The sequence below is a fragment of the Nerophis lumbriciformis genome, linkage group LG09 (assembly GCF_033978685.3).
Source record: "Nerophis lumbriciformis linkage group LG09, RoL_Nlum_v2.1, whole genome shotgun sequence".
Taxonomy (NCBI): Eukaryota; Metazoa; Chordata; class Actinopteri; order Syngnathiformes; family Syngnathidae; genus Nerophis; species Nerophis lumbriciformis.
Genome location: NC_084556.2, coordinates 3,165,130 through 3,237,034, shown reverse-complemented (window position 1 = coordinate 3,237,034; position 71,905 = coordinate 3,165,130). Strand labels below are relative to the sequence as shown.

General features: G+C 40.8%; 4 protein-coding genes across 7 annotated transcripts; 2 read left to right on the top strand and 2 right to left on the bottom strand.

The window, feature by feature from the left end:
* Positions 1-13,303: 13,303 nt before the first annotated feature.
* Positions 13,304-42,406, bottom strand: LOC133607173 (uncharacterized). 3 transcript variants are annotated; one of them, XM_061961637.2, is made up of 4 exons: positions 42,354-42,406; positions 16,269-16,558; positions 16,083-16,203; positions 13,304-16,000 (listed from the first exon to the last, which is right to left on the bottom strand). In XM_061961637.2, the coding sequence occupies exons 2-4, from the start codon at positions 16,524-16,526 to the stop codon at positions 13,683-13,685; spliced, it is 2,697 nt and encodes an 898-aa protein (XP_061817621.2). In that variant the 5' UTR covers positions 16,527-16,558; positions 42,354-42,406; the 3' UTR covers positions 13,304-13,682. The 3 variants fall into 3 exon arrangements, with proteins under 3 accessions (XP_061817621.2, XP_061817622.2, XP_072769848.1); XM_061961638.2 differs by lacking the exon at positions 42,354-42,406 and adding an exon at positions 16,700-16,760; XM_072913747.1 differs by lacking the exon at positions 42,354-42,406 and having other exon boundaries at positions 16,269-16,671.
* On the top strand, positions 21,098-38,230 carry mat2b (methionine adenosyltransferase 2 non-catalytic beta subunit methionine). 2 transcript variants are annotated; one of them, XM_061962792.2, is made up of 7 exons: positions 21,098-21,246; positions 26,181-26,375; positions 29,939-30,053; positions 33,880-34,032; positions 34,104-34,300; positions 37,629-37,742; positions 37,810-38,230. In XM_061962792.2, the coding sequence occupies exons 2-7, from the start codon at positions 26,187-26,189 to the stop codon at positions 37,981-37,983; spliced, it is 942 nt and encodes a 313-aa protein (XP_061818776.1). In that variant the 5' UTR covers positions 21,098-21,246; positions 26,181-26,186; the 3' UTR covers positions 37,984-38,230. The 2 variants fall into 2 exon arrangements, with proteins under 2 accessions (XP_061818776.1, XP_061818775.1); XM_061962791.2 differs by lacking the exon at positions 21,098-21,246 and adding an exon at positions 21,281-21,461.
* Positions 42,407-42,604: 198 nt separating the features above from the next.
* pfdn1 (prefoldin subunit 1) lies at positions 42,605-47,688 on the top strand. The gene is made up of 4 exons (XM_061962794.2): positions 42,605-42,688; positions 46,892-47,058; positions 47,137-47,221; positions 47,301-47,688. The coding sequence occupies exons 1-4, from the start codon at positions 42,632-42,634 to the stop codon at positions 47,382-47,384; spliced, it is 393 nt and encodes a 130-aa protein (XP_061818778.1). The 5' UTR covers positions 42,605-42,631; the 3' UTR covers positions 47,385-47,688.
* On the bottom strand, positions 47,463-65,728 carry ttc1 (tetratricopeptide repeat domain 1). Its single transcript, XM_061962793.2, has 8 exons — positions 65,589-65,728; positions 52,972-53,293; positions 52,842-52,902; positions 52,651-52,763; positions 48,067-48,103; positions 47,849-47,997; positions 47,718-47,772; positions 47,463-47,642 (listed from the first exon to the last, which is right to left on the bottom strand). The coding sequence occupies exons 2-8, from the start codon at positions 53,290-53,292 to the stop codon at positions 47,512-47,514; spliced, it is 867 nt and encodes a 288-aa protein (XP_061818777.1). The 5' UTR covers position 53,293; positions 65,589-65,728; the 3' UTR covers positions 47,463-47,511.
* Between the last annotated feature and the right edge of the window lie 6,177 nt (positions 65,729-71,905).

Sequence of the window (71,905 nt, the reverse complement as noted above, 5' to 3'; positions counted from 1 at the left end):
GTGCTTTTTAAAGGGGAACATTATCACCAGACCTATGTAAGCGTCAATATATACCTTGATGTTGCAGAAAAAAAGACCATATATTTTTTTAACCGATTTCCGAACTCTAAATGGGTGAATTTTGGCGAATTAAACGCCTTTCTATTATTCGCTCTCGGAGCGTTGTGACGTCACATCGGGAAGCAATCCGCCATTTTCTCAAACACCGAGTCAAATCAGCTCTGTTATTTTCCGTTTTTTCGACTGTTTTCCGTACCTTGGAGACATCATGCCTCGTCGGTGTGTTGTCGGAGGGTGTAACAACACGAACAGGGACGGATTCAAGTTGCACCAGTGGCCCAAAGATGCGAAAGTGGCAAGAAATTGGACGTTTGTTCCGCACACTTTAACGAAGAAAGCTATGCTACGACAGAGATGGCAAGAATGTGTGGATATCCTGCGACACCCAAAGCAGATGCATTTGCAACGATAAAATCAAAGAAATCTGCCGCCAGACCCCCATTGAATCTGCCGGAGTGTGTGAGCAATTCAGGGACAAAGGACCTCGGTAGCACGGCAAGCAATGGCGGCAGTTTGTTCCCGCAGACGAGCGAGCTATCGACCCTAGCTTCCCTGGCTTGCTGACATCAACTCCAAAACTGGACAGATCAGCTTTCAGGAAAAGAGCGCGGATGAGGGTATGTCTACAGAATATATTAATTGATGAAAATTGGGCTGTCTGCACTCTCAAAGTGCATGTTGTTGCCAAATGTATTTCATATGCTGTAAACCTAGTTCATAGTTGTTAGTTTCCTTTAATGCCAAACAAACACATACCAATCGTTGGTTAGAAGGCGATCGCCGAATTCGTCCTCGCTTTCTCCCGTGTCGCTGGCTGTCGTGTCGTTTTCGTCGGTTTCGCTTGCATACGGTTCAAACCGATATGGCTCAATAGCTTCAGTTTCTTCTTCAATTTCGTTTTCGCTACCTGCCTCCACACTACAACCATCCGTTTCAATACATGCGTAATCTGTTGAATCGCTTAAGCCGCTGAAATCCGAGTCTGAATCCGAGCTAATGTCGCTATAGCTTGCTGTTCTTTCCGCCATGTTTGTTTGTGTTGGCTTCACTATGTGACGTCACAGGAAAATGGACGGGTGTATATAACGATTGTTAAAATCAGGCACTTTGAAGCTTTTTTTTAGGGATATTGCGTGATGGGTAAAATTTTGAAAAAAACTTTGAAAAATATAATAAGCCACTGGGAACTGATTTTTAATGGTTTTAACCATTCTGAAATTGTGATAATGTTCCCCTTTAAGGGCCTCAAAAATGCGATCGTCTTGGGAGAATAATCATAATAAGCAAAGCAGTTTCAATCTAATAATGTGTTTTTGGGAAAAAAGTCCTTCTCTGCAGAGGAGAGTCAACACCCGCTACAGTACCGACAACACCTGCTCCGGGCCCGACAACACCTGCTCCGGGCCCGACTACACCCGCTCCGGGCCCGACTACACCCGCTCCAGGCCCGACTACACCCGCTCCAGGCCCGACTACACCCGCTCCAGGCCCGACTACACCCGCTCCGGGCCCGACAACACCTGCTCCGGGCCCGACTACACCTGCTCCAGGCTCGACCACAGGTGCTGCGGCCTCCACCACCCTGTCTCCGGATAATTCGACCACTCCTGGAGCCTCGCCCTCATCGGCGATCCAAACCACCGCAGGCAAAGAACCGCCAGAGGGTCTTTCAGAGGGCGCCATCGCCGGTATTGCCATCGGTTCCATCGCAGGTGTGGCCGCCCTTGGTAAGTCGGAACACTTCCTCGAAGACTTCAGCGTGTGTGTGCTTTAAAATTGTTGAACAATATCAAGTAGTGTTGGTGTGCTGTTTCCGGGTGCCACTAGATGGAGCGGGCGCACGACTAGCGGTACCACACTTTAAGTCAGGGGTGTCCAAAGCGGGGGCCATTTGGCAAATATTTCAACGGTCCACCGCACATTCTTTAAAAGTTAAAGTACAAATGATTGTCACACACACACACCAGGTGTGGCGAAATCATTGTCTGCATTTGACCCATCACCCTTGATCACCCCCTGGGAGGTGAGGGGAGCAGTGAGCAGCAGCGGTGGCCGCGCCCGGGAATCCTTTTTGGTGATTCAACCCCCAATTCCAACCCTCGATGCTGAGTGCCAAGCAGGGAGGTAATGGGTCCCATTTTTTATAGTCTTTGGTATGACTCGGCCGGGGTTTGAACTCACAACCTACCGATCTCAGGGCGGACACATTCTGAGCATACTACTATTAAAAAAATTTAAGAAAATTATTTTAAAAAATGTATGTTGACACTGAAAACGAGGGATGCACAATGTAATTTTTCCAACCGATACCGGAAACTTCCGATTCATTTATTTGTATTGATCATTGGCGTTGTTAGGCATATTTTAGGGGGGCTCAAGCCCCCCTAAAATATTCTTAAGCCCCCCTAAATAATTTAGTGTTTTTTTCTTTTTTTTTTTTACAAATACATGCCGACATAGTCATTATAAAATGGCCCGAATATGAGTTTAAATAAATAATCATATAACCTGTTATTATTCACTCAGTTTCCCCTCACTTCGTAGCGTAAGGTAGAGAGCCCCTTTAGTGCGTCGCTATCCAATCCATTCCACTTGTTCATATAGAAAATGCCCACATCACTCAAATTCCAGTCCGCATTTTCTCTGCGACCTTGCTTGCGGTCCTGCAGGTGTACGAAGCACATTATCTTCCTTTACAATGAGTGAACCTGCACAAAACCTTGTGTGTGCAATTGTAAATAATTTATTTTTTAAGTTCTTGTAGAATCTATATAAAGTAATATACATTAGCCTATTGTTAAAATAATGAAAAAAATATAATTAAATATATTTGTTTTATTGTATTGTTACATTAATAGCTGTTGTATTATTATAGGATGGCTTGTTAAACATTTCATAGGATTTTCAGAGGGAGGAAAAACCAAGACATTTAATATAAAATGTAAAATGAATAAATACATAAAAAGAAAAAAAATGGTTAAAAGCCATCGTCCCGGGAAGCATTTCATTTTGTCCCGTGCATTTTTTTTAGATAATAATAATAACAATGAATCATTTCTAAGTCTTTCTTTGCCGTTTGCGAAGTTTTGTGCTTGCGCGTAACGTTCGCTCGCATCCTGTGCATTACCTGGGGGCTAAGCCCCCCCCTGTCCTTAAAAGCTAGTGACGCCCCTGGTATTGATTATGTTTAAAATGCATACTAAACTGTACTTTATGCACTCCTTTATGTGGAGCATTTGGTGCAAATAGCCCACAAAGTCCCAAACCGTCGACCCCATCTAAGTTCACAACGAGCTCAGGGGAAGTTTACGAAATATATCAAAATAGCCCCCGCATCCTCTTCATTTTTCAGCGTTTGGGCCCCCGGGAGAGAAAAAAAAAGTTTGGACACACCTGGTTTAAGTGGTGTTGGGTGTGTTAGCATGTTAGCGTTTACAGCACAAGCAGGTGTTAAAATGTATTGACAAAGCTTATTAGATATGTTTTTGTTTCAGGTGGCGGTATTTTTGGTATACTCCGGTACACTGGGAAGGTCTGAGAGCAGATTATCCCAACTTTGATGCCATGGCCGACAAGAAAGGAATACATGTTAACTAGCATCATTTTAAATTCATGTTTCGGTAAATAAGCAAGCCCCCTTTTCACGGCTATTGTTTTTTAATGTTTGTTTGTTTTCATCTTTGAAGGGCTGATGATGTGTGATTAAAGCAAAATTGTCATTTTCTAAATGTATTAATGGGCGAGGGGCTTTTTCATGTATATATTAGTCGTCATGTTGTTTTGTATATAAATAATTGTTCTTTAAATATTGTGTTTTGCATCATTTCTTTGATATCTATTTTGTTCGTTGCGACCCTTAAAAGCTACATGGCTATAGTCCAAGTGTTTATTTCACATTCTTCTCAACACAAAAAGAATATCGTATATTACCAAATAGCAGGGGCGTCACTAGCTTTTAAGGACAGGGGGGGCTTAGCCCCCAGGAGATGCACAGGATGCGAGCGAACGTTACGCGCAAGCACAAAACTTCACAAACGGCAAAGAAAGACTTAGAAATTATTCATTGTTATTATTATTATCTAAAAAAAATGCACGGGACAAAATGAAATGCTCCCCGGGATGATGGCTTTTAACCATTTTTTTTCTTTTTATGTATTTATTCATTTTACATTTTATATTAAATGTCTTGGTTTTTCCTCCCTCTGAAAATCCTATGAAATGTTTAACAAGCCATCCTATAATAATACAACAGCTATTAATGTAACAATACAATAAAACAAATATATTTAATGATGTTTTTTTCATTATTTTAACAATAGGCTAATGTATATTACTTTATATAGATTCTACAAGAAACACAAAACTTAAAAACTAAATCATTTACAAATGCACACACAAGGTTTTGTGCAGCTTCACTCATTGTAAAGGAAGATAATGTGCTTCGTACACCCGCAGGACCGCAAGCAAGGTCGCAGAGAAAATGCGGACTGGAATTTGAGTGATGTGGGCATTTTCTATATGAACAAGTGGAATGGATTGGATACCGACGCAATAAAGGGGCTCTCTACCTTACGCTATGAAGTGAGGGGAAACTGAGTGAATAATAACAGGTTATATGATTATTTATTTAAACTCATATTCGGGCCACTTTATAATGACTATGTCGGCATGTATTTGTAAAAAAAACAAAAAAACACCAAATTATTTAGGGGGGCTTAAGAATATTTTAGGGGGGCTTGAGCCCCCCTAAAATATGCCTAACAACACCAATGCCAAATAGCAGCCCGGGCGTTTATTTTACAAAATCGATTTTGGAGACAGGCGTTTAAAAGAAGCAGGCGGTTATTTGCACAAGGTTTTTATTTATTTTTGCACCAGCCTGCACCAGGCCATTATTTGGTTACAATGGTTACTGTCCAGTTTTTTTTTTTTCGTACAAAAAACTTTAAATGTAAAAGCTATTGTAAACATACAAACCAAAAATGAAGAGATCAACATGAGGTAGGCTATCAAAAGACAAGATCAACAAGGCCTCTACATGGCAGTAGTGCAACAATTGTCAAATAGAATACCAATACTAAAAATAAATAAACTTTTTGAATAAAGCAGCCTACCGGGAAAAATAAAATTATGGTACCAAGTACTCAAGTATAAAACCCATCATCAAAACAGAACAAGAATACTGTCACTTAAATAAAATAAAGGCTACAGTACTCCAAGTTTTAAATAAAGCAGCATACAGGAAAAATAAAATCATGGTACCAAGTACTCTATAAAACCATCAAAACAATAATACTGCAGCAAACGCAACCCCAGTAGCTTTTTAATCTAAATTATGCAAATAACAGCCCATGGGCGGCTATTTGGACATAGGCGGTTATTAGGAAGAGGCGGTTAATTCACAAAATGGGGTTTAGAGGGGAGGAGTATATTTACTATATATATATATATACACACATTAAATATATATATATATATATATATATATATATATATATATATATATATACATACATACATACATACATACATACAGGTAAAAGCCAGTAAATTAGAATATTTTGAAAAACTTGATTTATTTCAGTAATTGCATTCAAAAGGTGTAACTTGTACATTATATTTATTCATTGCACACAGACTGATGCATTCAAATGTTTATTTCATTTAATTTTGATGATTTGAAGTGGCAACAAATGAAAATCCAAAATTCCGTGTGTCACAAAATTAGAATATTACTTAAGGCTAATACAAAAAAGGGATTTTTAGAAATGTTGGCCAACTGAAAAGTATGAAAATGAAAAATATGAGCATGTACAATACTCAATACTTGGTTGGAGCTCCTTTTGCCTCAATTACTGCGTTAATGCGGCGTGGCATGGAGTCGATGAGTTTCTGGCACTGCTCAGGTGTTATGAGAGCCCAGGTTGCTCTGATAGTGGCCTTCAACTCTTCTGCGTTTTTGGGTCTGGCATTCTGCATCTTCCTTTTCACAATACCCCACAGATTTTCTATGGGGCTAAGGTCAGGGGAGTTGGCGGACCAATTTAGAACAGAAATACCATGGTCCGTAAACCAGGCACGGGTAGATTTTGCGCTGTGTGCAGGCGCCAAGTCCTGTTGGAACTTGAAATCTCCATCTCCATAGAGCAGGTCAGCAGCAGGAAGCATGAAGTGCTCTAAAACTTGCTGGTAGACGGCTGCGTTGACCCTGGATCTCAGGAAACAGAGTGGACCGACACCAGCAGATGACATGGCACCCCAAACCATCACCCAACCATGCAAATTTTGCATTTCCTTTGGAAATCGAGGTCCCAGAGTCTGGAGGAAGACAGGAGAGGCACAGGATCCACGTTGCCTGAAGTCTAGTGTAAAGTTTCCACCATCAGTGATGGTTTGGGGTGCCATGTCATCTGCTGGTGTCGGTCCACTCGGTAAATAATAAACAGTTTCTCTTTCAAGCATAGGTTGCATCTTTTATTACCACTATTGTAAGGTGTGCTGGATGCAAGAATTTGCCATGTTATTGAATATTCAACATTATTGTCTTTGAGGTCCCAAATGTGTTTGCTGAGTTCTGTGGTATTTCGCAGGTTTTTGTTCCTGAAAGAAGCCTTGTGATTGTTCCATCTGGTTTTGAATTCTCCCTCGGTTAATCCTACATATGTGTCGGTGACAAACACTTTCCCAAAGACAACATCCTAAGAAAAGTATTCAACAAGAACAACATTAAATTGAGCTACAGCTGCATGAACAATATACGACAAATCATCTCAAACCACAACAAAACAATTGCAAATGAGCCGTCGGCCCTCAGACAGAGCGACTCCAAAACCAACAAAGGATGTAATTGTCGAAAGAAACCTGATTGCCCTCTCAACGGGGGGTGCTTACAAACATCAGTTGTCTACCAATCTAAGGTAATACGCAAGGACATTAACACATCCGACACATATGTAGGATTAACCGAGGGAGAATTCAAAACCAGATGGAACAATCACAAGGCTTCTTTCAGGAACAAAAACCTGCGAAATACCACAGAACTCAGCAAACACATTTGGGACCTCAAAGACAATAATGTTGAATATTCAATAACATGGCAAATTCTTGCATCCAGCACACCTTACAATAGTGGTAATAAAAGATGCAACCTATGCTTGAAAGAGAAACTGTTTATTATTTACCGTCCAGACCTGTCATCCCTCAACAAGTGCAGCGAAATTGTAACAACATGCCGCCATAGACGGAAACACCTCCTAGGTAACACATGAGCCAATCACCACGCCCCTAGGCCAGCCTGTACCCACCCACTCTGTGCCCTATATAAACCATGGTATGCGAATGCTCCCATTAAAATCTCCTGACGATTGAGGGTACCCCCCCTCATGAAACAGGCCTGTAGAGATGAAATAGTCTTGTGATTTTTTTCCCACACATACATACATATATATATATATATATATATATATATATATATATATATATATATATATATATATGTATATATATATATATATATATATACATACATACATATACATTGATATATACAGTATATAATTTATATGTATTTATTTTGCTGTTTTTGTTTACATGTTAATGGTGTTTTAATGAATATACATGCATGTTTAACACATATAGATTCCTTTCTTTCATGAAGACAAGAATATAAGTTGGTGTATTACCTGATTCTGATGACTTGCATTGATTGTAATCAGACAGTAGTGCTGATAACGTCCACGTTTTCAAATGGAGGAGAAGAAAAGTTCCTCCTTTCTGTCTAATACCACATGAAAGTGGTGGGTTTTTGGCATCTTATTTGTCCAGCTTCCAAACTCGTTTTTATACACTTTACAAGAAATATATTGACGTCAAACTCCGTCGCTTGCTAGCTTGTTTGCGCTGGCTTTCGGAGACTCTTGTTTTGAAAGCGCAGGCGCGATGGAGCGGCACTTTTATTGTGAAGACAGGAACTGTGCAGTCAGTCTTTAGGCTTTTGACGGGATGTACGATTGAAATAAAAAAGGGTCTTTTTTTCCTTCACACTTTTGATTGATTGATTGAAACTTGTATTAGTAGATTGCACAGTACAGTACATATTCCGTACAATTGACCACTAAATGGTAACACCCCAATATGTTTTTCAACTTGTTTAAGTCAGGTCATGTGACCGCCTGGCTCTGTTTGATTGGTCCAACGTCACCAGTGACTGCATCTGATTGGTGGAACGGAGTGAACGTCACCAGTGACTGTATTTGTTGAAACGCAGGCACTATGACAGACCAAAACAAACAAAGCGTGCATTAACAGATCGATAAAAAATTAGTAGCGAGTAGCGAGCTGAATGTAGATAAAAGTAGCGGAGTAAAAGTAGTGGAGTAAAAGTAGCGTTTCTTCTCTATAAATATACTCAAGTAAAAGTAAAAGTATGTTGCATTAAAACTACTCTTAGAAGTACAATTTATCCCAAAAGTTACTCAAGTAGATGTAACGGAGTAAATGTAGCGCGTTACTACCCACCTTTGAGTATGACACATAGAATGGACCTGCTATCCCCGTTTAAATAAGAAAATCGCATTTCAGTAGGCCTTGAACTAGCATGTCACCGTGGTAATAACCAAAGTTACTGTTGTTAATGTCTACTTAAGCCCTTTAACAATGACACTGCCCCCTGGTGGCCTGGCATGCATATGACGCGCTTTTATTTGAGTTTTGTATGTTTTCACGAAAAAGCTTCATTTTTATTGACAATTGATATCATAGATTCTTGTTTTAAGAAGCCCTTTTTAGCAACGAGACAGACAATCATGTAAGGTGACAGCAGGACAAAAACACTTGGTGGACTTTGGACCTCATCAGGAGAACTCTTCTGTTAGCTCAGGCCATTAGCCCTGTGTCAACACAGGGAGCACTTCCACTGTGCTGTGATGGCAGTGTGATACAGATCATATCAGTATGATACAGATGATATTATGATATGAGTATGATAACGATGATATGAGCATGATGAATATTACATGATTAGAATACATATGAAATGAGTATAATACAGATGCTATGAGTATGGCAAAGATGACATGCTTATAATGAAGATGATATGACATAAGTGATATGTATGACAAAGATGAAATTAGAATGATAAAGATGACATGAGTATGATACAGATGATATGAGTATGATAAAGGTGATATAAGTATGATACACATTATATGAGTATGATAAAGATTACATGCTTATAATAAAGATGATGTGATATAGTGATGACTATGATACAGATGGTATGAGTATGATAAAGGTGATATAAGTATGATACAGATGATATGAGTATGATATGAATATGATAAATATGATATGAGTATGATAAAGAGGATATTATGAGTATGATACGAGTATGATAACGATGATATGAGCATGAGGAATATTACATGCTTAGAATAAAGATGAAATGAGTATGATAAAGATAATACGACTATGATACAGATGATATGAGTATGATAAAGGTGATATGAGTATGATAAAGGTGATATACGTATGACACAGATATGAGTATGACAAAGACTACATGTTTATAATGAAGATGATAAGATATAAGTGATGAGTATGACAAAGATTATATGAGTATGGTAAAGGTGGCATGAGTATGATACAGATGATATGAGTATGATAACGATGATATGTGCATGATGAATAATACATGCTTAGAATAAAGATGAACTTAGTATGATAAAGATAATATGAGTATGATACAGATGATATGAGTATGATAAAGGTGATATAAGTATGATACAGATGATATGAGTATGACAAAGATTACATGCTTATAATAAAGATGATATAAGTGATGAGTATGACAAAGATGATATGAGTATGATAAAGATGACATGAGTATGATACAGATGATATGAGTACGACAAAGGTGATGTGAGTATGATAACGGTGATATAAGTATGATACAGATGATATGAGTATGATATGAATATGATAAATATGATATGAGTATGGTAAAGAGGATATTATGAGTATGATACGAGTATGATAACGATGATATGAGCATGAGGAATATTACATGCTTAGAATAAAGATGAAATGAGTATGATAAAGATAATATGACTATGATACAGATGATATGAGTATGATAAAGGTGATATGAGTATGATAAAGGTGATATACGTATGATACAGATATGAGTATGACAAAGACTACATGTTTATAATGAAGATGATAAGATATAAGTGATGAGTATGACAAAGATTATATGAGTATGATAAAGGTGGCATGAGTATGATACAGATGATATGAGTATGATAAAGGTGATATAAGTATGATACACATTATATGAGTATGATAAAGATTACATGCTTATAATAAAGATGATGTGATATAGTGATGACTATGATACAGATGGTATGAGTATGATAAAGGTGATGTGAGTATGATAAAGGTGATATAAGTATGATACAGATGATATGAGTATGATATGAATATGATAAATATGATATGAGTATGATAAAGAGGATATTATGAGTATGATACGAGTATGATAACGATGATATGAGCATGAGGAATATTACATGCTTAGAATAAAGATGAAATGAGTATGATAAAGATAATATGACTATGATACAGATGATATGAGTATGATAAAGGTGATATGAGTATGATAAAGGTGATATACGTATGATACAGATATGAGTATGACAAAGACTACATGTTTATAATGAAGATGATAAGATATAAGTGATGAGTATGACAAAGATTATATGAGTATGATAAAGGTGGCATGAGTATGATACAGATGATATGAGTATGATAACGATGATATGTGCATGATGAATAATACATGCTTAGAATAAAGATGAAATTAGTATGATAAAGATAATATGAGTATGATACAGATGATATGAGTATGATAAAGGTGATATAAGTATGATACAGATGATATGAGTATGACAAAGATTACATGCTTATAATAAAGATGATATAAGTGACGAGTATGACAAATATGATATGAGTATGATAAAGATGACATGAGTATGATACAGATGATATGAGTACGACAAAGGTGATATGAGTATGATAACGGTGATATAAGTATGATACCGATGATATGAGTATATGAATATGATAAAGATGATATGAGTATGATAAGGAGGATATTATGAGTATAATACGAGTATGATAACGATGATATGAGCATGATAAAGGTGATATAAGTATGATACAGATGATATGAGTATGATAAAGGTGATATAAGTATGATACAGATGATATGAGTATGACAAAGATTACATGCTTATAATAAAGATGATATAAGTGATGAGTATGACAAAGATGATATGAGTATGATAAAGATGACATGAGTATGATACAGATGATATGAGTACGACAAAGGTGATATGAGTATGATAACGGTGATATAAGTATGATACCGATGATATGAGTATATGAATATGATAAAGATGATATGAGTATGATAAGGAGGATATTATGAGTATAATACGAGTATGATAACGATGATATGAGCATTGTGAATATTACATGCTTAGAATAAAAATGAAATGAGTATGATAAAGATAATATGAGTATGATACAGATGATATGAGTATGATAAAGGTGATATAAGTATGATAAAGGTGACATAAGTATGATGCAGATGATATGAGTATGACAAAGATGACATGCTTATAATGAAGATGATATGATATAAGTGATGAGTATGACAAAGATGATATGAGTATGATAAAGATGACATGAGTATGATACAGATGATATGAGTATGATAAGGGTGATATAAGTATGATACAGATGATTTGAGTATGACAACAATTACTTGCTTACAATAAAGATGATATGATGTAAGTGATGACTATGACAAAGATTATATGAGTATGATAAAGATGATATGAATATGATGCGGGTGGTATTAGTATGATACGGATGATATGAGTATGATAAAGATAATATGAGTTTGATTAAAGATGGTATGAGTATGATACAGGTGATATTAGAATGATACGGATGGTATGAGTATGATAAAGATTACATGCTTAAGATAAAGATGATATATAGGTGATGTATATGATAAAAGTGATATCAGTATAATACAAATATGAGTAGGATACAGATGATATGAGTATGATAAGGATGATATGAGTATGATACAGATGATATAAGTTTGATAAAGATGATATGATTATAATATAGATATGAGTATGAGACAGATGATATAAGTATGATACAGAAATGAGAATGATATAGATGATATGAGTCTTAAACAGATATGAGTATAATACAGATGATATCAATATGATACAGATAATATGAGTCTGATACAGATGATATGGGTATTATATGATATCAGTATGATACAGATAATAAGAGTGTGACATTATAAAAATAAATACATTTGATTTGCAAGAACTTATCTTTGTGGAGGAGTTCAAGTACCTCGAAGTCTTGTTCACGAGTGAGGGAAGAGTGGATCGTGAGATCGACAGGCGGATCGGTGCGGCGTCTTCAGTAATGCGGACGCTGTATCGATCTGTTGTGGTGAAGAAGGAGCTGAGCCGGAAGGCAAAGCTCTCAATTTACCGGTCGATCCACGTTCCCATCCTCACCTATGGTCATGAGCTTTGGGTTATGACCGAAAGGACAAGATCACGGGTACAAGCGGCCGAAATGAGTTTCCTCCGCCGGGTGGCGGGGCTCTCCCTTAGAGATAGGGTGAGAAGCTCTGTCATCCGGGGGGAGCTCAAAGTAAAGCCGCTGCTCCTCCACATGGAGAGGAGCCAGATGAGGTGGTTCGGGCATCTGGTCAGGATGCCACCCGAGCGCCTCCCTAGGGAGGTGTTTAGGGCACGTCCGACCGGTAGGAGGCCACGGGGAAGACCCAGGACACGTTGGGAAGACTATGTCTCCCGGCTGGCCTGGGAACGCCTCGGGATCCCCCGGGAGGAGCTGGACGAAGTGGCTGGGGAGAGGGAAGTCTGGGCTTCCCTGCTTAGGCTGCTGCCCCCGCGACCCGACCTCGGATAAGCGGAAGAAGATGGATGGATGGATGGATGGAACTTATCTTTAACAAAGAGAAGAAGAGAAGAGTGATTATCATAAAACACTGCATGATGTACTAGATACTAGTAGAAATGTTAGTTTTTCAGTGTGGATGTGTGTCCTGTTGAAAGCTGAAGTGAGTCCAGATGACCTTTTGGGTCGCCTCCGTGACCTTCTACAGCACCTTTGGCTCCACCCACCTCCAGATGGAACATTAATATGGAAGACGTACAGCAGCTGGCATGAAGACGCCATTTTTATTCTCTTCACTGGACAGTTCGATATGTTATTTACATTTCATACACAACAGTAACTAAAATGGTGTAGAAAAAGAACATGAAGTATCACTACAGTATACTTCTTGTGTGCAAATAGTACAAATGTACTGCATGTTGTGTATTAATACTGCGAGCCCCCTAGTGGTCACTTTGATGAATCATCCAATCATGTAGAAAGGTGACATCACTTTAAGCATGCAGAATGTTTCATGCATTTCTGTTTGGACTGTAAATATCTTCACTGGCTTGCCTTGTCCTGGTGTCCTGGTGTCCTGGTGACGGGGTCCTTTGTCATACTCATGCACTGAAGATCGGCGCAGGTAGAACGACCGGGATGTATTGACCTGTTTCGAGGTCAATCAGCATCTTCTTCTGCACACAAAAGTACTGCTGGTGTTTAGGATCAAACATCAGGTGTCTGGGGGCGGAGCTACTGAAGAGGCTGAGGCCAGAGACTTCTTCAGGCTGAGATCTCTGGATCGAGGTCATGGACGGTTGGAGGGTGTGGGTGGAGCTCATAGATGGAAGAAGGGTGTAGATGAAGCCCATGGATGGAGGGAGGGTGTGGAAGGAGCTCATGGATTGAGGGAGGGTCTGAATGGAGCTCATGGATTGAGGTAGGGTCTGAATGGAGCTCATGGATGGATGGAGGGTGTGGAAGGAGCTCATGGATTGAGGTAGGGTCTGAATGGAGCTCATGGATGGATGGAGAGTATGGGTGGAGCTAAAGGATTGAGGGAGGGTGGGGGTGGAACTCATGGATTGAGGGAGGGCGTGGGTGGAGCTCATAGATGGGAGGAGGGTGTGGGTGGAATTCATGGATGGATGAAGGGTGTGGGTGAAACTCATGGATGGAGGGAGGGTGTGGGTGGAGCTCATGGATGGAGAGAGGGAGTGGGGGAAACTCATGGATGGAGGGAGGGTGTGGATGGAACTCATGGATGAAGGGAGGGTGTGGGTGGAGCTCATGGATTGAGGTAGGGTCTTAATGGAGCTCATGGATGGAGGAAGGGCATGGGTGGAGTTAAAGGATTGAGGGAGGGTGTGGGTGGAACTCATGGATTGAGGGAGGGCGTGGGTGGAGCTCATGGATGGGAGGAGGGTGTGGGTGGAGTTCATGGATGGATGAAGGATGTGTTTGGAACTCATGGATAAAGGGAGGGTGTGGGTGGAGCTCATGGATAGAGGGAGGGAGTGGGTGAAACTCATGGATGGAGGGAGAGTGTGGATGGAACTCATGGATGAAGGGAGGGTGTGGGTGGAGCTCATGGATGGAGTGAGGGTGTGGGTGGAGCTCATGGATGGAGGGAGAGTGTAGTTGGAACTCATGGATAGAGGGAGGGTGTGGGTGGAGCTCATGCATGGAGGGAGAGTGTGGTTGGAACTCATGGATGGATGAAGGGAGTAGGTGAAACTCATGGATGGAGGGAGGGTGTGGGTGGAGCTCATGGATGGAGGGAGGGTGTGGGGGGAGCTCATGGATGTAGGGAGGGTATGGGTGGAGCTAAAGGATTGAGGGAGGGTGTGGGTGGAACTCATGGATTGAGGGAGGGCGTGGGTGGAGCTCATGGATGGCAGGAGGGTGTGGGTGGAATTCATGGATGGATGAAGGGTGTGGGTGGCACTCCTGGATGGAGGGAGGGTGTGGGTGGAGCTAATGGATGGAGGGAGAGTGTGGTTGGAACTCATGGATAGAGGGAGGGGGTGGGTGGAGCTAATGGGTGGAGGGAGGGTGTGGATGGAGCTCATGGATGGAGTGAGGGTGTGGGTGGAGCTCATGGATGGAAGGAGGGTGTGGGTGGAGCTCGTGGATTGAGGGAGGGTGTGGGTGGAACTCATGGATGGAGTGAGGGTGTGGGTGGAGCTCATGGATGGAGTGAGGGTGTGGGTGGAGCTCGTGGATTGAGGGAGGGTGTGGGTGGAGCTCATGGATTGAGGGAGTGTGTGGGTGGCACTCATGGATGGAGTGAGGGTGTGGGTGGAGCTAATGGGTGGAGGGAGAGTCTGGATAGATCCCTTAGATGGTGGGATGGTGTGGGTGGAGCTCATAGATGATGGGAGGGTCTGGGTGGTGCGTACCTGGCCCAGGTGTGGGTACCGCGAAGTGGGCAAGGCAGTACAAACACCAGGGACATGACGTGAGGACACTCCCAGACTGGAGTTGTGTTCCTGGGCAGTGACAGTCTGCTGAGGAAAGGACGTAGCAGCCTGGTCACTGACGTTGGTTCTGGTTCTTTCCGTTTGCCTGGACTCTGCAAGATCCTTCACATTCCTAACTGGGATGAACTTGACTCTGGAGAAACAGGCAGCCATCTTGGTCACATGTCCTGTGGAAGCCTTATTATTTCCATGTAGAACTTGCAAATTTGGACGTGGTTTGTCCTCCCGACCGAAGACCCGGACGGTTGTCGGAGCTCTGCTGGCGGGGAAAGTGTGTGCATTTTGAAGCACATCTTTCTCCGCCCTTCCGGCTGAAGAGTTGTGAGCCTCTGAGGAGACAAACTGCTCCTGCATCTTCTTGGACAGGACACTGTTGATGATACAGGAGGCCATCTTGGTTTTGCTTTCATCCAAAGAGAAGGATTTCCGTAGTCGTTGTGGTGCCGAGTTGTCGCCTACACGACGAAGGAGGACAACAGTTTGACTCTGATAGCATCCGTGCTAAAAACAAGGACTCGTGTGTTTGGCTTTTGCTACCTTGGCGGGTTCCTCCGCCGCTTTGAGGGGTCGCTGGCATGCTGTGTTGCCGTAGCAACAGATCTGAGCGGTGATGGACAGTGGGGCAAAGGAGCTTTTTGACCTGAATCGGACATTTGCCCTCAAAACAAAAAGAGAAGAATTGAGTGAACTCTTCAAGACTTTTACTTCATTCACATTTCTCACTTGAGTGACGCATCGACCGCCGCTTTCCGGATCAGACTCTTCGTCACTGGACGGGCTGATGACCGATGCAGAGAAGTGAAGGGACAGGTCGTCTTCCGACCAGTCGCTGCCGCTTCCTCGCTCGTCTTCCTCGCCGGAGTTGGACGAGGAAGCGATGAGACGAGAGCTGGTCAAACGCGGCGGTGGCATCTGTGTGCCGCGGTGCAGCGGCAGGTCCACTTGGGGGCAGCGATGAGCACTCAGGAAGGAACCAGCCATTGTTTCGTGGACAATGTTTGGCTTGGACTTTTCTGGACAAAACAGGAAGGTAATGACTAATGGGAAATCTTTAAGAAACTTGAATCAAAGAAAAGTCTGTTCTCTGCCAAACTCTCAAAGCTCTAGTGCTGCTCTGAGATCCGTTAAAAACACCAACAAAACAAAGATCTTACCAGTGGTTAAAGGTTCCTCTTCTCACTGGGAATTCTGCTGCATGCTTTCTGATTGCACTTGGTATTAGTGTCACAGCAGTCGAGCCGTGTCCACACACACACTTTCAGAGAGAGAGAGAGAGTGGTGCTATCAGACTGCTTCTCTTCTATTTTTGGAGGTGATTGACGGACGAGGCTGCAGTGGACTGGGAATCCACCAAACCATCATTGTTTGCTTGGCCAAAACACACATAGCATGTTGAATATGCATCCAGCACACATTTTAGCGCTTTATGCCTTTGCCAAAAAGCGACTTGTAATTTGACTTTCGGATGAGGAGTGGGCGTCGGTGTCCCGGACTGAATCAAGAGGACGGGTCTACAAGAGTGGAGCTTGATAGCTGAAGCCTCTTAAGTTCATCATCATCATCATCATCAGCCGTTGTCAGTCCACTGCTGGACGAAAGCCTCAGCATGTTTCTGCCATAGTGAACGATCTCTAGCTGCTCCCTGCCACTGCACTGTTCCCTCTGGAACTGCTGGCCGTCTTCTTGGCGTACTTTTCATGCTGGTTATTAGCCTACACCTTCCACGCTGGCTTGGTGCGGGTTAGAAGGGGTATTTTATATCAGAGATCCTTCTCCTAGACTAATTGCCTTACTGGGCTGTTGAACTTAGTCTGTTCTGTTGGTTGTCCGCGCCCCAATTACCCAGGGACCCGCTCAGCTTTATGGCACTGACCGCCTGCCAGTCACAAGAGAAGGTGCAAACCGTTCTTTGTGTGCATTTTATAGACGTTAGTTGGGACTCACTAACCCATACTTGCCAACCCTCCCGGATTTTCCGGGAGACTCCCGAAATTCAGCGCCTCTCCCGAAAACCTCCCGGGACAAATTTTCTCCCGAAAATCTCCCGAAATTCAGGTATTAGTGGACCTGAGTCCGCTAAACCACAATATAACCAGCATACCTGCCCAATCACGTTATAACTGTAGAATGATGGAGGGCGAGTTCTTGGTTTCTTATGTGGGTTTATTGTTAGGCAGTTTCATTAACGTCCTCCCAGCGCGGCAACAACACACAACAACAGCAGTCACGTTTTTGTATACCGTAAAGCAGTTCGTCTGCCGTAAACAGCAATGTTGTGACACTCTTAAACAGGACAATACTGCCATCTAGTGCATTTGATGAAAGCACTTTTGTGCGTGCCACACATCAATGCATCATCAGAGTTCAGCATGGTTAGAAAAATAGTGACAGAGAATAGAACAAGGATGGACAATTCAACCCTTAACTCAACAATGAGTAGATGAGTGTTATGTGTGTGTATATGTGTAAATAAATGAACACTGAAATTCAAGTATTTATTTTTTATATATATATACATATATATATATATATATATATATATATATACATATATGAAACGACTGGGTCGCATAGTGATGCGGATGTGGTTCTCCCAAGGATGCAGACGGCTTCGGACACAGCTTGCAGGTAGGAAAATGATTTATTTTAAATATAAATCATATGATGAATAAACAAAAAACATGCATGTAGCACAAAAGGCAAAACAAAAGGACTAGCGTGGGAGCTAGCAGGAAAAAATAGCATAGCGTGAAAAGCTAGCAGAATCAAAGTAGTCGTTAACAGTTGTATGGGAACAAACTAGGAAGCCAGACCGAGTGAAGCCAGGGCAAAGACTAAATAGCCCTCTGATTAGTGCCCGGGCAACAGGTGCGCGTCCCGAACACTAACCAGAGGCAGGTGCGTACAATCTGCCGTCATGGCAACAGAAACAAACTAAACTCAAGGTGCTGAAAACACGTGACACAAACATAAACAAACTATGATCCGGGCAGCGGATCGTAACAATATACATATAATAAAATAAATATATATATATATATATATATATATATATATATATATAATAAAATAAATATATATATATATATATATATATATATATATATATATATATATATATATATATATATATATATATATATATATAGCTAGAATTCACTGAACGTCAAGTATTTGTTATATATATACATATATATATTATATATATATATATATATATATATATATGAAATACTTGACTTGGTGAATTCTAGCTGTAAATATACTCCTCCCCTTTTAGCCACGCCCACCCCCCTTCCCCCACCTCCCGAAATCGGAGGTCTCAAGGTTGGCAAGTATGCACTAACCCCACACACAACCTCCCATCTCATGCCTGGATGTAGTTTAACGTCATACCCAGGACCAGCCTCTTAAGTTGTGTGTCATCAAAAAACAAAAACATGTGAATAATCTAATTGAGCGTGCATGTCTGATTAGTTTTCAACCACTCTTTCAGTGCAGTTTTAAATGTTAAATAGTTGAATTGTTAATTGAGTTCACCTAAGAAATGTAATAGGCAGAAAAAAAACATTTAAAAATATAAAATGTTCAAAGACGGTATTTGAAATTGTGTTGTTCACTGTTCACTTTAAACAAAAAATACAATTAAATTGTTTGTGTCTTTTAATTTAAAAAAAGTGCATTTTTTGAATGTTTGATTTCACATTCAATATACAATGTATTGTCTTGTCTTATACAAACAGTGGTACTATCATATTGTTAGTATAGTATACAGGTAAAAGCCAGTAAATTAGAATATTTTGAAAAACTTGATTTATTTCAGTAATTGCATTCAAAAGGTGTAACTTGTACATTATATTTATTCATTGCACACAGACTGATGCATTCAAATGTTTATTTCATTTAATTTTGATGATTTGAAGTGGCAACAAATGAAAATCCAAAATTCCGTGTGTCACAAAATTAGAATATTACTTTAGGCTAATACAAAAAAGGGATTTTTAGAAATGTTGGCCAACTGAAAAGTATGAAAATGAAAAATATGAGCATGTACAATACTCAATACTTGGTTGGAGCTCCTTTTGCCTCAATTACTGCGTTAATGCGGCGTGGCATGGAGTCGATGAGTTTCTGGCACTGCTCAGGTGTTATGAGAGCCCAGGTTGCTCTGATAGTGGCCTTCAACTCTTCTGCGTTTTTGGGTCTGGCATTCTGCATCTTCCTTTTCACAATACCCCACAGATTTTCTATGGGGCTAAGGTCAGGGGAGTTGGCGGGCCAATTTAGAACAGAAATACCATGGTCCGTAAACCAGGCACGGGTAGATTTTGCGCTGTGTGCAGGCGCCAAGTCCTGTTGGAACTTGAAATCTCCATCTCCATAGAGCAGGTCAGCAGCAGGAAGCATGAAGTGCTCCAAAACTTGCTGGTAGACGGCTGCGTTGACCCTGGATCTCAGGAAACAGAGTGGACCGACACCAGCAGATGACATGGCACCCCAAACCATCACCCAACCATGCAAATTTTGCATTTCCTTTGGAAATCGAGGTCCCAGAGTCTGGAGGAAGACAGGAGAGGCACAGGATCCACGTTGCCTGAAGTCTAGTGTGAAGTTTCCACCATCAGTGATGGTTTGGGGTGCCATGTCATCTGTTGGTGTCGGTCCACTCTGTTGGCGCCTGCACACAGCGCAAAATCTACCCGTGCCTGGTTTACGGACCATGGTATTTCTGTTCTAAATTGGCCCGCCAACTCCCCTGACCTTAGCCCCATAGAAAATCTGTGGGGTATTGTGAAAAGGAAGATGCAGAATGCCAGACCCAAAAACGCAGAAGAGTTGAAGGCCACTATCAGAGCAACCTGGGCTCTCATAACACCTGAGCAGTGCCAGAAACTCATCGACTCCATGCCACGCCGCATTAACGCAGTAATTGAGGCAAAAGGAGCTCCAACCAAGTATTGAGTATTGTACATGCTCATATTTTTCATTTTCATACTTTTCAGTTGGCCAACATTTCTAAAAATCACTTTTTTGTATTAGCCTTAAGTAATATTCTAATTTTGTGACACACGGAATTTTGGATTTTCATTTGTTGCCACTTCAAATCATCAAAATTAAATGAAATAAACATTTGAATGCATCAGTCTGTGTGCAATGAATAAATATAATGTACAAGTTACACCTTTTGAATGCAATTACTGAAATAAATCAAGTTTTTCAAAATATTCTAATTTACTGGCTTTTACCTGTATAGTTGTATTATATGGTTTATGTTAAATGTGGAGTGAGTGAGAGGGGTTTGGATATTATAAGCATCTGCTTCATCCAACCCCTTTTTCAAGCCTTGCATAAATGTCTCTGCCAAAATGTAAAAAAAAAAAAATGTGTTGTACTGTGCAGGTTTAAAATAAATACTTCAATTCAATTCAAACATTCAATATCAGTTGTCACCAGCTGGAGGCGATAGTGAGCCAGTTTCATCAGCCACAAGGAGAAGAAGTAAAGTGTTTTGTTTTTATCGAGGCCAGTGTTCGTATTTGATATGACATCAAAAGCCAGAATTTGATGACAGAAATATTGAGGAGAATTGTTTTTTTTTATTTCCAAAAAGGACCCATCGATGAACCACTTAAAAAGGTTTAGTACACAAGTCAAATCGATTTGAAGATGGTTTGTTTCCCTGCCGTAAAGTAATGTAAAAGTAAGTATGCTTCACGACAGTCGTTTTACGGCAAACACCTGATCGCCTCCAGATTAAGTGGAAAAGACGCAACAAAGAGCGTGTCGGAAAGATCGTAAATGTTATCGCAGATGCGATCGATTATTTGCCAATATCACATCTGATCAGACGTGGAATAAATGAGCCAATCGGAAGTGAAGATTGACTTCCGGCCTGGCTGCGTGCAGCTACTGCAGGTAACATTTCAGGAAGAAGAAAAGGTGATCCTGCAAGAACTTGTGATGCATTAATAATATTAATATGATTATTTAATCCATCCATCCATTTTCTACCGCTTGTCCCGTTCGGGGTCGCTGGAGCCTATCTCAGCTGCATTCCATATGTTCTAAAATGCTACACACTAAAACACATCTCGAAAAGGAGTAGGAAGAAGCAAAAGTTTATCCGATCCTAATCCTACTTCATGTCTCAGCAAAACTGAAGTTATATTCACCTTTTTTGAGGAAAAATGGTTTTTTGGGGCGCAGATTAGGAGTTGCCTTATACATAATTGGTGCTGTTTGGAAATTAACGTTGCTAACATTGGTTAACTTTTTTTTTTTTAATGTACTTTCAGCCTATTTAATTCAAATCAAATCAAATCAAATCAACTTTATTTATAGAGCACATTTAAAATTTACCACAGGGGTAGCCAAAGTGCTGTACAATGAGCAGGTTAAAAGATAAAACGAGTACCGAGCAAACACAACACAACACAAACAGAACACGATAAAAAAATAAATAATTAAAATAGAATTAATAAAAACATAAAAACAGGATCACAGCAGGTGTATTATGGGGCGCCATTGCAGGGTGGATATCACTCAGTGTTAAAAGCCATGGAATAAAAGTATGTTTTTAAGAGAGATTTAAAAACAGGAAGAGAGGAGGCTTGTCTAACACTCAGGGGTAGGTCGTTCCAGAGCTTGGGAGCAGCAACGGCGAAAGCTCTGTCACCTCTAAGCTTCAGCCTTGTGTCAGGGACCGTCAACAGCAGCTGATCGGCTGATCTTAAGGATCGGGTGGGGCAGTAAGGCTGAAGGAGGTCGGAGAGATAGGTTGGCGCGAGGTTGTTTAGACATTTAAAAACAAATAAAAGGAGTTTAAAATGTATTCGGTAACGCACAGGGAGCCAGTGAAGGGACGCTAAAATAGGGGTGATGTGCTCACGTCTGCGGGTCTGTGTTAGCAGACGAGCAGCAGAGTTCTGCACGAGCTGCAGGCGGGCGAGGGAGGCCTGGCTAATGCCAACATACAGGGCATTGCAGTAGTCAAGACGAGTCGAGATAAAAGCGTGGATTAATTTCTCAAGATCATGTCTTGATAGAAGCGGTTTCACTTTCGCTATTTGGCGTAATTGATAAAAGCTTTTTTGAACGACGCTGCTGATTTGTTTTTCGAATTTAAAATCTGAGTCAAACTTTACCCCCCAGGTAAAGTTTAATTGTATAAACCTGCTCGGTGGCCTAGTGGTTAGACTGTCCGCCCTGAGATCGGTAGGTCGTGAGTTCAAACCCCGGCCGAGTCATACCAAAGACTATAAAAATGGGACCCATTACCTCCCTGCTTGGCACTCAGCATCAAGGGTTGGAATTGGGTGTTAAAATCACCAAAATGATACCCGGGCGTGACCACCGGTGCTGCTCACTGCTCCCCTCACCTCCCAGGGGGGTGAACAAGGGTGATGGGTCAAATGCAGAGAACACATTTCGCCACACCTAGTGTGTGTGTGACAATGATTGTCACACACACACTAGGTGTGGCGAAATTATTCTCTGCATTTGACCCATCACCCTTGATCACCCCCTGGGAGGTGAGGGGAGCAGTGAGCAGCAGTGGTGGCCGCTCCTGGTAATAATTTTTGGTGATTTAACCCCCAATTCCAACCCTTGATGCTGAGTGTGAAGCAGGGAGGCAATGGGTCCAATTTTATATGGTAGTAGTAGGTCAATCATTGGTACTTTAACTTTAACTTTAAATGTTCTATTGTTTGTGTTTCTTTTTGCAGTCATTTTGTAAGTCCTGATATTTTGTCTTCGTGGACAATTTTTTTTAATCCGTCAGGACTGTGAAAATTTCTAAGAAATGTTCATACTGTATGCTACGTTGGCAATATTTTTGTTGTACAGAATAGCCAAATTTTGGATTATTTAATCATTTTTAATTGTGTTTTCAGTCTTTAGTCGCCTGTATGTCGACCTTTTAGTTGATTTATTCATTAGTTTATGTCATAGGTTGCTAAAACTGGAAGGGTGTTGATCAAAAGGCTTATTTTAATGTCATCGATGAATATATTAGAGATCATACAATGTTTTTTCAGGGCCAATACAGATTATTAGTACCGTATTTTTCGCATTAGAAATCGCTCCGGAGTATAAATCACACCGGTCGAAAATGCACAATAAAGAAGGAAAAAAACATATATAAGTCGCACTAGAACAGTGGTACCCAACCACCGGGCCGCGGCTCGGTACCGGTCCGTGGATCGATTGGTACCGGGCCGCACAAGAAATAAAAAAAAAAATAATAATATATATATATATATATATATATATATATATATATATATATATTTTTTTTTTATTTTTTTATTAAATCATCATATAAAACACAAGATACACTTACAATTAGTGCACCAACCCAAAAAACCTCCCATTCACACAAAAGGGTTGTTTCTTTCTGTTATTAATATTCTGGTTCTTACATTATATATCAATATAGATCAATACAGTCAGCAGGGATACAGTCCGTCAGCACACATGATTGTATTTTTTTTATGACAAAAAAATTATTAAAAAATACCCCCCCCCCCCCTCGGTCCGTGGGACAAATTTTCAAGCATTGACCGGTCCGCAGTTACAAAAAGGTTGGGGACCACTGCACTAGAGTAAGTCACATTTTTTGTGGAAATTTATTTGATAAAATCCAACACCAAGAATAGACATTTGAAAGGCAATTTAAAATAAATAAAGAATAGTGAACAACAGGCTGAATAAGTGTATGTTATATGACGCATAAATAACGGTTGACGTGTGTGTGTGGCGATTGCTGATATACAGTGGGGCAAAAAAGTATTTAGTCAGCCACCGATTGTGCAAGTTCTCCCACTTAAAATGATGACAGAGGTCTGTATTTTCATCATAGGTACACTTCAACTGTGAGAGACAGAATGTGAAAAAAAAATCCAGGAATTCACATTGTAGGAATTTTAAAGAATTTATTTGTAAATTATGGTGGAAAATAAGTATTTGGTCACTTCAAACAAGGAAGATCTCTGGCTCTCACAGACCTGTAACTTCTTCTTTAAGAAGCTATTCTGTCCTCCACTCCTTACCTGTATTAATGGCACCTGTTTGAACTCGCTATCTATATAAAAGAAACCTGTCCACAGCCTCAAACAGTCAGACTCCAAACTCCACTATGGCCAAGACCAAAGAGCTGTCGAAGGACACCAGGAAAATAATTGTAGACCTGCACCAGACTGTGAAGAGTGAATCTACAATAGGCAAGCAGCTTGGTGTGAAAAAATCAACTGTGGGAGCAATTATCAGAAAATGGAAGACATACAAGACCACTGATAATCTCCCTCGATCTGGGGCTCCACGCAAGATCTCATCCCGTGGGGTCAAAATGATCATGAGAACGGTGAGCAAAAATCCCAGAACCACACGGGGGGACATGGTGAATGACCTGCAGAAAGCTGGGACCAAAGTAACAAAGGTTACCATCAGTAACACACTACGCCGACAGGGAATCAAATCCTGCAGTGCCAGACGTGTCCCCCTGCTTAAACCAGTGCATGTCCAGGCCCGTCTGAAGTTTGCCAGAGAGCACATGGATGATACAGCAGAGGATTGGGAGAATGTCATGTGGTCAGATAAAACCAAAATAGAACTTTTTGGTATAAACTCAACTCGTCGTGTTTGGAGGAAGAAGAATACTGAGTTGCATCCCAAGAACACCATACCTACTGTGAAGCATGGGGGTGGAAACATCATGCTTTGGGGCTGTTTTTCTGCTAAGGGGACAGGCCGACTGATCCGTGTTAAGGAAAGAATGAATGGGGCCATGTATCGTGAGATTTTGAGCCAAAACCTCCTTCCATCAGTGAGAGCTTTGAAGATGAAACGTGGCTGGGTCTTCCAGCATGACAATGATCCCAAACACACCGCCCGGGCAACGAAGGAGTGGCTCCGTAAGAAGCATTTGAAAGTCCTGGAGTGGCCTAGCCAGTCTCCAGACCTCAACCCCATAGAAAATCTGTGGAGGGAGTTGAAAGTCCATGTTGCTCGGCGAATGCCCCAAAACATCACTGCTCTCGAGAAGATCTGCATGGAGGAATGGGCCAAAATACCAGCTACTGTGTGTGCAAACCTGGTAAAGACCTATAGTAATCGTTTGACCTCTGTTATTGCCAACAAAGGTTATATTAAAAAGTATTGAGTTGAATTTTTGTTATTGACCAAATACTTATTTTCCACCATAATTTACAAATAAATTCTTTAAAATTCCTACAATGTGAATTCCTGGATTTTTTTTTCACATTCTGTCTCTCACAGTTGAAGTGTACCTATGATGAAAATTACAGACCTCTGTCATCATTTTAAGTGGGAGAACTTGCACAATTGGTGGCTGACTAAATACTTTTTTGCCCCACTGTACGTCTAGTCTCTTACGTGAATGAGATAGATAATATTATTTGATATTTTGCGGTAATGTGTTAATAATTTCACACATAGGTCGCCCAGAGTATAAGTCGCACCCCTGGCCAAACTATGAAAAAAACTGCGATTTATAATCCGAAAAATACGGTAGTCAAGGATGCCGATACCCAGCAGGCACAAGACATTAAAACAACGTTGAGAACTTGTTGAAATAGGTCCTGACGTTGAGCGTTTTTATTGACGGCGTCACAGGAGGAGATGCACGTGCCGACTCTGAGGGTCCTAGTTACCGGGGCGACCGGTCTTCTAGGCCGGGCAGTCTACAGGGAGTTCCAGAACCACGGCTGCTTTGTCATTGGAACGGGATATAAGAGGGCGAGGCCCCGACTTCTACGCTGTGACCTCACAGACGAGGACGCCGTGCGAGAACTGCTGATGGATAGCAAGGTATGACATCAGCGGTGTCCAAACTCAAAGCATGCAAAAGCCATTTTGATATTTTTCACTTTCAAAACCGATACCGTGTAGATATTTTTTGGAACCTTTAGGGTTCCCCTTTAGTTGGCTTCCACAGTCATACAAATGTTAAGTATAAGTCATATATTAATTGTAGCTTTTTTCAATTCTTAAATATCTAGATCAACTTAAGATCTGTTGAAATAAAGTTATATATATACTGTATTTTTCGGACTATAAGTCGCAGTTTTTTTTCATAGTTCGGCCGAGGGTGCGACTTTTATTCCGGAGCGACTTATAGTCCGAAAAATACGGTATATATATATATATATAATATTTTATCATGTCCCTTTTGTTCAATAAAAACATGTTTTTCAACAAGTATGATGTGAAGTAATTTGAGCCTTAAGTAGGTCAATAATTCATAACATTGATTTATATATATATATTTTTTGCAAAAATTGTTTAAAAAAAATCACATTAAATTCTAAGGGATCCAAAAGAGCCACAGTCATAAAAGTGTTAAATATAAGTCATACTTATTTCTTTATTTTCAATGCTTAAATCTCTAGATCAACTTCAGATCCATCCATCGATTATAAGTTTTTATTTATCTTTTATGTTTTTTTTGTTGGTTTCAGCCTTTTTTGTTATAGAAAACTAAGTTTTTTTTATGGCAAAAACAATATATTCCCCAAAAATATTTCCGAGTGGAATATTTGATGTGAAGTAATTGAAGCCTTAAATAGGTCAATAATTTATAACATTGATTTCTGTTAATTTTTATTTTTTTGAGCAAAGAAAGTAAAAAAAAAAAGAAGAAGAAATCTCACAAAAATTCTCTGGGATCCAAAACGGCCCATTCCACACTTATAAAAGCGGTAAAAACAAGTCATACACTATGAAACTTTTTTTTTTACTTTCGTTGCTTACATCTCTAGATCAATTTCAGCTCTCTGTGTGAATTAAAAAAACATTTAAATGTATTTTTTAATATTTTTGTTTGTTTTATGCCTTTTTTTGTCATGGAAAATGTTATTTTATGGCTAAATCACAAAAGATGCAACACCCCCAAACCCCGTAACAAATATCAAAGTGGAATAACTGATGGGAAGTAATTGGAGCCATAACGAGCGCAATAATTCATAAAAACATTGATTTTGATTCATTATTATTATTTTTTGAGCAAAGAAAGTTTAAAACAATCTCAATAAAATTCTCAGGGATCCAAAAGGGCCCCACTCATAAAAGTGTTTCTTTTTTTTTTTTTTTATAGTTTCAGTGCTTACATTTCTAGATTAATTTCAGATCTATTTGTGGTTTATAAATTTTAATGTATTTTTATTTATTTTTGTGTTTGTTTATGCTCTTTTAAAAAAAAAAACTTTTTCCCATTGCAAATTCACAAAAAGATGAAACATCCCTTGGAAAAAATGTAAAAGTGGAATATTTGATGTAAAGTAATTGGAGCCTTAAACAGGTCAAAAATTCATAACAACATTGATTTTGATTCATTATTATATTTTGAGCAAAGATAGTTCAAAAAAAGAAATCCCAATAAAATTCTCAGGGATCCAAAGGACCCTCACTCAGAAGTATTAAAAATAAGTCATACATTAATTAATTTTTTTACTTTCAACGCTTAAATCTCTAGATCAACTTCAGATCCATCCGTTGATTATATGGGTCAATTTTATTTATTTATTTAGGTTTTGATTGGCACTAAATTGGCCCTAGTGTGTGAATGTGAGTGTGAATGTTGTCTGTCTATCTGTGTTGGCCCTGCGATGAGGTGGCGACTTGTCCAGGGTGTACCCCGCCTTCCGCCCAATTGTAGCTGAGCGCCCCCTGCGACCCCAAAAGGGAATAAGCGGTAGAAAATGGATGGATGGATGGATATTTAGGTTTGTTTTTTGCCCTTTTTGTCATGGAAACCCCTGTGATTTTGGCAAACACAAAATATGCAATACTTTCCCCCAAAAATATTTGAAATGTTAATATTTCATGTGAAGTAGTTGGAGCCTTCAATAGCTCAGTAATTCATAACATTGATTTTGATTCATTATTTTTTGAGCAATGATAGTTAAAACAAATCTCAATAGAAATTCTCTTGGATCCAGATGGGCCCCACACATAAAAGTGATATGAACTATATATATAATTTATTTTTTTTACTTTCAATGTTTATATCTCTTGATCAATTTCAGATCTATCTGTCAATTTTACATTTTTATTTATTTTGTCATGTTTTTTTTTGTTTGTTTTCAAAGTGAAATATTTGATGTGAAGTAATTGTAACCTTAAATAGGCCAGTAAATAAAAACAACATTGGTTCTGATTATTATTTTTTGAGCAAACATAGTTTAAAAAAAAATACCACTAAAATTCCCAGGAATCCAGAAGGGCCCCACTCATAAAAGTGTAAAAAATAAGTAATATACATACAGTACAGGCCAAAAGTTTGGACACACCTTCTCATTTCAATGCGTTTTCTTTATTTTCATGACTATTTACATTGTAGATTGTCACTGAAGACATCAAAACTATGACACCTGTCAAGTGAAAACTCTTTCAAGTGACTACCTCTTGAAGCTTATTGAGAGAATGCCAAGAGTGTGTAAAGCAGTAATCAGAGCAAAGGGTGGCTATTTTGAAGAAACTAGAATATAAAACATGTTTTCAGTTATTTCACCTTTTTTTGTTAAGTACATAACTCCACATGTGTTCATTCATAGTTTTGATGCCTTCAGTGACAATCTACAATGTAAATAGTCATGAAAGTAAAGGAAACGCATTGAATGAGAAGGCGTGTCTAAACTTTTGGCCTGTACTGTATATTCTTTAAATATTTTACTTTCAACGCTTAAATCTCTAGATCAACTTTAGATATATCTATTAACTATACGTTTTTATTTGTTTGTTTTATGCCTTTTTTGTCATGAAAAACTTTGGCAAAAACACAAAATATGCAATATATTCCCTCAAAATATTTCAAAGTGGGATATTTGTTGTGAAGTAATTGGATTTTTTTAATTTTGATTCACAATTTTTTGGGCAATGACATTTTTGTGTTTATTAGTCAACGTTGCGACTTTCTTAGTTACCGTATTTTCCGCACTTTCCGGATTATAAGGCGCACCTTCAATGAATGGCCTATTTTAAAACGTTGTTCATATATAAGGCGCACCGCATTATAAGGCGCATAGAATAGACGCTACAGTAGAGGCTGGGGTTACGTTATGCATCCCGTAGTTACGAGACCTGTTGTGGCTCAATATTGGTCTATATATAAGGTGCACCGGATTATAAGGCGCACTGTCAGCTTTTGAGAAAATTGGAGGTTTTTAGGTGCGCCTTATAGTGCGGAAAATACGGTACTTTTCACCTGCATGCTCTTTTTTCCCCACTTTTTAATGTTTTTCATTTGTAATAGTATTTTTAGTGCGGTTAAAAAATGAGCTGCGGGGCGCACTTTGGACACCCCCGCTGTGCATGTAGTACTGTACATATTTGCATATCTAGAGAGTATTCAACCATACTGTGTATTTGCTCAGCCTGACGCCATAGTTCACTGCGCAGCGGAACGTCGCCCCGATGTTGTGGAGCGACACACCGAGGCGGCGATGAACCTCAACGTGCACGCCACAAGCACGCTCGCCAAAGAAGCAGGTGAGGACCGGCGCCGCCTTCCACCGAAGTGACACGTGCGTGACCCATACTTGCCAACCCTTCCGGATTTTCCGGGAGACTCCCGAAATTCAGCGCCTCTCCCGAAAACCTCCCGGGACAAATTTTCTCCAGAAAATCTCCCGAAATTCAAGCGGAGCTGGAGGCCACGCCCCCTCCAGCTCCATGCGGACCTGAGTCTGCTTTCCCACAATATAAAGAACGTCTACAGTAAAGCAGTCCGTCTGCCGTAAACAGCAATGTTGTGACACTCTTAAACAGGACAATACTGCCATCTAGTGCATTTGATGAAAGCACTTTTGTCGGTGCCACACAGCAATGCATCATCAGAGTTCAGCATGGTTAGAAAGATTGTGACAGAGAATAGAACAAGGATGGACAATTCAACCCTTAACTCAACAATGAGTAGATGAGTGTTATGTGTGTGTATACGTGTAAATAAATGAACACTGAAATTCAAGTATTTATTTTATTTATATATATATATATATATATATATATAAATAAAATAAATACTTGAATTTCAGTGTATATATATATATATATATATATATATATATATATATATATATTAGAGATGCGCGGATAGGCAATTATTTCATCCGCAACCGCATCAGAAAGTCGTCAACCATCCGCAATCCACCCGATCTAACATTTTATCAGAACCGCATCCGCCCGCACCCGCCCGTTGTTATATATCTAATATAGACGATGCAAGGCATTAGTGAGGTTATAAAGCTTTTGCCTGTTAAAGAAAGGAGACTGATCCAATGCAGTTCAGACATTCGCGTGCCACGCTGTCACGACCCAGACGCACACCAGTGCGCAATCATATGGGAGCCGCGCTGAGCGCACCTCCAAGCGCGTCTCGCTGCCGGCGACGGCCGGGTATATGGGCCCGACGCTCCAGCGCCATCCATTTTCAGGGCTAGTTGATTCGGCAGGTGGGTTGTTACACACTTCCATGGCCACCGTCCTAGCTGCTGTCTATATCAACCAGGGTGAGCCCCACCCCTTTCGTGAGCGCACTGCGCGCGGAGTGACCCCTGTTACGCGCCCCCGGCAACAGGGGTGGCGGGCAGGTAAGCTGCGCGGGCGGAGCGCGCGGAGTGACCCCTGTTACGAGCCCCCGGCCACGGCGTGACGCCGGCCGCGGCGAAGGCGGTGGGCGCGGTGGTGACCCTGGACGTGCGTCGGGCCCTTCTCGCGGATCGCCTCAGCTACGGCTCCCGGTGGGGCCCTCTCGGGGGAAGGGGCCTTGGTCCCGGACCCCGGCGAGGCGTCCCTTCTCCGCTCCGTAAAAGTGTCCATCTCTTTTTTTTTTTTTCTTCTGTTGTGGCATATGCTGCAGGTGCCTGCTCGTTTTTTGTATGTGGGTAACAACATTTAACTATGTATATATATTTCCCAATTGGTTTAACTGCCACCCGCCTGAATCTATTTAAAATCTAATTTTTTTTAATTTCAACCACCCGACCCGACCCGCGGATAAAATCTAATTTTTTTAAATTTCATCCGCCCGATCCGCGGATAATCCGCGGTTGTGCCCGCAAACCGCGCATCTCTAATATATATATAGCTAGAATTCACTGAAAGTCAATTATTTCTTATATATATATATATATATATATATAAATAAATGATAAATGGGTTGTACTTGTATAGCGCTTTTCTACCTTCAAGGTACTCAAAGCGCTTTGACACTACTTCCACATTTACCCATTCACACACACATTCACACACTGATGGAGGGAGCTGCCATGCAAGGCGCTAACCAGCACCCATCAGGAGCAAGGGTGAAGTGTCTTGCTCAGGACACAACGGACATGACGAGGTTGGTACTAGGTGGGGATTGAACCAGGGACCCTCGGGTCGCGGACGGCCATTCTTCCACTGCGCCACGCCGTCCCTATATACAGGTAAAAGCCAGTAAATTAGAATATTTTGAAAAACTTGATTTATTTCAGTAATTGCATTCAAAAGGTGTAACTTGTACATTATATTTATTCATTGCACACAGACTGATGCATTCAAATGTTTATTTCATTTAATTTTGATGATTTGAAGTGGCAACAAATGAAAATCCAAAATTCCGTGTGTCACAAAATTAGAATATTACTTAAGGCTAATACAAAAAAGGGATTTTTAGAAATGTTGGCCAACTGAAAAGTATGAAAATGAAAAATATGAGCATGTACAATACTCAATACTTGGTTGGAGCTCCTTTTGCCTCAATTACTGCGTTAATGCGGCGTGGCATGGAGTCGATGAGTTTCTGGCACTGCTCAGGTGTTATGAGAGCCCAGGTTGCTCTGATAGTGGCCTTCAACTCTTCTGCGTTTTTGGGTCTGGCATTCTGCATCTTCCTTTTCACAATACCCCACAGATTTTCTATGGGGCTAAGGTCAGGGGAGTTGGCGGGCCAATTTAGAACAGAAATACCATGGTCCGTAAACCAGGCACGGGTAGATTTTGCGCTGTGTGCAGGCGCCAAGTCCTGTTGGAACTTGAAATCTCCATCTCCATAGAGCAGGTCAGCAGCAGGAAGCATGAAGTGCTCTAAAACTTGCTGGTAGACGGCTGCGTTGACCCTGGATCTCAGGAAACAGAGTGGACCGACACCAGCAGATGACATGGCACCCCAAACCATCACTGATGGTGGAAACTTTACACTAGACTTCAGGCAACGTGGATCCTGTGCCTCTCCTGTCTTCCTCCAAACTCTGGGACCTCGATTTCCAAAGGAAATGCAAAATTTGCTTTCGTCAGAAAACATGACTTTGGACCACTCAGCAGCAGTCCAGCTGGTGTCGGTCCACTCTGTTTCCTGAGATCCAGGGTCAACGCAGCCGTCTACCAGCAAGTTTTAGAGCACTTCATGCTTCCTGCTGCTGACCTGCTCTATGGAGATGGAGATTTCAAGTTCCAACAGGACTTGGCGCCTGCACACAGCGCAAAATCTACCCGTGCCTGGTTTACGGACCATGGTATTTCTGTTCTAAATTGGCCCGCCAACTCCCCTGACCTTAGCCCCATAGAAAATCTGTGGGGTATTGTGAAAAGGAAGATGCAGAATGCCAGACCCAAAAACGCAGAAGAGTTGAAGGCCACTATCAGAGCAACCTGGGCTCTCATAACACCTGAGCAGTGCCAGAAACTCATCGACTCCATGCCACGCCGCATTAACGCAGTAATTGAGGCAAAAGGAGCTCCAACCAAGTATTGAGTATTGTACATGCTCATATTTTTCATTTTCATACTTTTCAGTTGGCCAACATTTCTAAAAATCCCTTTTTTGTATTAGCCTTAAGTAATATTCTAATTTTGTGACACACGGAATTTTGGATTTTCATTTGTTGCCACTTCAAATCATCAAAATTAAATGAAATAAACATTTGAATGCATCAGTCTGTGTGCAATGAATAAATATAATGTACAAGTTACACCTTTTGAATGCAATTACTGAAATAAATCAAGTTTTTCAAAATATTCTAATTTACTGGCTTTTACCTGTGTGTATATATATATATATGAAATACTTGACTTGGTGAATTCTAGCTGTAAATATACTCCTCCCCTCTTAACCACGCCCCCGCCCCCACCCCCCACCTCCCGAAATTGGAGGTCTCAAGGTTGGCAAGTATGGCGTGACCTTTTAACCATGAATTGATTAATGTGGACTTAAACAAATTGAAAAGCGTATTGGGGTGTTACCATTTAGTGGTCAATTGTACGGAATATGTACTGTACTGTGCAATCTACTAATAAAAGTTTCAATCAATCAAAACCCCCGCCCGTGCTGCCGCAGCCGCGTCAGGCACCTTCTTCCTCTACATCAGCACCGACTACGTGTTCGACGGAAGGAACCCTCCCTACGGAGAAGACGACGTTCCCAATCCCCTCAACGTGTACGGACGCAGCAAACTGGAGGGGGAGAGAGAGGCGCTCAGACACTGTCCAGGTTCTGGAACCGACCCGTCCATCGTCGCGTGTCCGTCGGCGAATATAGACTCATCCCTTGTCGTGTTTCAGGAGCCGTCGTGCTGCGGGTGCCCGTTTTGTTCGGGGAGGTGGAGTCGCTGACGGAGAGCGCCGTCACGTCGCTGTGGCTTAAAGTCCAGGAGGGGGCGGCAGAGAGCTGCACGCTGGATCACTGCCTGCAGAGGTTCCCGACCGACGTCCGAGACGTCGCTGCCGTGTGCAGGAAACTTTGCGAGAGAGCGAGACAGGTACCTGAATGACACCTTTGTCTGAATGGTGCTGCGCCATACGATAATATCAACAACAAAACAATAAAGCAGTCCTGTAGCGCATTTACTTCCGTACGAAAGCCAGCTAACATCTACATGTCCTCCAAAAAACACACCATTTCTTCAAGTCGTTTACAAAAGGTTAAACATGGTAGGATATAGGCTACTAGCAGCTACACGGCAGCTAAGTGCACAATAGCACACAAGCTAGACGTACAGGCCAAAAGTTTGGACACACCTTCTCATTCAATGTGTTTCCTTTACTTTCATGACTATTTACATTGTAGATCGTCACTGAAGGCATCGCAACTATGAATGAACACATGTGGAGTTATGTACTTAACAAAATAAGGTGAAATAACTGAAAACATGTTTTATATTCGAGATTCTTCAAAATAACAACCCTTTGCTCTGATTTCTTTTTCGCACACTCTCGCTGAACTTCAAGAGGTAGTCACCTGAAATGGTTTTCACTTCACAGGTGTGCTCGAAGCTCATCAAGAGAATGCCAAGAGTGTGCAAAGCAGCAATCAGAGCAAAGGGTGGCTATTTTGAAGAAACTAGAAGATTAAAAACATGTTTTTAGTTATTTCTAGAGATGTCCGATAATGGCTTTTTTGCCGATATCCGATATTGTCCAACTCTAAATTACCGATTCCGATATTAACCAATACCGATATATACAGTCGTGTAATTAAACACATTATTATGCCTAATTTTGTTGTGATGCCCCGCTGGATGCATTAAACAATGTAACAAGGTTTTCCAAAATAAATCAACTCAAGTTATGGAAAAAAATGCCAACATGGCACTGCCATATTTATTATTAAAGTCACAAAGTGCATTATTTTTTTTAACATGCCTCAAAACAGCAGCTTGGAATTTGGGACATGCTCTCCCTGAGAGAGCATGAGGAGGTTGAGGTGGGCGGGTGGAGGGGTAGAGGGTAGCAGGGGTGTATGTTGTAGCGTCCCGGAAGAGTTAGTCCTGCAAGGGGTTCTGGGTATTTGTTCTGTTGTGTTTATGTTGTGTTACGGTGCGGATGTTCTCCCGAAGTGTGTTTGTCATTCTTGTTTGGTGTGGGTTCACAGTGTGGCGCATATTTGTAACAGTGTTAAAGTTGTTTATACGGCCACCCACAGTGTGACCTGTATGGCTGTTGACCAAGTATGAGTAGCATTCACTTGTGTGTGTGAAAAGCCGTAGATATTATGTGACTGGGCCGGCACGCAAAGGAAGTGCCTTTAAGGTTTATTGGCGCTCTGTACTTCTCCCTACGTCCGTGTACACACCGGCGTTTTAAAAAGTCATACATTATACTTTTTAAAACCGATAATTTTGAAACCGATACCGATACTATCCGATATTACATTTTACAGCTTTTATCGGCCGATATTATCGGACATCCCTATATACAGGTAAAAGCCAGTAAATTAGAATATTTTGAAAAACTTGATTTATTTCAGTAATTGCATTCAAAAGGTGTAACTTGTACATTATATTTATTCATTGCACACAGACTGATGCATTCAAATGTTTATTTCATTTAATTTTGATGATTTGAAGTGGCAACAAATGAAAATCCAAAATTCCGTGTGTCACAAAATTAGAATATTACTTAAGGCTAATACAAAAAAGGGATTTTTAGAAATGTTGGCCAACTGAAAAGTATGAGAATGAAAAATATGAGCATGTACAATACTCAATACTTGGTTGGAGCTCCTTTTGCCTCAATTACTGCGTTAATGCGGCGTGGCATGGAGTCGATGAGTTTCTGGCACTGCTCAGGTGTTATGAGAGCCCAGGTTGCTCTGATAGTGGCCTTCAACTCTTCTGCGTTTTTGGGTCTGGCATTCTGCATCTTTCTTTTCACAATACCCCACAGATTTTCTATGGGGCTAAGGTCAGGGGAGTTGGCGGGCCAATTTAGAACAGAAATACCATGGTCCGTAAACCAGGCACGGGTAGATTTTGCGCTGTGTGCAGGCGCCAAGTCCTGTTGGAACTTGAAATCTCCATCTCCATAGAGCAGGTCAGCAGCAGGAAGCATGAAGTGCTCTAAAACTTGCTGGTAGACGGCTGCGTTGACCCTGGATCTCAGGAAACAGAGTGGACCGACACCAGCAGATGACATGGCACCCCAAACCATCACTGATGGTGGAAACTTTACACTAGACTTCAGGCAACGTGGATCCTGTGCCTCTCCTGTCTTCCTCCAGACTCTGGGACCTCGATTTCCAAAGGAAATGCAAAATTTGCTTTAGTCAGAAAACATGACTTTGGACCACTCAGCAGCAGTCCAGCTGATGTCGGTCCACTCTGTTTCCTGAGATCCAGGGTCAACGCAGCCGTCTACCAGCAAGTTTTAGAGCACTTCATGCTTCCTGCTGCTGACCTGCTCTATGGAGATGGAGATTTCAAGTTCCAACAGGACTTGGCGCCTGCACACAGCGCAAAATCTACCCGTGCCTGGTTTACGGACCATGGTATTTCTGTTCTAAATTGGCCCGCCAACTCCCCTGACCTTAGCCCCATAGAAAATCTGTGGGGTATTGTGAAAAGGAAGATGCAGAATGCCAGACCCAAAAACGCAGAAGAGTTGAAGGCCACTATCAGAGCAACCTGGGCTCTCATAACACCTGAGCAGTGCCAGAAACTCATCGACTCCATGCCACGCCGCATTAACGCAGTAATTGAGGCAAAAGGAGCTCCAACCAAGTATTGAGTATTGTACATGCTCATATTTTTCATTTTCATACTTTTCAGTTGGCCAACATTTCTAAAAATCCCTTTTTTGTATTAGCCTTAAGTAATATTCTAATTTTGTGACACACGGAATTTTGGATTTTCATTTGTTGCCACTTCAAATCATCAAAATTAAATGAAATAAACATTTGAATGCATCAGTCTGTGTGCAATGAATAAATATAATGTACAAGTTACACCTTTTGAATGCAATTACTGAAATAAATCAAGTTTTTCAAAATATTCTAATTTACTGGCTTTTACCTGTATATAATGGGTTTCACTTTGTAAAGTGCTTTAAGTCTCTAGAGAAAAGCACTATTTAAATATACTTAACATTTTTGGCCACAATTATCGTGATATGAAGTTTTCATATTGTTGACTCATTTCACTTAATCAATCCTTTTCTAACATTCCGCATTACAAAATAAAAGTATGATTTGTGCTGGTGCCGTATCAGATTAATACCGGTATCGGCCAATACTCAAGGCTCCGATATCGGTATGAGAAGTGAGAAAGTTGTATCAATGCACCTCTAATTATTATTATTTTGTGTGTCCAGGATGCGTCGATCAGGGGAATCTTTCATTTTTCCGCTAAAGAGCAGATGACCAAATACGAGATTGCCGTGGCCATGGCGCAGGCCTTCAATCTGCCGTCCAATCATCTCATTCCCGTAAGAAAACAAGGCGTCCATGTTGTGTTACCTTGACGACGATTCATACTTGTTTGCATGTCTGCAGCTGACCGAGCAGCCGGCGGGTTCGGCTCTTCGTCCCCTTAACAGTCGCTTGGAATGTTCTCGCCTGGAGCTGCTGAACCTCAGCGTTGAACCGCAACCTTTCACCTCTGCCATCACAGACTGCCTGTGGCCATTCACCCCCGACAAGCGCTGGAGACAGACTGTGTTCCACTAAACTTGGGATTAATATTATTATTATTAAACGTCTAGGATAAAATGGCATGAAGAGAGAGAAGCTTATGTAGTTTTGTTGAGGATTGATGTTTCTTCTTTTGAATTGTTTTCCTTCCTCTTTTGATTGATTGATTGAAACTTTATTAGTAGATTGCCCTCTGTTCTATTTCTTTTTAAAACTGAAAGTTTAAACAAACATTACCAAAGTATATTGTCTTTTACACAAATATAATAAAGGGTTAAGTGTCTACACATTCACATACAGCCCTGGTCAAAAGTGTACATACACTTGTAAAGAACATAATGTCATGGCTGTCTTGACTTTCCAATAATTTCTACAACTCTTATTTTTTTGTGATAGAGTGATTGGAGCACATACTTGTTGGTCACAAAAAACATTCATGAAGTTTGGTTCTTTTATGAATTTATTATGGGTCTACTGAAAATGTGAGCAAATCTGCTGGGTCAAAAGTATACATACAGCAATGTTAATATTTGCTTACATGTCCCTTGGCAAGTTTCACCACAATAAGGCACTTTTGGTAGCCATCCACAAGCTTCTGGTTGAATTTTTGACCACTCCTCTTGACAAAATTGGTGCAGTTCAGCTACATTTGTTGATTTTCTGACATGGACTTGTTTCTTCAGCATTGTCCACTTTGGGAAGGCCATTCTAAAACCTTCATTCTACCCCGATTTAGCCATTCCTTTACCACTTTTGACGTGTGTTTGGGGTCATTGTCCAACTGCGCCCAAGACCCAACCTCCGGCCTGATGATTTTAGGTTGTCTTGAAGAATTTGGAGGTAATCCTCCTTTTTCATTGTCCCATTTACACTCTGTAAAGCACCAGTTCCATTGGCAGCAAAACACGCCCAGAGCATAATACTACCACCACCATGCTTGACGGTAGGTTTGGTGTTCCTGGTATTAAAGGCCTCACCTTTTCTCCTCCAAACATATTGCTGGGTATTGTGGCCAAACAGCTCAATTTTTGTTTCATCTGACCACAGAACTTTCCTCGAGAAGGTCTTATCTTTGTCCATGTGATCAGCAGAAAACTTTAGACGCTTCTGGAGCAAGGGCTTCCTTCTTGCATGGTAGCCTCTCAGTCCATGGCGATGCAAAACACGCTTGACTGTGGACACTGACACCTGTGTTCCAGCAGCTTCCAATTCATTTCAGACCTGCTTTTTGACTCATGATCATCCTGACCAATTTTTTTTAAGCAGGAAGTGTTAGCTTGTGTTTTCTTCCTGATCATGGCAGTGACAAAACTGTGCCATGCACTTTATACTTACGAACCATTGTCTGCACATTTGCTCTTGGGAGCTTTGAAATGGCTCCAAGTGACTTTCCTGACTTTTCAAGTCAATGATTAGTTTTTTTCAGATCTGTGCTGAGTTCCTTTGACTTTCCCATTGTCGCGTATGTAACCGAGTTTAATGACTGCGTCACGTGAGCCCTATTTAAATGGGCTCCGAGAAGTCAACAGGTGTCATCAACAGAGGTGGGTAGTAACGCGCTACATTTACTCCGTTACATCTACTTGAGTAACTTTTGGGATAAATTGTACTTCTAAGAGTAGTTTTAATGCAACATACTTTTACTTTTACTTGAGTATATTTATAGAGAAGAAACGCTACTTTTACTCCGCTACTTTTATCTACATTCAGCTCGCTACTCGCTACTAATTTTTATCGATCTGTTAATGCACGCTTTGTTTGTTTTGGTCTGTCAGACAGACCTTCATAGTGCCTGCGTTTCAACAAATACAGTCACTGGTGACGTTCACTCCGTTCCACCAATCAGATGCAGTCACTGGTGACGTTGGACCAATCAAACAGAGCCAGGCGGTCACATGACCTGACTTAAACAAGTTGAAAAACTTATTGGGGTGTTACCATTTAGTGGTCAATTGTACGGAATATATACTGTACTGTGCAATCTACTAATAAAAGTTTCAATCAATCAATCAAAAGTGTGAAGGAAAAAAGACCCTTTTTTATTTCAACCGTACATCCCGTCAAAAGCCTAAAGACTGACTGCACAGTTCCTGTCTTCACAATAAAAGTGCCGCTCCATCGCGCCTGCGCTTTCAAAACAAGAGTCTCCGAAAGCCAGCGCAAACAAGCTAGCAAGCTACGGAGTTTGCCGCCAATTTATTTCTTGTAAAGTGTATAAAAACGAATATGAAAGCTGGACAAATAAGATGCCAAAAACCAACCACTTTCATGTGGTATTAGACAGAAAGGAGGAACTTTTTTTCTCCTCCATTTGAAAACGTGGACGCTATCAGCACTACTGTCTGATTACAATCAATGCAAGTCATCAGAATCAGGTAATACACCAACTTATATTCTTGTTTTCATGAAAGAAAGGAATCTATATGTGTTAAACATGCATGTATATTCATTAAAACACCTTTAACATGTAAACAAAAACGGCAAAAATAAATAAATATAAATTATATACTGTATATATATATGTGTGTATATATATATATAAATGTGTGTGTGTGTGTGTGTATGTATATATATATATATATATATATATATATATATGTCTTAATAAGGTTATCCAAAAAATAGTGCTCGATACCGTAGTAGAGCGCAATATATGTATGTGTGGGAAAAAAATCACAAGACTATTTCATCTCTACAGGCCTGTTTCATGAGGGGGGGTACCCTCAATCATCAGGAGATTTTAATGGGAGCATTCGCATACCATGGTTTATATAGGGCACAGAGTGGGTGGGTACAGGCTGGTCTAGGGGCGTGGTGATTGGCTCATGTGTTACCTAGGAGGTGTTTCCGTCTATGGCGGCATGTTGTTACAATTTCGCTGCGCTTGTTGAGGGATGACAGGTCTGGACGGTAAATAATAAACAGTTTCTCTTTCAAGCATAGGTTGCATCTTTTATTACCACTATTGTAAGGTGTGCTGGATGCAAGAATTTGCCATGTTATTGAATATTCAACATTATTGTCTTTGAGGTCCCAAATGTGTTTGCTGAGTTCTGTGGTATTTCGCAGGTTTTTGTTCCTGAAAGAAGCCTTGTGATTGTTCCATCTGGTTTTGAATTCTCCCTCGGTTAATCCTACATATGTGTCGGATGTGTTAATGTCCTTGCGTATTACCTTAGATTGGTAGACAACTGATGTTTGTAAGCACCCCCCGTTGAGAGGGCAATCAGGTTTCTTTCGACAATTACATCCTTTGTTGGTTTTGGAGTCGTTCTGTCTGAGGGCCGACGGCTCATTTGCAATTGTTTTGTTGTGGTTTGAGATGATTTGTCGTATATTGTTCATACAGCTGTAGCTCAATTTAATGTTGTTCTTGTTGAATACTTTTCTTAGGGTGTTGTCTTTGGGAAAGTGTTTGTCAATCAGATTGAGGAATATGTGTCCAATGTTCGTTGAGACGTTTTTGCTGCATGGGGGGTTGTACCAGATGATGTCGTTCCGTTTTCTGTTCTTTTTTGGCTGGTTTCCTGGCGTGGGTTCATAGGTGAGGGTGAAATTGTATCCGCTTTCATCAAGGGCTTTTTGGTACGGGGGGGTTGCTTGGTCAAATTCAGCTTTGCTAGATGACAGCATCGATAGCCTTTTATTGATTCCGGTAGGTATTCTTTTCGTGGTGGTGGGTGGGTGGTTGCTGTATATATATATATATATATATATATATATATATATATATATATATATATATATATATATATATATATATATATGATATGTGTGTGTATGTTACTCATCAGTTACTCAGTACTTGAGTAGTTTTTTCACAACATACTTCTTAAAATATTTGGGTGACTACTCCTTACTTTTACTTGAGTAATAAATCTCTAAAGTAACAGTACTCTTACTTGAGTGCAATTTCTGGCTACTCTACCCACCTCTGGTCATCAATCATAATCACTCGCATGAAGTTAAGAGGACATGCCGTGAAGCTAATTTGATTTGATTGTAACTTTTCTACACCACCAACATTGATAATGTATGTTGCTGCATGTATACTTTTCACCCAGGAGATTTGGTCACATTTTCAGTAGACCCATAATAAATTCATATAAGAACCAAACTTCATTAATGTTTTTTTGTGACAAACAAGTATGTGCTCCAATCACTCTATCACAAAAAAAAAAAAAAAAAGAGATGTAGAAATTATTGGAAAGTCAAGACAGCTGACCGCGACTGTACCACAAAACACACGTAGCGCTGTCGCCCTCTGCTGGTCAAATTTAGCACTAAAACTACAACAACGCTTCAATTGTCAGGTATTCAGCCAAAACAACTACAAATCATAAAAACCTTCACTAAGTCGGCGATACAGAATAATAATAACATAGCCATGCATTGTATTTACTTACAAACATCTCGCCGAGTTGAGTGATGAAGCCAACACGTTGTTGCCATCATAGTTGGTATGTCCGTCACCGAAAAGGTCCTCCTAGGAACAAATAACAGTGACTCAGAGCGGAATATGTAGAATAATTCATCAACAATATCAAGCAATGCATGTATGACATTTAAATAAAATACGACACACTAAGACGTACTAAAAAATGTATTATTATTTATTCTTCGTACAGCATGGAGGAAGGCGTTGCCATGTTAACCTTTAAACTGGAAGCAGTTGTTGGTGCGCATGCGCTGGATGACATTAGAGAAAATGGCAGGGCCCGTCGATCTGGAGCTGAAAAAGGTAATTTCTTAAAAGGCATGATTCCAAATCCAGACATATTAATAAGTATTGTTTCATAGCAAATGTAAGTTTATATCGTTAGCTGCCGTGCGCGTCAAACCTATAGTTGCGAATTGATCAGAAAATAATTCATGGTTGATTGTGTTCGGACTCCATCACCGGCATGTTCCATTTAGACAAGTGCTGGTTGTCTTGGCAACACTTAAATGATAATACATTTACCACAACACGTTTTTGGAGAAGAACTGGGGGAACTACAACTTACAAATAAGGGACAGAAAGGTGCCGCAGCGTTAAATTCTTAAGTTACAACATACACCCAAGAACAATTGACAAATATGTTCATTTGTAATATATTTGTGACCAGGGGCCTAGTCTTGCTCGAACATGCCCGCAGTCAAAAGCTCTCTTTTTTCCACCAGTCACACAATACTTCCGGTGTTCACAAAAATTGCGATCCATCCATCTTCTTCCGCTTATCCGAGGTCGGGTCGCGGGGGCAGCAGCCTAAGCAGGGGCGTTCCCAGGCAAGCTGGAAGACATAGTCTCCCCAACGTGTCTTGGGTATTCCCTGTGGGCTCCTTCCGGTCGGACGTGCCCTAAACACCTCCCCGGGGGGGGGGCATCCTGACCAGATGACCGAACCACCTCATCTGGCTCCTCTCGATGTGGAGGAGCAGCGGCTTTACTTTGAAATCCTCTCGGATGACAGAGCTTCCCACCCGATCTCTAAAAGGGAGCCCCGCCACCCAATGGAGGAAACTCATTTCGGCCGCTTGTACTCGTGATCTTGTCCTTTCGGGCATAACCCAAAGCTCATGACCGTAGGTGAGGATGGGAACGTAGATCGACCGGTAAATTGAGAGCTTCGCCTTCCGGTTCAGCTCCTTCTTCACCACGACGGATCGATGCACGGTTCACATCACTGCAGACGCTGCACCGATCCACCCTTCTCTCACTCGTGAACAAGACTCCGAGATACTTGAACTCTTTCACTTGGGTCAAGATCTCCTCCCCAACCCGGAGATGTCACTCCAACCTTTTCCGGGCCAGAACCATGGATTCGGAATTGGAGGTGCTGTTTCTCATCCCAGTCGCTTCACACTCGGCTGCGAACCGATCTAGTGAAAGCTGAAGATCCTGGTCAGATGAAGCCATCAGGACCACATCATCTACAAAAAGCAGAGACCTAATCCTGCAGCCACCAAAGCGGATCCCCACAAGTCCCTGACTGCGCCTAGAAATTCTGTCCATAAAAGTTATCAACAGAATTGGTGACAAAGGGCAGGCCTGGCGGAGTCCAACCCTCAATGGAAACGGATCCGACTTATTTCCGGCAATGCGGACCAAGCTCTGACACTGATCATCACATGGTCTGATACACCATACTCTCTGAGCACTCCCCACAAGACCTCCCGAGGGACACGGTCGAATGCCTTCTCCAAATCCACAAAGGGGCAAACTCCCATGCACCCTCTAGAACCCTGCCGAGAGTATAGAGCTGGTCCACAGTTCCACGACCAGGACGAAAACCACACTGCTCCTCCTGAATCCGAGTTTCAACCCATCCTGCGTAGCCTCCTCTCCAGTACACCTGAATAGACCTTACCGGGAGGCTTAGGAGTGTGATACTTTAATTCTTTTGTAGTGAGGAATGTTTAAGAAAAGGCTAAATCCATTGTAATTAACAATGGCAGCTGTGAAAAACACTAACCTTACAACATTTATTTTGGACTGGAGTGTTAATCTGTTTTTGAGCAACACCCGGGGACCACAATGACTTATTTAAGTTAGTTAGTTCTTAAATAGTGAGAACCCTATTTACAGTCGTGACAAACAGTTAGAGGGCGTGACATGTTTTGTTCTTCCTGGCGCGGGCGTAACAGAAAATAGTTGAGAAGCACTGCATTAAGCTCACGATGCAGTAAGTCGTATGATGCGGAAACGCTTGTTACTGCATACTTTCTGATTTGCCTCTTCCTTAGACTATGTATGCGTAAGTAATATGCAACTATATTTATTTGATACTTATTCATATTGACAAATGTAGTGTTTTTAGGCTGCAATGTTGTTTAACTTTAGCATGTGCTATTGTTTGCATAGCTGTTGTGTCGCTGCTAGCTCCTGATAGCCTGTTTATCTTTTGTAGATGTCTTGACTAAAACAGAAGACCAAACTTGTGTGCTTATTGGAGGACATTTAGATGGTAACTGGCTGTCCCGCTTTGCACAAATACCGTATTTTCCGGACTATAAGGCGTACTTAAAATGCTTTTTTGTCTCAAAACTCGACAGTGCGCCTTATAACCCGGTGCTCCTAATGTAAGGAATACGTTTGGTTGAGATTACCCACCTTGAAGCTATTTTATTTGGTACATGGTATAATGATAAGTGTGACCAGTAGATGGCAGTCAAACATAAGAAAGACGTGTAGGCTGCAATATGACTCATTTTATATGCTCCATTGAAACACACGGCGCTCAAAAATCTATCAAAATGTTTTAGTACGACTTTGGTAAGCTATGAAGCCACACCGATTGATGTGCTTCAACATACGAGTATTATTATGGTGTGTGTATAAGGTAAGACATTATCTGGCGTTTTGTTTCGCTATTATGCAAAAGCAACTTTTCTTACCTTCTGGTACCTGCTGATCTGTATTTGGGATCTGCATAAATCCTGAAAAATTGCACGCTTTCGCCTTTGTAGTCCGTGCCGACACCGTAGTCGATAAGCCTCTTTTTCTCTTATCTCCTTGTTATGGGACATTCCTCCTCCGCTGTTGCCATTTCTAATATAAAGTAGTGTAAAGTTCTTACTTATATCTGTCAGTAAACTCGCCATGAAAGCGCTAAAACATACCGGTGTCGTGAGTTTACATTATTCACCCAAGGAACTTTAGTTATTAGAGAGTTCCGGTCGGACGGTTTTTCACGGGACACATTTCTGGCGGATGAGGAGATGCTGCACCGTTATTGATTCAAGTAAAGTCCGAATGTCATTAAAACAGTTGGCTCCATCTTTTGACACTTCTTCCACTCCCGTCCTTGCACGCTACACCACTACAACAAAGATGACTGGGAGAAGGTGAGCCACGTAAATAAGACCACCCACAAAACGGCGCATCCGGAAGCAACTGTCAGAAAGCGGCTTGAAGATGATCTGTAAAATATAATCTATGCAACATTTTGACCAAAGAACCACCATTACATGTTATGTGGACCACAAGGAAGTGTTTTACATTTAGAAAAAAATAATGGCTCCTTTAATGCGCCCTATAATCCAGTGCGCCTTATATATGGAAAAAAGATGAAAAATAGACCATTCATCGGCAGTGCGTCTTATAATCCAGTGCGCCCTATGGTCCGGAAAATACGGTAAATATCGGAGTTTATGTCAGATTTTAGATGCAAGTCGATATCATTATGGGATTGGTACACTCTCCTGATTTGTGGATAGCCCGAAGAGTTGTGTGTGTGTTCAGCATCAGCTCTGCTCTTTTAATGTCTTTAATGTTTCCCTCTGACAGACATGTAAGAGGGATGTGTGCTATGGCTATGAGTTGTTTTTTCCCTTGGCCTCAGTCTGGACCCCCTCTCCAAGGGCCCAGGCTTAGACCGATTTTTTTTTTCTCACCCCCCCCATTGTTTACCTGTATCTCACCTTTTTTTGTAAGGGGCGCCGGAAGTTGGCAGACCCGTCAGCGATCCTGTTAAAAGTTAAGTTAAAATTAAAGTACCAATGATTGTCACACACACACTAGGTGTGGTGAAATTTGTCCTCTGCATTTGACCCATCCCCTTATTCACCCCCTGGGAGGTGAGGGGAGCAGTGGGCAGCAGCGGTGCCGCGCCCGGGAATAATTTTTGGTGATTTAACCCCCAATTCCAAACCTTGATGCTGAGTGCCAAGCAGGGAGGTAATGGGTCCCATTTTTATAGTCTTTGGTATGACTCGGCCGGGGTTTGAACTCACAACCTACCAATCTCAGGGCGGACACTCTAACCACTAGGCCACTGAGTAGGTTCTGTCTCTCTGTAATGTTTGATCCTGTTCTGTCTCACTGTAATGTTTGTCTGATCTTAAATGGGATTGTGCAGAAAAGTTTAATTTCCCCTCTGGGATTAATAAAGTATTTCTGATTCTGATTCAATACACGTCATGTGGAATGGAACATTTGGTGAGCAATAGGACATCTTTGCAGGCCTTCTCTGAGCTGCAGGTGAAAATGATCGACACACAGCAGAAGGTAAAGCTGGCCGACCTTCAGATCGAGCAGCTGACGCGGGTTCAGAAACACGCCAACCTGACGCACACGGAGATCAGCACTTTGCCCAACAACACGCCACTGTACGAAGGCGTTGGCCGCATGTGAGTCGCCACGGCAACAAATAAATATGCACCTTGTCTACCTGGTCAGGTGAACTCTCACGGTGACGTGTGTTTCAGGTTCATCCTGCAGTCCAAGGACGACATCGCCCATCAGCTGAAGGACAAACAGAAAACTGCTGATGAGAAAATCAAAGAGCTGGAGGTACTGGTGGTTAATTCTTAGTAATAATGATATGATAATGATTCAGTCACCTGACAGGAGTTGTTGTTGTTCATTCCAGCAGAAGAAGGTGTATCTTGAACGCAGCGTCAAGGAGGCGGAGGACAACATTCGAGAGATGTTGATGTCCAGGAGAGCCCAGTGATGGATGTTGAGTTCTAGTCCTAGTCTAAATATGTCCTCAGTGTTTCTAATTAAACCGTGCAGAATCACAGCGAGTCTCTTTTACACACAACAGGAAAGAGTTTTATTTTGAAAGGTAGATGACATCATCATGTGTTGTTGGGCTTGTTGACAAAGTTGATGGAGTAGGAGCCCGTGTTGCTGTCCTGGTTTACCTGGAAGTTGTTGGTCGAAAGGCCAAAGGGTCTCAGGACTAAGTTCCCAAGGTCCTTCAGTTTATCTGCACAGGGCAAAGGTCATCTATTAAAAAAACAACACGTTTTAAATGTTTGAACGTTTTTGTTTTTTTTCCTACCTAACATTTCTTCCTTCAGCTTCTCATTTCTCTCGTTAATCTGTTGAGGCAACCTCTGCAAGAAACATCACTATCATTGTCATCATAGTCCCTCATTGAGCACTCATTATTCCGGCGGACACTGAACTCACCATGCAGGCCTGCCTCGCGCTTGTCTGACTGGGGTCTCGCTCAAGAACCTTCTGGTAGTCCTCCAGAGCCTTGTCCAGCTGCTCGGTCTGTTCGTAAAGCTCCGCCCTCCTGAGCAAGGCCTTCATGTATTCCGGATTCAGCTCCAGCGCTGCGTACGTGCAAGCATCCAACCAATAAGCTCACTTGTGACCTCACGGGTTGTGACGACGTCACTCACCTTTAGAGCAGTCCGCTATACCGTCCTCCTTCCGGTCCTGACGTGAGACAAGAGGACTTTGTTAGCTTGACCGCTTGCACTATCCTAGCATGTTGTTGGCGTCACCTCATTTGCTGCTAACACAATGCTAGCGAGCAGGGCCTCGTCTATAAAGGTTGCTGTGCGCAAAGTGATTGCGTCATCGGGGGTTAAATGCGTAAGTAACTTTCACTGCAAACCTTGGTATTTGTAGAAAAAAATATACACAGTACAGGCCAAAAGTTTGGACACACCTCATTCAATACGTTTATTTTTATTTTTATGACTTTTACATTGTAGATTGTCCCTGAAGGCATCAAAACTATGAATAAACACGTGGAGTTATGTACTTAACAAAAAAAGGTGAAATAACTGAAAACATGTTTTGTATTCTAGTTTCTTCAAAATAGATTACTTTTTCGCATTCTCTCGATGAGCTTCAAGAGGTAGTCACCTGAAATGGTTTTCACTTTGCAGTAGAGATGTCCGATAATATCGGGCTGCCGATAAAGGCTTTAAAATGTAATATCGGAAATTATCAGTATCGGTTTCAAAAAGCAAAATGTATGACTTTTTAAAACGCCGCTGCGTACACGGATGTAGGGAGAAGTACAGAGCGTCAATAAACCTTAAAGGCACTGCCTTTGCGTGCCGGCCCATTCACAAGCGAATACATTGCATACTTGGTCAACAGCCATACAGGTCACACTGAGGGTGGCCATATAAACAACTTTAACACTGTTACAAATATGCGCCACACTGTGAACCCACACCAAACAAGAATGACAAACACATTTCGGGAGAACATCCGCACTAACACAACAGAACAAATACCCAGAACCCCTTGCAGCACTAACTCATCCAGGATGCTACAATATACAACCCCGCTACCCCCCGACTTAAGCAAGTTGAAAAACTTATTCGGGTGCTACCATTTAGTGGTCAATTGTACGGAATATGTACTGTACTGTGCAATCTACTAATAAAAGTCTCAATCAATCAATACTTCCCCCCACCTCCCTCTGTCTGCTCCTTTCTTGTCAGCTCCTCCTTTGCCAATATTAATGTAAGCGGATTTTACTTTTTAAAATGTTTATTATTGTAGCAATACAGTTGTTAAAGGGGAACTGCACTTTTTGGGGGGGATTTTGTTCACAATCATGAGAGACAAGAAGACAAAAGTTTTTTTTTTTTTTTTTTGCTTTCTAACATCTTAAATCGGCACGTTCTAGGTGACTAGCAATGCAGCTAATGGGAGCAATAAATTCTACCACTAAGTCACTTTAAAAATGCATTCAAAAACCGTCAACAATAACTCATTAACGTTGCGTAACCTGTATAATAACCAAGCTGTAGCGACATTGTTATTTTAAAAGCGAACACTGAGGAACACTTTTTCTAGCGTAGTAACACATTGAGGTGCTACGGTATTAGCTGGAAAAGCTAACTACAGCAAGAGAAGAGCTAGCTTCTACGTCGTCACGGGAAAAAAAAAAAGACGTGTGTTCTTGTCTCTCATAATGATTGCAATTGATAGGCAAAATTCACAAAAAAGTGCAGTTCCCCTTTAAAGTTAGGGCTTTTTTGTGTGATTTCTAATCGTTTATGATGGCACCACAGGGTCTTTTCTCTGTGTGTGTGTGTGTGTGTGTGTGTGTGTGCATGTTATCAGTGCAGCGCATAGAGAGGACAGGACAGAAGCTTGTTCTTTTGGCTTGTTAATACACAGAAAGTTGATCCATCCCTTCCTTGTTATGTTTGTTTGATATACTGTACATTACTGTATATTAGGGTTGTACGGTATACCGGTATTAGTATAGTACCACGATTCTAATGAATCATATTCGGTACTATATCGCCTCTAAAAAGTACCGGTCCCCCCCGCCCCCTTATAGTCGTCAAGTTGTGTCATTGCTGGTTTACGAGCAGACGAGCATGTTCGGCAGCACACAATCACAGAGTACTTACAAACAGACACAGTGTGTAGACAGAAAAGGGAGAACGGACGCATTTTATCTTAAAAACTAACGATAAAGGTGAAGTTATAACACTGAAACGCCCTCAGGAAGAGGTGCTTTAAGACATGGCTAGCTAGATAGTCCAGTCCAAGTGTTGTAGCTACTTCTAAATCACTAATCCTCGCCTCCATGGCGACAAATAAAGTACGTTTTTTAAAAGTATCATCCCTGCAGGACGAGGATTAGCTAACCATGCTTCACTACACACCGTAGCTCACCGGCGTCACAATGTAAACAAACGCCATTGGTGAATCTACACCTGACATCCACTGTAATGATACCTAGTACAAGAGCGTATCTAGTCAATACTACTATGATTACATCGATATTTTTAGCATCACAAAATCTTCTTTCGTTTTTTTTTAATTATATGATGTTTATAAACTCAGGAAATGTGTCCATGGAGGCATGAGGACTTTGAATATAACCAATGTATGATCCTGTGACGACTTGGTATCGGATTGATACCCAAATTTGTGGTATCATCCAAAACTAATGTAAAACATCCAAACAACAGAAGAATAAGTGATTATTACATTTTAACAGAAGTGTAGATAGAACATGTTAAAGGAGAAAGTAAGCAGATATTAATAGTAAATGAACAAGTAGATTAATAAATAATTTTCTAGAACTTGTCCTTAATAATTTTGACAAAAAAATATAGAATACAAAATGACACAATATGTTACTGCATACGTCAGCAGACTAATTAGGAGCCTTTGTTTGTTTACTTACTACTAAAAGACAAGTTGTCTTGTACCTTCACTATTTTATTTAAGGACAAACTTGCAATAAAAAACATATGTTTAATGTACCGTAAGATTTCTTTGTTAAAATAAAGCCAATAACGCACATTTTTGTGGTCCCCTCTATTTAGAAAAGTATCGAAATACATTTTGTACCGGTACCAACATTTTGGTATCGTGACAACACTACTATATAGCAATTTATATTGTGTTCAAAGTGAACAAACCTAACTAAAATAGGGACTTTTGTTGAAGTTGGAACCGATTATTCATATACCGTATTTTCCGCACTATAAGGCGCACCTAAAAACCACAAATTTTCTCAAAAGCTAACAGTGCGCCTTATAACCCGGTGCGCTTTATTACGATTAATTTTCATAAAGTTTCGATCTCGCAACTTCGGTAAACAGCCGCCATCGTTTTTCCCGGTAGAACAGGAAGCGCTTCTTCTTCTACGCAAGCAACCGCCAAGGAAAGCACCCGCCCCCATAGAACAGGAAGCGCTTTAAGCAACCACCCGCCCCCGGAAGAAGAAGAAAAAACGCGCGGATATCACCGTACGTTTCATTTCCTGTTTACATCTGTAAAGACCACAAAATGGCTCCTACAAAGGACAAGGATCCGGTTCATAAAAAGACGCAATCTCTCCATCCGCACACGGATTACTACCGTATTTCACAGCAACTGATATTCCTGTGAACCGCACTGTGGAACGGGAGCACGTACGGTGAATATTCGCACCACAGGGAATGAGAAGTCATCCTTCACTGTGGTTCTAGCTTGCCATGCTAACTTCCACCCATGGTGATATTCAAAAGGAAGACCTTGCCAAAAGAGACCTTTCCAGCCGGCGTCATCATAAAAGCTAACTCGAAGGGATGGATGGATGAAGAAAAGATGAGCGAGTGGTTAAGGGAAGTTTACGCGAAGAGGCCGGGTGGCTTTTTTCACACAGCTCCGAAGGCGAACACACCTTCACTAAGACGGGCAGACAGCGCCGGACGACATACGCCAACATTTGCCAGTGGATCGTAAATGCCTGGGCAGATATTTCGGTCACAACTGTGGTCCGAGCTTTCCGGAAGGCAGGATTCACAGAACAACAGCGACACTGACTCCCGATGACTTCGACGAGACGGAACCGGCCATTTTGGATACCACGCTTGCGCAACTTTTCAATTCGGACACCGAAGACGAAGAATTCGAAGGATTTACGAATGAAGAATAACTTCAGAAGGTGAGCGCTATGTTTATTTTGTGTGTTGTGACATTAACGTTCGAGCAACATTATGTTACTATTGCTCTACACCATTTTGAATTTTACTATGTTTGTGATTGCACATTTGCGTACATTTTGGGACAGAGTTGTTAGAACGCTGGTTTTCAATATATTATTAAAGTTTGACTGAACTATCTGACTGTTTTTTTGACATTCACTTTAGCGCAGCGTTTTTTTGACATTCACTTTAGCGCAGCGTAGGCGCGGCTTATAGTCCGGGGCGGCTTATTGGTGGACAAAATTATGAAATATGTAATTCATAGAAGGTGCGGCTAATAATCCGGTGCGCCTTATAGTGCGGAAAATACGGTATACATTGTTTCTTAAGGAGAAACATGTTTCACTATACAACCTTCTCAATTTCCGAACCCTGTTCGAGAAGCAATTAAGTTTGTAAATCATGGTTCCGCTGTACGTACATTCAGAGGCCTGTGCTAACGCAATGTTTTACGTCGGAATCCACGCACACTTTTATAAATGAGGCCCCCCGATAACAAGTATCAGCGTGTCGTGTGTCGTTTACCAGGTGCAGTCTCGCAGCCGCTCTGTTGGAGAACAACACTGCTCGCTCTTGGCTGAAACACACGGGGCACAAAAGCAAAGCTTCTGAGTAGCTTTGCTCCGCCGCCAACCAGTCTGGACAAACAGATGAGGGAACGGTCGACATATTGGAATTCGTACACTGGTCAAACTGCTATAGATGGGTCAACTCACCTCCAGCTTTAAAAAGACTGTTGCCTTTTTCCTTTAATGATAAACCCTCAAGTCGTCGACTCTACACAAAAAAAGAGGTGAGGTTGCATTATGAGTTTTCATCGCATTACAATCAATCATCGCCCTGTACCTCCTTCTCCTGCTCCGTCAGCTCCTCCTCTTGCGCCTTCCTCAGTTCTTCCTCATCAAGTTCTTCTTCGCAGCCTGCGTCTAAGTTGGAATCCAAGTCCTCCCAAGCTTCGTGGTCCTCGAGTGGTCCTGTCTCCGTCTCGGCGTCAGCTTGTGTATGCGTGGCGTCAGTGAGCCGGTCTGTCTTTACTGCATCCTCCTGTCGCCTCTGCTCATCCCCTCGGTCTGGAGGTTCCAAAGACTCTTGGCAGTCAAAAAAGTCCTCTTTGTCCAGGTTGTCCTCTTCAACTTTGTGCCTTTGCTCGCCTGCTGGGTGGCTCATCCTGGAGCACAGGATTTAACGGGCCGGGATGAAAGACTAAGATATCTTGTCATCACATCAAAATAATCATAACAAGGAAAACCACACTTTTTAAAAATGTATATCATTCACAATCCTTATGTAAGACTAAAACACACATTTTTCTAAAAAAAACAAAAAAAGCATTCTAAATCGTAAAATACACCAAGTACGAGGTGGCTAACAATACAGCTAATGGAAGTACACTATTCCTCCCATAAACCCCTCTAAAAACCATCCAAAAACTGGCAACAATACTCCATTTACTCTCTTGACCTGAATATTAACCAATTAGTAGCGATATTGTTATTATAAACCACAGATGTCCGATAATATCAGACTGCCGATATTATCGGCTGATAAATGCTTTAAAATGTAATATCGGAAATTATCGGTATAGGTTTCAAAAAGTAAAATTTATGACTTTTTAAAACGCCGCTGTACGGAGTGGTACACGGACGTAGGGAGAAGTACAGAGCGCCAATAAACCTTAAAGGCACTGCCTTTGCGTGCCGGTCCAATCACATAATATCTACGGCTTTTCACACACAGAAGTGAATGCCATTCATACTTGGTCAACAGCCATACAGGTCACACTGAGGGTGGCCGTATAAACAACTTTAACACTGTTACAAATATGCGCCACACTGTGAACCCACACCAAACAAGAATGACAAACACATTTCGGGAGAACATCCGCACCGTAACACAACATAAACACAACAGAACAAATACCCAGAACCCCTTGCAGCACTAACTCTTCCGGGACGCTACAATATACACCACCCGGTACCCCCTAAAAACCCCGCCCACCTCAACCTTCCCATGCTCTCTCAGGGAGAGCATGTCCCAAATTGCAAGCTGCTGTTTCGAGGCATGTTAAAAAAAATAATGCACTTTGTGACTTCAATAATAAATATGGCAGTGCCATGTTGGCATTTTTTTTCCATAACTTGAGTTGATTTATTTTGGAAAACCTTGTTACATTGTTTAATGCATTCAGCGGGGCATCACAACAAAATTAGGCATAATAATGTGTTAATTCCACGACTGTATATATCGGTATCGGTTGATATCGGAATCGGTAATTAAGAGTTGGACGATATCGGGATATCGGCAAAAAAGCCATTATCGGACATCTCTATTATAAACTATTTTTTAGCGGCGGCGTGATCACAAAGAGCTAACTAGCTTATGCTCCTGTATTGACATATCGAGCCGGTGAGCTGCTGCATGGTTTTGAATTGCCATCCATCCCAGTGTTTCCCACACATTCATTTATTTGTGGCGGCCCGCCACGAAAGAATTACGTCCGCCACAAATGGATTTTTCGGCTTTTGACTCGCTCGACCGCTCATAAAAGCAATGGGACTGTCTGTGAATGTTACTTGTAGTTACAACTCCGGTGCAGTAGGTGGCGGTAGCCTACTATGCATTGTAACTCCGCCAATAGCACTTAATTCACCTGGTGGGCCAGAAGAAGAAGAAGAAGAAGAAGAGGGACGGACGGACGGACGGACGGGATTAAAATACGAAGGTAATATAGGTTATAAGTAGATAGGTTATAGCTGCATCGCTCGCGGCTCGTCATATATTTAACGTTAATCCGCGATTTCACCGAGCGTTTCACTGACGTTGAGCAGCCTGACGCTGCTTCATTAACACCGCCGCTGTTTGACTTCGGGGGCCGGGGCAGACGCACGTAGTAACAGTCTCCTGTTTTCATACCGACGAGCTAACGTGTCCAGGTTATAACCCTGTTGTCAATAAACACACGTGGACTGAAGCTAAAATGTCCACTGTCCACTGCAGCATGTGAATGCAATGAAAAGAATAAAATCTGAGCCAACCAGCTGTTAAAATGTTGTCCAGGTTAATGTTTTGGCCATTAAAGGCCCTTCATTTGAAGATTCCAACTGTGATCGGGCTTTAAACAGGTGGCTGACCTGTTCAGATGGGTGCAACTGCTACTGGTCAAATAATGTGAAATAGCATTTAATTTTACATGTATGCAATGCCATTTAAATGTAATTATAGATAATAATAATAATAATAATAATAATAATAATAATAAATACTGTGTAGTGTTGTAAATAGTCAACGGGAAGAATTTTAGTAAGATATAAGCCATGAGCACTACACAGCCAGAAAAAAACCTAGGCAGGACAAGTAAAAATATTGGGGCAAGTAGATTTGAGAAGTCGGGCAAGTAGAAAAAAACCTTAACGTTGAACCCTGCATGTGTTGAGCTGCTGCCGCTTAAGGTTAGACGGCACTGTACATAGAGCGGTTCTGCTCGTTAGTAATAAATTCTAATGTTGGATGTTCACTCCTTCACACAGATGAGTATAGAAAAATATTTTCAACGGCCGAAAAGGGCTCGACTTGGAGAGGAGGTAGGCCTACAGTCCGGACCACAGGTGCGACCTGTTCAGCAGCAGCAGGAGGAGGAGGAGGTTGACTGACTGTGGCAGGACACATCTGCCTCTGTTTCACTTCATGTTGCTGGTAATAATATGGTTGTAGAAGTAGGCTAAAGTTAAATTATTTAGTATTCACTAATTAAAGGGGCAGAGCTTTAAGAGACATTTTAGCTTTTATATTTTATAAGATATATTTTTTGTAAGAACCACAATTAATAAATATATTTCAGTGAATCACTAATTGTTCAAATCTGTATATAAATATGTACATAAAATGTTGTAATTATATTCCAACTCCGCGTTCTTCTTGGTCATCGCCGCTGCCGCCGCCACCCCCCAACCACACCACCACAAATAGATGCCTGTCCTGTGGGAAACACTGCATCCCATCAATTTTCTACCGCTTATTCCCTTCGGGGTCGCGGGGGGCGCTGGAGCCTATCTCAGCTACAATCGGGCGGAAGGCGGGGTACACCCTGGACAAGTCGCCACCTCATCGCAGGGCCAACACAGATAGACAGACAACATTCACACTCACATTAGTTAATTCTAGATTATAAATCATGTCTCTCAATTGGCTAGTACAGGGGTCGGCAACCCGCGGCTCTAGAGCCGCATGCGGCTCTTTAGCGCCGCCCTACTGGCTCTCTGGAACTTTTTCAAAAATGTATGAAAAATAGAAAAAGATGAGGGGAAAATTTTTTGTTTTTGTTTTAATATGGTTTCTGTAGGAGGACAACCATGACACAAACCTCCGTAATTGTTAAAAAGCACACTGTTTATATTAAACATGCTTCACTGATTCGAGTATTTGGCGAGCGCCGTTTTGTCCTACTAATTTTGGCGGTCCTTGAACTCACCGTAGTTTGTTTACATGTATAACTTTCTCCGACTTTCTAGGACGTGTTTTATGCCACTTCTTTTACTGTCTCATTTTGTCCACCAAACTTTAAACGTTGTGCATGAATGCACAAAGGTGAGTTTTGTTGATGTTATTGACTTGTGTGGAGTGCTAATCAGACATAATTGGTCACTGCATGACTGCAAGCTAATCGATGTTAACATGCTATTTAGGCTAGCTGTATGTACATATTGCATCATTATGCCTCATTTGTAGGTATATTTGAGCTCATTTAGTTTCTTTTAAGTCCTCTTAATTCAATTTATATCTCATGACACACTATCTGTATGTAATATGGCTTTTAATTTTTTGAGGCTCCAGACAAATTTGTTTTTGTATTTTTGGTCCAATATGGCTCTTTCAACATTTTGGGTTGCCGACCGCTGGGCTAGTAGAAAGTTGTTGCCATAAACTGTGAAGTTTTTGCCATAAACTGTGAAGTTTTTGGCAACTTTGACATCTAATTTAGACCGGGATATGGCAACATCTGTGAGGATTATGATTAATTCTTCATTTAAACGAGAAGATATGAACATTCAATCAGTTGGCACCCATGCGAGAGCAGGCATTGTGCAGTAAGTGATAGATGTATTATGTTGGTAGTTTGTATTTCTTGTTTAGTGCTACTTGCTGGATCTGTTTATCACTCAGCTTGTAAAAGTTGTAGCTTAACCTCCATATATTCAGGCTTAAAAATATAAGGTTCTGGATCATCATTTGTCCCAAAGTAATCTATGTTGTCTCTCAATGAAGTCTGTCATGATAAGTAGTGTTGTTGTAGGGAAAAGTGAACATTATGATGAGTCTGTGAAATAAATACACCAATCGTTTAAAATGAGCAAAATATGTAAATATTACATATCATTAGGAATGTTAAAGTTAAAGTACCAATGATTGTCTCACACACACACACGAGGTGTGGCGAAATTATTCTCTGCATTTGACCCATCACCATTGATCACCCCCTGGGAGGTGAGGGGAGCAGTGAGCAGCAGCGGTGGCCGCGCCTGGGAATCATTTTGGTAGATTTAATGCCCAATTCCAACTCTTGATGCTGAGTGTCAAGCAGGGAGGTAATGGGTACCATTTTTATCATCTTTGGTATGACTCGGCCGGGGTTCGAACTCACAACCTACCGATCTCAGGGCGGACACTCTAACCACTAGGCCACTGAGTAGGTGCCTGTCACTCCAGCAGATATATAGTTACAGCATGTTTATAAACTGGAGTATCAGCTTCACCGTTAGCTGACTTTTGCTATTGTTTATTTACGAGTGAGAATGCATAAAAAAAGTTATTGCCTTGGATAAGGATTGAGATTGATAGGCAAAATTCCCAAAAACAGTGCAGTTCTCTTTTAAGGAATGGACTAACAATGTCCAGTTTAAGAAACTGTTTTAAACCAGAAGCTTTTACAAAGTACAAGGAAGAACAATCCTGATAAACATCTTGAACCTTATTGATAAATGACAGTCCATCAATTATTCAGCATGCCATGTCAACCACAATTTATTATCTAAACTTTATTTTTGTTATATATTGGACACAATGTGTTGTCAAGCTTATGAGATGTGATGCAAGTGTAAGCCATTGTGACACTATTGCTCATTTTTTTAATGTTTTTTTTTTAAATAAATGGCTGTGATGATAATGTACTAAATGAGGGATTTCTAATCACTGCTATGTTGGAATATTTATTATTATTGATACTGTTTTGTTTAACTTCTTTTGGATTGTTTTGTGTCATGTTTGTGTGTCCTTTCAATTGCTCTGTTGATTGCTATTCTGAATGTTGCTGGGTCGGGTTTGGTTTTGGAATTGTAATTGTATTATTATGGTATTACTAAGGGTGTAACGGTACGTGTATTTGTATTGAACCGTTTCGGTACGGGGGGTTCGGTTCGGTTCGGAGGTGTACCGAACGAGTTTCCCCACGAACATATTAAGTAGCACACTGCACGGACGGACATACAGTGGGGCAAAAAAGTATTTAGTCAGCCACCAATTGTGCAAGTTCTCCCACTTAAAATGATGACAGAGGTCTGTAATTTTCATCATAGGTACACTTCAACTGTGAGAGACAGAATGTGAAAAAAAATCCAGGAATTCACATTGTAGGATTTTTAAAGAATGTATTTGTAAATTATGGTGGAAAATAAGTATTTGGTCAATAACAAAAATTCAACTCAATACTTTGTAATATAACCTTTGTTGGCAATAACAGAGGTCAAACAATTACTATAGGTCTTTACCATGTTTGCACACACAGTAGCTGGTATTTTGGCCCATTCCTCCATGCAGATCTTCTCGAGAGCAGTGATGTTTTGGGGCTGTCGCCGAGCAACACGGACTTTCAACTCCCTCCACAGATTTTCTATGGGGTTGAGGTCTGGAGACTGGCTAGGCCACTCCAGGACTTTCAAATGCTTCTTACGGAGCCACTCCTTCGTTGCCCGGGCTGTGTGTTTGGGATCATTGTCATGCTGGAAGACCCAGCCATGTTTCATCTTCAAAGCTCTCACTGATGGAAGGAGGTTTTGGCTCAAAATCTCACGATACATGGCCCCATTCATTCTTTCCTTAACACGGATCAGTCGACCTGTCCCTTTAGCAGAAAAACAGCCCCAAAGCATGATGTTTCCACCCCCATGCTTCACAGTAGGTATGGTGTTCTTGGGATGCAACTCAGTATTCTTCTTCCTCCAAACACGACGAGTTGAGTTTATACCAAAAAGTTCTATTTTGGTTTCATCTGACCACATGACATTCTCCCAATCCTCTGCTGTATCATCCATGTGCTCTCTGGCAAACTTCAGACGGGCCTGGACATGCACTGGCTTAAGCAGGGGGACACGTCTGGCACTGCAGGATTTGATTCTCTGTCGGCGTAGTGTGTTACTGATGGTAACCTTTGTTACTTTGGTCCCAGCTCTTTGCAGGTCATTCACCAGGTCCCCCCGTGTGGTTCTGGGATTTTTGCTCACCGTTCTCATGATCATTTTGACCCCACGGGATGAGATCTTGCGTGGAGCCCCAGATCGAGGGAGATTATCAGTGGTCTTGTATGTATTCCATTTTCTGATAATTGCTCCCACAGTTGATTTTTTCACACCAAGCTGCTTGCCTATTGTAGATTCACTCTTCACAGTCTGGTGCAGGTCTACAATTATTTTCCTGGTGTCCTTCGACAGCTCTTTGGTCTTGGCCATAGTGGAGTTTGGAGTCTGACTGTTTGAGGCTGTGGACAGGTGTCTTTTATACAGATAACGAGTTCAAACAGGTGCCATTAATACAGGTAACGAGTGGAGGACAGAAGAGCTTCTTAAAGAAGAAGTTACAGGTCTGTGAGAGCCAGAGATCTTCCTTGTTTGAAGTGACCAAATACTTATTGTCCACCAAATAAACAAATCAATTCTTTAAAAATCCTACAATGTGAACTCCTGGATTTTTTTTTCACATTCTGTCTCTCACAGTTGAAGTGTACTTATGATGAAAATGACAGACCTCTGTCATCATTTTAAGTGGGAGAACTTGCACAATTGGTTGCTGACTAAATACTTTTTTGCCCCACTGTAAGTAGCGTACCGCACGTTGTGTAAACAATGCACACCGAGGCACAACACACGACATGCTGGTGTAACGCAAGTGTCAAATACATACTTTTGCGGAGACTATTAGGCTCTTGCAGTCTTATTACTCTTTGTCACGTGACTAGGGAGAGCGTGCAGCTCTCCCTAGTCACGTGACCGCCGCGGTTCAATCAGCTGTGCTTATAAGCCGATAGCAGGAAGTGGCCAGTAGACAGGACGTGAGGGGAGACAGATTGTATTTCTGCCCGAGGTAGGTTTTTATTCTTGTTTTCATCCGAAATATTGTGCTGACGGGATTATAAACTAAATGCCTATTTGTTAACTTTATAGAGCCGACTACCAGTGCCGGATTTGTTGTCATTAAGCTGTGTGTGACGGTAGAATCACAGTTGGTGAGTCCATGTTTATGAAAATATATTAGTCTTTCTTCCATTGTTTCATTACAACAGTCTTTGTGGCATATTTCTCAATAGTCCATATACAAGGTTTATGACAACTATTGTAAATTGAATGTACTTTTGAATGTGTTCGATAATAAGCAAGTTTAGTGCACTGACCGAATTGTATAGGTCATATTTATGCTGCTAATGGTTATTTTAGCACTTTATTGCATATTGTGATTCTGACATGTATGTTGATGATTTATACTGTACAATATTGAGGAAAAAACTAGAACCTGTTCTGAATACTTTATAATGCAATTAGTGTTATTTAATGAAGATATTTGATTTGTGTACACATTGATTTATAAGGATGGTCCTGGTTCTTACACAGGCCAGGCTTCTCTTTATGATGGCGAGCTAAGGAAAAAAAGCATCTAGTCCAAGGATCGTTCTTGGGAGATTCCAGCCAGGAACCACACCACCTGTTCTGTCTGGGCTGGTAGAAGGCTCCCGAGCCAACCCTCAAGACCAGTGGTTCTTAACCTGGGTTCGATCGAATCCTAGGGGTTCGGCGTAGGTCAAGACACACCCGACTCATCGTGTAAATAAAAACTTCTCCCTATCGGCGTATTACAGATACGGAAACAGCAGAAGTCACACTGATTTACAGGTGTGTAATTTGTTGTGAGTTTATGCACTGTGTTGGTTTTGTTCTTTGAACAAGGTGATGTTCATGCACGGTTCATTTTGTGCACCAGTAGAAAAAAAAAATGGTAACACTTTAGCATGGGGAACATATTCACCATCACTTAGTTGCTTATTAACGCAAATTAGTAACATATTGGCTCTTAACTAGTCATTAAGTACTTATTAATGCCTTATTCGGCATGGCCTTATTATAACCCTAACCCTCTAACCCTAACCAAATAACTCTAAATTAAGTCTTTATTACTTAGAATATGTTCCCCTAGTGTCCAAACATTTCTAAATTAAGTCTTTGTTACTTAGAATATGTTCCCCATACTAAAGTGTTACCAAAAACATATAACTTAGTCTTGAATTTGAAAAAAAAACATTTCATTTTTCACTAAAGAAGGGTTAGGTGAATGCGCATTGGAAACTGGTGGGGTTCGGTACCTCCAACAAGGTTAAGAACCACTGATCTACACATTTTCACCCTTAACCGGAGCACATGGACTGCACTGCTTTACTCTCCAAAACCTTTCTCCAAGAACTGTATTATCTGAACTGAGATTTAAACAAGATCCAGAGACACTAAATAATTGAATTGGAACACACACAGAGCTATTTCTATTTTTGGACATAATTATTATAGTGTTCCCAACGTTAAAAGGATAAAGCCATTGTTTACAAGTGTTGGTAAATAAATAACCAGAAATATTTTGTTGTTTTCTTACTGTACCAAAAATGAACCGAACCGTGACCTCTAAACCGAGGTACGTACCGAACCGACATTTTTGTGTAACGTTACATCTTTAGATATTACCAGAGGTGTGGACTCGAGTCACATGACTTGGACTCGAGTCAGACTCGAGTCATGAATTTGATGACTTTAGACTCGACTTGACAAAATGTAAAAAGACTTGCAACTCGACTTAGACTTTAACATCAATGACTTGTGACTTCACTTGGACTTGAGCCTTTTGAATTGACATGACTTGACATGACTTGCTACTTTCCCCAAAACCCAAAGATGAAAAAGTTATTCGGGAGCGCTCCGTATTTGTCATTGTGTACTTGTCTATCAGCGTTGCGTGTGTCAGCTGGTGTGGTCTCAGTACAACAGCCAATCAAATTAGATCTACCGTATTTTCCTCACTATAAGGCGCACCTAAAAACCACAAATTTTCTCAAAAGCTGACAGTGCGCCTTATAACCCGGTGCGCTTTATATATGGATAAATATTAAGATTCATTTTCATAAAGTTTAGGTCTCGCAACTACGGTAAACAGCCGCCATCTTTTTTCCCCGTAGAAGAAGCGCGCGGTGCATGCTGGGATATGTGACGTTTCATTTCCATTTGTGTGTTTATGTAAAGACCCCAAAATGGCTCCTATTAAGTGTGTTGTCTGTCTAATTATAAATAATGCAGACGAGGCGTGTTAACTGAGTTCTCAACGTTTACTTACAGCGTGCTCATAACCACATTCTAACTCCCAGCATACAACGCTTCTCAGGGCTACCGCGCATGCTCGTAACTATCGTTGCATGCTGGGTAGTGTAGTTGTTATATTTGCTAGCTCATAACAGCACATTGAGAGACACGCTTACGCGCTTAATTCAATACTCGCCGTCATTCCGGGTGGATTGACAAAAGACCTCCAGCCGCTAGATATTGGTGTCAACAGGGCATTCGAAGCTAGACTGCTAACTGCGTGGGAACAATGGATGACAGAAGGCGAACACACCTTCACTAAGACGAGGAGGCAGCGCCAGACACGCCAACATCTGCCAGTGGATCGTAAATTTGCCCAACTTTTCACTTCGGACACCGAAGACGAAGGATTTACGAATGAAGAATAACTTCAGAAAGTGAGCGCTATGTTTATTTTGTGTGTTGTGACATTAACGTTCGAGCAACATTATGTTGCTATTGCTCTGCACTATTTTGAATTTTACTATGTTTGTGATTGCACATTTGCGTACATTTTGGGAGTGAACAGAGTTGTTAGAACGCTGGTTTTTAATATATTATTAAAGTTTGACTGACCTATCTGACTGTTTTTTTGACATTCCCTTTAGCGCAGCGTAGGCGCGGCTTATAGTCCGGGGCGGCTTATTGGTGGACAAAGTTATGAAATATGCCATTCATTGAAGGTGCGGCTAATAATCCGGTGCGCCTTATAGTGCGGAAAATACGGTACTTTGTTTTCATCACACAGCATTCATCCAATCAAATTGCAGGACAACCAACGAAGAAGACATGTCCAAACCACACGCCAGTGAACAAAAAATGATACCTAAAATAATTTTGTTTGGGTATAAAAATTACGAGGTGGTCAACACAAAACGGTTTGCAGTATGCAACACATGCGGTTCGAAAATTACTGATGGAGAAGCAACAACTTCCAATTTCGTCCGGCATTTGAAGTTGCACAAAGAACGGTAAGTTTTGAATGTAAGATAACGTTTATTGGCTAAGTAACGTGACTTTTATTTGCTGTGTAGTTAAATCAGTGAGGCTGTAAACTCACTGCTAACGTTATAACGTTATTGCAAACACGGGAATCTGTTGCAGTTCACTACCTTATTCATACTTTTTGTTCAGTGATTTTTTTTAAGCAGGGTTACGTTAGTCAATATATCACACGTAACGTTAGACGGCGGTCAGCAGCACCGCGTATTTTAGCCACCTAACAAAAGACAAAAATAGTAAAATAAAGGTCAGTTAAAATGTATACTATATTATGAATATGTGTACCGTTTTAGCTAGCTTTCTGACATACTGTTGGTTGTTTACCTCAGTGGTCCCCAACCACCGGGCCGCGGCCCGGTACTGGTCCGTGGATCGATTGGTATCGGGCCGCACAAGAAATAATTTTTTCTTTTTTCTTTTTTTAATTAAATCAAAAATTTAAAAACACAAGATACACTTACAAGTAGTGCACCAACCCAAAACAACTCTCTCCCCCCTTTTGTTCTGGGCATTGAACATGAAGACTCTTCCTTCACTGTTCCGAGTGGCCATGAGAGTCTTGGCAGTGCCTGCCTCCAGTGCTCCAGTGGAGCGAGTTTTCAGCCATGGTGGCATCATACTACGCCCCCATCGTGCACAAATGACTGACAAGACTCTTGGCTAATTTGGTCTTTTGCAAATGCAATGCAGCATAGGGCCCTGACATATAAAAAGTACAACTTTTTTGTTATGTTCACGTATATGTCATGTTTTTTCAATGTTAACACTTTTGTACAAATAAGTACATTCGCACTTTATTTTTCAATGTGTTTGTTCTGTAAAGGAATGAGTTAATGTTTAAAATGACTGGTTAATAGTGCTATTATAAAGTGCAATGTCAGCACAATTTTCTTTCCTGCAATTTAAAATGCACTTGTTTTAATAAATAAATACAGCGTTTGAAAAGCATACACAATCTGTGTTAATATATTAGTCTGTGGTTAAAAGGACTTGAAAGGACTCGAAACTCAAAATGCAGGACTTAGGACTTGACTTGAGACTTTCCAGTCTTGACTTTGGACTTGACTCGGGTCTTGCCTGTCTTGACTCGGGACTTGACTCGGACTTGAGGGCAAAGACTTGAGACTTACTTGTGACTTGCAAAACAATGACTTGGTCCCACCTCTGGATATTACTGTGTATAATTTTGTTGGATTGATTAATAAAATAAATAAATAAACTAAACTAAATCTAAACTTTATTCATATGTACTTATTTGTTTGTGTTACATATGAAGCATGGAGTAAACAAATGTGCTAGCTTCGTCCTACTTCTTTATGTCAAACTATAAATATGTGTCGTGCAAACAATAACTGCAATTCATGTTCGAAATTAACTAAAACCATATTCAACCTGACTATTTTTTTAAATGAAATCCCCGCCTTACAACACAACAGAAATATCACATCATTGTGGGGGAAAGTGAAACATTTCATATTCGAATGCAGTGTTTCCGATCAATGCTCTCTCACATTAACACTTTTTTATATGCAACGTATATGAATGACTTTATCAAACTATATTTGATTAAATCACGCTAAAATGCAGACGGTTTGGACAGTTCGTAATCATAAATAATCATATTGTTATTATTTGTCTGTCATCCTCTTTACGGACCAATGATGAAGAAGCTTTGCCCCAATGTGTTGTTTATGAAGCAACAACGACACAAATACGGGGGGGAACGACAAGCAGACAACTGCAATTGAGTTGTTAAATAGAAGTTTGAACTTGAACTGTCTTCATAAAGTGTGATTAAGTGGGCGAAAAACACTCAAATCTTACCTGTTAGCACAGTTATCCCTCGGTTTATCCCAGAAATCACTTCCGGGTTACTCTTCTTCGCCGGCGTTTCTTCTTCTTCTTCTTCTTTGGTTTAATGGCAGTTGGCACGCAACCTTCTGGTGCACATTACCGCCCCCTTCTCATATGGCGTGTGGGCCGAGATGGAACCCTACTCTATTCGTTTTTTAAATATGTACAGGTAAAAGCCAGTAAATTAGAATATTTTGAAAAACTTGATTTATTTCAGTAATTGCATTCAAAAGGTGTAACTTGTACATTATATGTATTCATTGCACACAGACTGATGCATTCAAATGTTTATTTCATTTAATTTTGATGATTTGAAGTGGCAACAAATGAAAATCCAAAATTCCGTGTGTCACAAAATTAGAATATTACTTAAGGCTAATACAAAAAAGGGATTTTTAGAAATGTTGGCCAACTGAAAAGTATGAAAATGAAAAATATGAGCATGTACAATACTCAATACTTGGTTGGAGCTCCTTTTGCCTCAATTACTGCGTTAATGCGGCGTGGCATGGAGTCGATGAGTTTCTGGCACTGCTCAGGTGTTATGAGAGCCCAGGTTGCTCTAATAGTGGCCTTCAACTCTTCTGCGTTTTTGGGTCTGGCAATCTGCATCTTCCTTTTCACAATACCCCACAGATTTTCTATGGGGCTAAGGTCAGGGGAGTTGGCGGGCCAATTTAGAACAGAAATACCATGGTCCGTAAACCAGGCACGGGTAGATTTTGCACTGTGTGCAGGCGCCAAGTCCTGTTGGAACTTGAAATCTCCATCTCCATAGAGCAGGTCAGCAGCAGGAAGCATGAAGTGCTCTAAAACTTGCTGGTAGACGGCTGCGTTGACCCTGGATCTCAGGAAACAGAGTGGACCGACACCAGCAGATGACATGGCACCCCAAACCATCACCCAACCATGCAAATTTTGCATTTCCTTTGGAAATCGAGGTCCCAGAGTCTGGAGGAAGACAGGAGAGGCACAGGATCCACGTTGCCTGAAGTCTAGTGTAAAGTTTCCACCATCAGTGATGGTTTGGGGTGCCATGTCATCTGCTGGTGTCGGTCCACTCTGTTTCCTGAGATCCAGGGTCAACGCAGCCGTCTACCAGCAAGTTTTAGAGCACTTCATGCTTCCTGCTGCTGACCTGCTCTATGGAGATGAGGATTTCAAGTTCCAACAGGACTTGGCGCCTGCACACAGCGCAAAATCTACCCGTGCCTGGTTTACGGACTATGGTATTTCTGTTCTAAATTGGCCCGCCAACTCCCCTGACCTTAGCCCCATAGAAAATCTGTGGGGTATTGTGAAAAGGAAGATGCAGAATGCCAGACCCAAAAACGCAGAAGAGTTGAAGGCCACTATCAGAGCAACCTGGGCTCTCATAACACCTGAGCAGTGCCAGAAACTCATCGACTCCATGCCACGCCGCATTAACGCAGTAATTGAGGCAAAAGGAGCTCCAACCAAGTATTGAGTATTGTACATGCTCATATTTTTCATTTTCATACTTTTCAGTTGGCCAACATTTCTAAAAATCCCTTTTTTGTATTAGCCTTACACAATATTCTAATTTTGTGACACACGGAATTTTGGATTTTCATTTGTTGCCACTTCAAATCATCAAAATTAAATGAAATAAACATTTGAATGCATCAGTCTGTGTGCAATGAATAAATATAATGTACAAGTTACACCTTTTGAATGCAATTACTGAAATAAATCAAGTTTTTCAAAATATTCTAATTTACTGGCTTTTACCTGTATATAATGCTTTGTATCCTACGTGTTCTGAGTGCAATCCTAAAATATCTTCCACTACTAACCTAACCTAAAAAATATACAACATAAAGTAGCAAGAAACACGTCAATAATGAATAAAGCAAAACATGTTCTAGACCAAAAATCAATCTATATTCCATACTTGCCAACCCTCCCGAATTTTCAGCGCCTCTCCCGAAAACCTCCCGGGACAAATATTCTCCCGAAAATCTCGCGATTTTCAGCCGGAACTGGAGGCCACGCCCCCTCCAACTCCATGCGGACCTGAGTGAGGACAGCCTTTTTTCATGACGGGAGGACAACAGGGTGTCAAGAACTAAATCATCCAGACTAGAGATAAATTGTATTATTATGTTTGTCTTCCCTAAAAATAAATATATTTATTAATTAAAAAAAAAAAAACGAAATACATTTTTACTATATTTTGCTAAAAACATCAAAATTAATTGTATTTTTATTTGTATTTTTTATGACTCCTTATTACATCCAGCCATAGAATTATACATTAAAATAAACATATTTGAAATAATTAATTTTAAATTATCATAATAATTCATTTAAAATGACCATATTTAATTATTAAGAATAATTGCTTGTTCATCAACAACTTAAGCATTTTATTCATTACATTTTGAAGCTCTCAGAAGCCAAGTTATGTTATATTCCTTAATATTTATTTATGCAAGTTTGAAGTATCAATTATCCAAACACAGTTTTTTTTGCATATTTTCAGGATATATATATATATATATATATATATATATATACATATATATGAAATACTTGACTTGGTGAATTCTAGCTGTCAATATACTCCTCCCCTCTTAACCACGCCCCCAACCACGCCTCGGGTTAGGGTTAGGGTTAGGGTTAGGGTTAGGGTTAGGGTTAGGGTTAGGGTTAGGGTTAGGGTTAGAGGGTTAGGGTTAGGGTTAGGTAACCCTAACCCTAACCCTAACCCTAATTAACCCTAACCCTAACCCTAACCCTAACCCTAACCCTAACCCTAACCCTAACCCGAGGCGTGGTTGGGGGCGTGGTTAAGTGGTTAGGGTTAGGGTTAGGGTTAGGGTTAGGGTTAGAGGGTTAGGGTTAGGGTTAGGGTTAGGGTTAGGTAACCCTAACCCTAACCCTAACCCTAATTAACCCTAACCCTAACCCTAACCCTAACCCTAACCCTAACCCTAACCCTAACCCTAACCCTAACCCTAACCCTAACCCTAACCCTAACCCTTTCTGCCTTTACCCAGTCAACATATCTTTACCCGCACAGTACCTACCTTCTCTGCATTGTGAGGTCACGCTGGTGCTTCCTGCTTTTAAGCGGCCATCTTGAGACGGCAGCAGCATCAGCGCAGCGGTTCTTTGAAGGCTCATAAAATCAAAACCGGAGTAGTTATGAAAACTCTTTTATCAACTTTTAATCAGAAGGGTTCAATCTCTGTCCTGTGCTAGTTTGAAGCCGACACGACAAACGCGCTCAGAGGAGATAATGTTTAAAAAAAAGGTGACTGTTTTGACCCCACTTTTGTTTTGAAGGGATAATTGCAAACTTCCTGTTGATTTTTGCTGGGGGTTGTCAATGAATAAAATGTAGGTCTATGTGAGACCTACATAGAGGTTTTTGTTTCATGTCTCTACGACATTTCTACCAGAAGTTACAAGCAGTTTTGTCTGTGTTTTCTTCCTAGGAGCAGTTTTGTCTGTGTTTTATTCCTAGGAGGCGCTAGAGCGCAATTTTGAGTTTTCAAGTTTGGTTATTTATTAGATCACAATTTCCGCTAATCCTGATGCGTGTGTCCAGTTTGGTGAGTTTTGAAGCATGTTAAGGGGGTCAAATTACAGCTCAAAGAGGCAACAGTGACTGTTTTTACTAAACTTTTGTTTTGAAGGGGGAATTGCCAACTTCTTGTTGATTTTTGCTGAAGGATGTCAGTGTATGAAATCTAGGTCTAAGTTAAACCTACATAGAGGTTTTTGTTTCATGTCTCTACGATATTCCTACTGGAAGTTACAGGCCGTTTTGTCTGTGTTTTTTCCTAGGGGGCGCTAGAGCGCAATTTTGAGTTTATTTTTTATTTTTTATTTTTTTTATTGAATGGCAATTTTCGCCAGTCCTGATGTGTGTGTCAAATATGGTGAGTTTTGAAGCATACTAAGGGAGTCAAATTACAGCTCAAAGAGGCAAAAGTGACTGTTTTTACTAAACTTTTGTTTTGAAGGGGGAATTGCCAACTTCCTGTTGATTTTTGCTGAAGGATGTCAGTGTATGAAATCTAGGTCTAAGTCAGACCTACATAGAGGTTTTTGTTTCCTGTCTCTACGATATTCCTACTGGAAGTTACAGGCCGTTTTGTCTGTGTTTCTTCCTAGGGGGCGCTAGAGCGCAATTTTGAGTTTTTTTTTATTTTTTATTTTTTTTATTGAATGGCAATTTTCGCCAGTCCTGATGTGTGTGTCAAATATGGTGAGTTTTGAAGCATACTAAGGGAGTCAAATTACAGCTCAAAGAGGCAACAGTGACTGTTTTTACTAAACTTTTGTTTTGAAGGGGGAATTGCCAACTTCTTGTTGATTTTTGCTGAAGGATGTCAGTGTATGAAATCTAGGTCTAAGTTAAATCTACATAGAGGTTTTTGTTTCATGTCTCTACGATATTCCTACTGGAAGTTACAGGCCGTTTTGTCTGTGTTTTTTCCTAGGGGGCGCTAGAGCGCAATTTTGAGTTTTTTTTTTATTTTTTATTTTTTTATTGAATGGCAATTTTCGCCAGTCCTGATGTGTGTGTCAAATATGGTGAGTTTTGAAGCATACTAAGGGAGTCAAATTACAGCTCAAAGAGGCAAAAGTGACTGTTTTTACTAAACTTTTGTTTTGAAGGGGGAATTGCCAACTTCCTGTTGATTTTTGCTGAAGGATGTCAGTGTATGAAATCTAGGTCTAAGTTAGACCTACATAGAGGTTTTTGTTTCATGTCTCTACGATATTCCTACTGGAAGTTACAGGCCGTTTTGTCTGTGTTGTTTCCTAGGGGGCGCTAGAGCGCAATTTTGAGTTTTAGGGTTTGGTTTTTTTATTAAATGGCAATTTTCGCCAGTCCTGATGTGTGTGTCAAATATGGTGAGTTTTGAAGCATGTTAAGGGAGTCAAATTACAGCTCAAAGAGGCAAAAGTGACTGTTTTTACTAAACTTTTGTTTTGAAGGGGGAATTGCCAACTTCTTGTTGATTCTTGCTGAAGGATGTCAGTGTATGAAATCTAGGTCTAAGTCAGACCTACATAGAGGTTTTTGTTTCATGTCTCTACGATATTCCTACTGGAAGTTACAGGCCGTTTTGTCTGTTTTTTCCTAGGGGGCGCTAGAGCGCAATTTTGAGTTTTTGTTTTTTGTTTTGTTTTTTATTAAATGGCAATTTTCGCCAGTCCTGATGTGTGTGTCAAATATGGTGAGTTTTGAAGCATGTTAAGGAGTCAAATTACAGCTCAAAGAGGCAAAAGTGACTGTTTTTACTAAACTTTTGTTTTGAAGGGGGAATTGCCAACTTCCTGTTGATTTTTGCTGAAGGATGTCAGTGTATGAAATCTAGGTCTAAGTCAGACCTACATAGATGTTTTTGCTTCATGTCTCTACGATATTCCTACTGGAAGTTACATGCCGTGTTGTCTGTGTTTTTCTTTGGGGGCGCTAGAGCGCAATTTTGAGTTTTTTTAATTTTTTTTAATTAAATGGCAATTTTCGCCAGTCCTGATGTGTGTGTCAAATATGGTGAGTTTTGAAGCATACTAAGGGAGTCAAATTACAGCTCAAAGAGGCAAAAGTGACTGTTTTTACTAAACTTTTGTTTTGAAGGGGGAATTGCCAACTTCCTGTTGATTTTTGCTGAAGGATGTCAGTGTATGAAATCTAGGTCTAAGTCAGACCTACATAGAGGTTTTTGTTTCATGTCTCTACGATATTCCTACTGGAAGTTACAGGCCGTTTTGTCTGTTTTTTCCTAGGGGGCGCTAGAGCGCAATTTTGAGTTTTTGTTTTTTGTTTTGTTTTTTATTAAATGGCAATTTTCGCCAGTCCTGATGTGTGTGTCAAATATGGTGAGTTTTGAAGCATGTTAAGGGAGTCAAATTACAGCTCAAAGAGGCAAAAGTGACTGTTTTTACTAAACTTTTGTTTTGAAGGGGGAATTGCCAACTTCTTGTTGATTTTTGCTGAAGGATGTCAGTGTATGAAATCTAGGTCTAAGTCATACCTACATAGAGGTTTTTGTTTCATGTCTCTACGATATTCCTACTGGAAGTTACAGGCCGTTTTGTCTGTTTTTTCCTAGGGGGCGCTAGAGCGCAATTTTGAGTTTTTGTTTTGTTTTTTATTAAATGGCAATTTTCGCCAGTCCTGATGTGTGTGTCAAATATGGTGAGTTTTGAAGCATGTTAAGGAGTCAAATTACAGCTTAAAGAGGCAAAAGTGACTGTTTTTACTAAACTTTTGTTTTGAAGGGGGAATTGCCAACTTCCTG

What these genes read in the sequence shown, in the direction of transcription:
- ttc1 (XM_061962793.2), bottom strand. Translation starts at nt 53,292, where the DNA reads ATGAGCCACCCAGCAGGCGAGCAAAGGCACAAAGTTGAAGAGGACAAC. An exon ending in TATAGCGGACTGCTCTAAAG is followed by an intron (nt 47,998 to 48,066) that starts GTGAGTGACGTC and finishes GCACGTACGCAG; the next exon opens with CGCTGGAGCTGAATCCGGAA. An exon ending in GCGCGAGGCAGGCCTGCATG is followed by an intron (nt 47,773 to 47,848) that starts GTGAGTTCAGTG and finishes TGTTTCTTGCAG; the next exon opens with AGGTTGCCTCAACAGATTAA.
- LOC133607173 (XM_061961637.2), bottom strand. Translation starts at nt 16,526, where the DNA reads ATGGCTGGTTCCTTCCTGAGTGCTCATCGCTGCCCCCAAGTGGACCTG. An exon ending in GCGGTCGATGCGTCACTCAA is followed by an intron (nt 16,204 to 16,268) that starts GTGAGAAATGTG and finishes TTTTGTTTTGAG; the next exon opens with GGCAAATGTCCGATTCAGGT. An exon ending in CGGCGGAGGAACCCGCCAAG is followed by an intron (nt 16,001 to 16,082) that starts GTAGCAAAAGCC and finishes TTCGTCGTGTAG; the next exon opens with GCGACAACTCGGCACCACAA.
- mat2b (XM_061962791.2), top strand. Translation starts at nt 21,405, where the DNA reads ATGAGCCAATCGGAAGTGAAGATTGACTTCCGGCCTGGCTGCGTGCAG. An exon ending in GCTGCGTGCAGCTACTGCAG is followed by an intron (nt 21,462 to 26,180) that starts GTAACATTTCAG and finishes ACGGCGTCACAG; the next exon opens with GAGGAGATGCACGTGCCGAC. An exon ending in CGTCCAATCATCTCATTCCC is followed by an intron (nt 37,743 to 37,809) that starts GTAAGAAAACAA and finishes GCATGTCTGCAG; the next exon opens with CTGACCGAGCAGCCGGCGGG.
- pfdn1 (XM_061962794.2), top strand. Translation starts at nt 42,632, where the DNA reads ATGCGCTGGATGACATTAGAGAAAATGGCAGGGCCCGTCGATCTGGAG. An exon ending in TCGATCTGGAGCTGAAAAAG is followed by an intron (nt 42,689 to 46,891) that starts GTAATTTCTTAA and finishes ACATCTTTGCAG; the next exon opens with GCCTTCTCTGAGCTGCAGGT. An exon ending in TACGAAGGCGTTGGCCGCAT is followed by an intron (nt 47,059 to 47,136) that starts GTGAGTCGCCAC and finishes CGTGTGTTTCAG; the next exon opens with GTTCATCCTGCAGTCCAAGG.